At 32.6% G+C, this 71035-nt stretch overlaps 4 protein-coding genes across 6 annotated transcripts; 2 read left to right on the top strand and 2 right to left on the bottom strand.

Moving 5' to 3' along the window:
- Positions 1–16602: 16602 nt before the first annotated feature.
- On the bottom strand, positions 16603–19471 carry LOC134727031 (uncharacterized). Its single transcript, XM_063591418.1, has 2 exons — positions 18624–19471; positions 16603–17850 (listed from the first exon to the last, which is right to left on the bottom strand). Exons 1-2 carry the CDS (start codon positions 19446–19448, stop codon positions 17566–17568), a joined length of 1110 nt encoding a protein of 369 aa, XP_063447488.1. The 5' UTR covers positions 19449–19471; the 3' UTR covers positions 16603–17565.
- A 5087-nt stretch (positions 19472–24558) lies between these two features.
- On the top strand, positions 24559–39071 carry LOC134727029 (uncharacterized). Of its 3 annotated transcripts, none has more exons than XM_063591415.1 (10): positions 24559–24611; positions 28168–28207; positions 28592–28636; positions 30344–30426; positions 31028–31099; positions 32685–32838; positions 34678–34775; positions 37224–37292; positions 38273–38405; positions 38968–39071. In XM_063591415.1, exons 2-10 carry the CDS (start codon positions 28183–28185, stop codon positions 39000–39002), a joined length of 714 nt encoding a protein of 237 aa, XP_063447485.1. In that variant the 5' UTR covers positions 24559–24611; positions 28168–28182; the 3' UTR covers positions 39003–39071. The 3 variants fall into 3 exon arrangements, with proteins under 3 accessions (XP_063447485.1, XP_063447487.1, XP_063447486.1); XM_063591417.1 differs by having other exon boundaries at positions 38963–39071; XM_063591416.1 differs by lacking the exon at positions 24559–24611 and adding an exon at positions 26003–26082.
- A 4299-nt stretch (positions 39072–43370) lies between these two features.
- Positions 43371–45849, top strand: LOC134727028 (uncharacterized). Its single transcript, XM_063591414.1, has 2 exons — positions 43371–43452; positions 44804–45849. The coding sequence occupies exon 2, from the start codon at positions 44810–44812 to the stop codon at positions 45404–45406; it is 597 nt and encodes a 198-aa protein (XP_063447484.1). The 5' UTR covers positions 43371–43452; positions 44804–44809; the 3' UTR covers positions 45407–45849.
- Positions 45850–53417: 7568 nt separating this feature from the next.
- LOC134727027 (uncharacterized) lies at positions 53418–67672 on the bottom strand. Its single transcript, XM_063591413.1, has 10 exons — positions 67613–67672; positions 66965–66997; positions 66015–66059; positions 65102–65184; positions 63749–63820; positions 63134–63257; positions 61870–61961; positions 60857–60925; positions 55013–55166; positions 53418–53474 (listed from the first exon to the last, which is right to left on the bottom strand). The coding sequence occupies exons 2-10, from the start codon at positions 66990–66992 to the stop codon at positions 53440–53442; spliced, it is 702 nt and encodes a 233-aa protein (XP_063447483.1). The 5' UTR covers positions 66993–66997; positions 67613–67672; the 3' UTR covers positions 53418–53439.
- Positions 67673–71035: the final 3363 nt, after the last annotated feature.

Raw genomic sequence — 71035 nt, 5'->3', positions numbered from 1 at the left:
ATAAAAATTAACTTAGAGTCAATTCACGGATTTGGTTATACTTTTTGGACCTTTTGGATTATAGCTCTTCATCTTTTATCTAAGCTTTGGGTTTCAAATATTTTGGCCACGAGCATCACTGAAGAGACATGTATTGTCGAAATGCGCATCTGGTGCAAGACAATTGGTACCGTTAATTTTATCCAACATGTGGACTGCTTTTAATTGACTTGGGCATCATATAAAAAATTTCTTGATACATGTTATCACGCCATCACGAGTTTGTTGACCGTTATGGAATAACCGTTTCACAGATGATATCGGATATGTTCCTTATGTCGTAACTTTAATACCCTTCCTTTTCACGAATGTGACCTACCAAATTATACTATTTACCGGATTAGTAATAACATACGCAACACGACGGGTGCCACATGTGGAGCAGGATCTGCTTACCCGTCCTGAGCACCTGAGATCACCTCCAGTTTTTTGTTGGGTTCATGTTGCTTAGTCTTTTTATTAGTTTTTTATGTTGTGTCTTCTGTATTATTATTTGTCTGTTTGTCTTTTTATTTCTAGCTATGGTGTTGTCAGTTTGATTTCGATCTTTGAGTTTGACTCTCCCTCTGGTATCTTTCGTCCCTCTTTTATCTGCTTACAATAACGTTATTGAACCAGTAAAGATAGAGTCATCGTTTTGTGTTTCACAGACATCATCATGTGATGGGACTTTCAAAATATATCTGAGTTATACATTCAATGTGTATGTGACCACGATTCGAGATAAAAATGATACTAATAGTACACTGTGGCAAAATCGAAAGAAGACTTACTCCGTGGCAATCTGTAGCACATACGTTACATTAAAAGTGCAATTTAAGGTGTTGTATTATTTTTTTGCCCATAATATATTGAATTTTCTATAATGCGTGTTATTAATTTTTGTGTTAATAACCTAAATATTTTCTACGGAGCCCCGCTAGGGACATACAAAGAAAAAAAAATATATTGTGCGCACAAAATAATATATTGTGCGCACAACTTAAATATATTGTGCGCACAAAATAATATATTGTGCGCACAACTTAAATATATTGTGCGCACAACATAATATATTGTGGGCACAACTTAAATATAGTGTGCGCACAACTTAAATATAGTGTGCGCACAACTTGAATATAGTGTGCGCATAACTTACACATATTGTGCGCATAACTTAAATATACTGTGCGCACTCAAATAATATGGTGTGCTCCCAAAATTCGGAAAACAGTTTTCACTTGACCATGACCTCATTTTACATGTAAAGTGTTCGTGGTTTAGACAAAATCTCAGATACCAAATTCAATAGTTCTTCTATATTTGGTTGTATTGAACGATTTTAATGGCTAAATGTTCACTTCACAGGTGTCATCTGACTTTGGCATACTCCATTTTTAGGGTTAAGTGGTCCAGCAAAGTGAAATGTTTGTGTTTTGGTGTATTTCTCGGATACTATAAGTATTTAGTTAGATATATATTTGGGGTATAGAATGTTTGTATGGTGAAATTGTCTATCTTGCAATTATATTAACCTGACCTTGATTTTATAGTCATGGTTCATTGGTCCATGTTATTTGATTCTTGTTTGGTATTTTTTTCAGATACTATAAAGAATAAATTAACAATATTTTTTTATGGAATGATTGTTATGTATATATATTTGGCTAGTCGGTATCATCTGACCTTGACTTTGCTTTCATGGTTTATTTGTTACTGTTAAATATCTCAGAATTGGTCTGTTTTTCAGATACGATGATAAAGGTATAGTTAAACTTTATTTAATGTACAAAATAATTATAAGGCTCTCAAATCATATAAGTGGTGTTTCTCAGATACATTTGGTTCTTCAATACAGCAAGAAAAAATCCCGCACCCAAATGCGTGCTTCAGCTGGCCTATAAACAAACATATGGACTAGTTCAGTGATAATGGACGTCATACAACTTAACAGTTGTTTTTCGTTTCTCGTTTTTTATATAAATTAGACCGTTGGTTTTCCCGTTTGAAAGGTTTTACACTAGTAATTTTGGAGACCCTTTATAGCTTTCTGTTCGGTGTGAGCCTAAGCTATGTGTTGAAGACCGTACCGTGACCTATAATGGTTTACTTTTATAAATTGTGACTTATAGATGGAGAGTTGTCTCATTTTCACTCATACCACCTCTTCCTTTTTTATCCAAAGTATATACAAGAAACTAAAATTAAAAATCCTACAAGACCAACAAAGGCCAGAAGCTCCTGACCTTGGGCAGGCACAAAAATGCGGCGGAGTTAAACATGTTTTGTGAGATCTCAACCCTCCTTTTATACCTCTAGCCAAATTGAATGCAGATTAAAAAAAAACCACAAACACAGCAATACTGACAGTAAAGAAGCCCGTGTCCGTTGTCAGAATAGGTATCAAATGAAACTTAACAAAATGACAATGATACATTAAAAAACAAGGATTACTAGCAGTTACTGATATGCCAGCTCCACACCTCAATTAAACTGATTGAAAGATTATGTTTTAATCATATGAATATCAAGCACAATCCTTCCCGTTAGGTGTTTAGTATCATACCATCATAAAAATATGTGAGAAGAATATAACCCGTATTTGTATGAGCTATGGTGTATATGTATATACTGTAGTTGTCTCTTTCGATTGATCGCGATCAATCGGGCCTAAAGGTTTTGAATAAATGATACTCCAAAACGGACCATATTTGGAAAAATGAATCATAATTGTTTCGATTGTTTTCAAAATATTTCACTGAGGAATTTCTTTGACTATTCCTAAATGGTATCGTAACATTTCAATTTCATAATGAGTACGAACAACATACCGTAAAATTTTATAATGAAATCGATCAAAAATAGATACTATAAGTGACCTCTTGTCCTCTTCTATTAATCAGAATGAAACTATAACTTGACCTGAAACATTTGTATACAAGGCTTTATTTAATTTAAATCATAATAGGCATACTGCTCTATGTCGGGAGCTTGTTATTCAGTGATTGTCGTTTATTTGTATGGTTCATATCTGTTTATCGTTTTGTTATAGTCATTTTGAGCCGTATAGTTTGCTGTTTGGTGTGAGCCAACGCTCCGTGATAGGGACCGTAATATAACCAATGATTGTTAACTTAAAGTCTTTTAATAAATTATGACTTGGTTGGAGAGCTGTCTCATTGGCACTCATATTGATTCTTCTGCTTTGTATGTACCCAGTTTTATCTTTATTTGATCACAACTTCATGGTGAATTTCTTAGACTGAACACACCGTCATATTTCAATAACGAACAGTACATCTTTGGTGAGAACCGTACTTAACCATGATCAAACATAGTCACCTTTGATAAAAAAATAAAAAAAAAACCAAAAACAACAAAACAACGTGTACGTGTATTCAGTTTTCAGTGGATTTGACTTACTCTACGCTTTTACAATGATACCTTTTAAGAAACCACATACTTCATTGAAGTTGGTGACACTAAAACTTCATCATAAACTTTAACCAAAACATTTACAATAAACAGAGACGGACGGATGAACGGACGTAAAGACTTCTACATATAACGACCATCTCTATCGTCAAACAGGGTAACAAAATCAAAGTCGTGAATTGAGTTACATGTCAGTCTTGAGACTCAGAGTCAATCAACATAAACAAAATATTGAGATTTTTAGACATAAAGTATAATGCATCAGTGCAAAACGTACTTTTCTTATATATGTTACAAGAAAACAGGTAAAACCATAGTATCAAAGTCTACATAAGTTCGATAGTTTCCTCGCTCTTTTGTCAAGTCTGTTTCAAACCGTTCCAATAAACTCTGATATACAGTGGAGGCTTCCAATGCATAGGTTGGTAAACCAAGTGTCAGACGAAATAAACGTAACTTCTTTAGTATTCCTGTCAGGAGTTGATACAAATGCAGTGATGAATATTTCCATGTATTCTAGCCCCATTTCAAAAGAAACCTTATGCATTTCTTCATTCTGTCACTTTAAAAAGGAGACATTGAAGACCCATACCATGTGTAAGGTCAAAGGATTTCATGCGCACGATATATTTAATTTGTGAGCACAATATATTTATTTTGTGCGCACGATATATTTAAGTTGTGCGCACAATATATTTAAGTTGTGCGCACAATATATTTAAGTTGTGCGCACAATATATTTAAATTGTGCGCACAATATATTATTTTGTGCGCACACTATATTATTGTGTGCGCACACTATATTATTTTGTGCGCACAATTTATTTTAGTTGTGCGCACAATATATTTTCTTTTCTTTGCATGTCCCTAGCAGGGCTCCGTAAAAACCAAAACAGACAACACAAATTCAACTAAACGAATAGACAAAAAAATCAATAAATCGCTTCACAAAAAATGCATTTTTAATGTGCATTAAAATTAATAAAACGCGTCATAGAAAAAGCATTTTTAATATGCAAAAAAAATCAATAAAACACTTCATAGAAAATTACGGAGCCCTGCTAGGGACATGCAAAGAAAAGAAAATATATTGTGCGCACAACTAAAATAAATTGTGCGCACAAAATAATATAGTGTGCGCACACAATAATATAGTGTGCGCACAAAATAATATATTGTGCGCACAATTTAAATATATTGTGCGCACAACTTAAATATATTGTGCGCACAACTTAAATATATTGTGCGCACAACTTAAATATATTGTGCGCACAACTTAAATATATCGTGCGCACAAAATAAATATATTGTGCTCACAAATTAAATATATCGTGCGCATGAAATCCTTTGACCTTACACATGGTATGGGTCTTCAATGTCTCCTTTTTAAAGTGACAGAATGAAGAAATGCATAAGGTTTCTTTTGAAATGGGGCTAGAATACATGGAAATATTCATCACTGCATTTGTATCAACTCCTGACAGGAATACTAAAGAAGTTACGTTTATTTCGTCTGACACTTGGTTTACCAACCTATGCATTGGAAGCCTCCACTGTATATCAGAGTTTATTGGAACGGTTTGAAACAGACTTGACAAAAGAGCGAGGAAACTATCGAACTTATGTAGACTTTGATACTATGGTTTTACCTGTTTTCTTGTAACATATATAAGAAAAGTACGTTTTGCACTGATGCATTATACTTTATGTCTAAAAATCTCAATATTTTGTTTATGTTGATTGACTCTGAGTCTCAAGACTGACATGTAACTCAATTCACGACTTTGATTTTGTTACCCTGTTTGACGATAGAGATGGTCGTTATATGTAGAAGTCTTTACGTCCGTTCATCCGTCCGTCTCTGTTTATTGTAAATGTTTTGGTTAAAGTTTATGATGAAGTTTTAGTGTCACCAACTTCAATGAAGTATGTGGTTTCTTAAAAGGTATCATTGTAAAAGCGTAGAGTAAGTCAAATCCACTGAAAACTGAATACACGTACACGTTGTTTTGTTGTTTTTGGTTTTTTTTTTTTTTTTTTATCAAAGGTGACTATGTTTGATCATGGTTAAGTACGGTTCTCACCAAAGATGTACTGTTCGTTATTGAAATATGACGGTGTGTTCAGTCTAAGAAATTCACCATGAAGTTGTGATCAAATAAAGATAAAACTGGGTACATACAAAGCAGAAGAATCAATATGAGTGCCAATGAGACAGCTCTCCAACCAAGTCATAATTTATTAAAAGACTTTAAGTTAACAATCATTGGTTATATTACGGTCCCTATCACGGAGCGTTGGCTCACACCAAACAGCAAACTATACGGCTCAAAATGACTATAACAAAACGATAAACAGATATGAACCATACAAATAAACGACAATCACTGAATAACAAGCTCCCGACATAGAGCAGTATGCCTATTATGATTTAAATTAAATAAAGCCTTGTATACAAATGTTTCAGGTCAAGTTATAGTTTCATTCTGATTAATAGAAGAGGACAAGAGGTCACTTATAGTATCTATTTTTGATCGATTTCATTATAAAATTTTACGGTATGTTGTTCGTACTCATTATGAAATTGAAATGTTACGATACCATTTAGGAATAGTCAAAGAAATTCCTCAGTGAAATATTTTGAAAACAATCGAAACAATTATGATTCATTTTTCCAAATATGGTCCGTTTTGGAGTATCATTTATTCAAAACCTTTAGGCCCGATTGATCGCGATCAATCGAAAGAGACAACTACAGTATATACATATACACCATAGCTCATACAAATACGGGTTATATTCTTCTCACATATTTTTATGATGGTATGATACTAAACACCTAACGGGAAGGATTGTGCTTGATATTCATATGATTAAAACATAATCTTTCAATCAGTTTAATTGAGGTGTGGAGCTGGCATATCAGTAACTGCTAGTAATCCTTGTTTTTTAATGTATCATTGTCATTTTGTTAAGTTTCATTTGATACCTATTCTGACAACGGACACGGGCTTCTTTACTGTCAGTATTGCTGTGTTTGTGGTTTTTTTTTAATCTGCATTCAATTTGGCTAGAGGTATAAAAGGAGGGTTGAGATCTCACAAAACATGTTTAACTCCGCCGCATTTTTGTGCCTGCCCAAGGTCAGGAGCTTCTGGCCTTTGTTGGTCTTGTAGGATTTTTAATTTTAGTTTCTTGTATATACTTTGGATAAAAAAGGAAGAGGTGGTATGAGTGAAAATGAGACAACTCTCCATCTATAAGTCACAATTTATAAAAGTAAACCATTATAGGTCACGGTACGGTCTTCAACACATAGCTTAGGCTCACACCGAACAGAAAGCTATAAAGGGTCTCCAAAATTACTAGTGTAAAACCTTTCAAACGGGAAAACCAACGGTCTAATTTATATAAAAAACGAGAAACGAAAAACAACTGTTAAGTTGTATGACGTCCATTATCACTGAACTAGTCCATATGTTTGTTTATAGGCCAGCTGAAGCACGCATTTGGGTGCGGGATTTTTTCTTGCTGTATTGAAGAACCAAATGTATCTGAGAAACACCACTTATATGATTTGAGAGCCTTATAATTATTTTGTACATTAAATAAAGTTTAACTATACCTTTATCATCGTATCTGAAAAACAGACCAATTCTGAGATATTTAACAGTAACAAATAAACCATGAAAGCAAAGTCAAGGTCAGATGATACCGACTAGCCAAATATATATACATAACAATCATTCCATAAAAAAATATTGTTAATTTATTCTTTATAGTATCTGAAAAAAATACCAAACAAGAATCAAATAACATGGACCAATGAACCATGACTATAAAATCAAGGTCAGGTTAATATAATTGCAAGATAGACAATTTCACCATACAAACATTCTATACCCCAAATATATATCTAACTAAATACTTATAGTATCCGAGAAATACACCAAAACACAAACATTTCACTTTGCTGGACCACTTAACCCTAAAAATGGAGTATGCCAAAGTCAGATGACACCTGTGAAGTGAACATTTAGCCATTAAAATCGTTCAATACAACCAAATATAGAAGAACTATTGAATTTGGTATCTGAGATTTTGTCTAAACCACGAACACTTTACATGTAAAATGAGGTCATGGTCAAGTGAAAACTGTTTTCCGAATTTTGGGAGCACACCATATTATTTGAGTGCGCACAGTATATTTAAGTTATGCGCACAATATGTGTAAGTTATGCGCACACTATATTCAAGTTGTGCGCACACTATATTTAAGTTGTGCGCACACTATATTTAAGTTGTGCCCACAGTATATTATGTTGTGCGCACAATATATTTAAGTTGTGCGCACAATATATTATTTTGTGCGCACAATATATTTAAGTTGTGCGCACAATATATTATTTTGTGCGCACAATATTTTTTTTTTTCTTTGTATATCCCTAGCGGGGCTCCGTAGGTTTTTGGTTTTTTGTTGTTGTTTTTTTTATTATTATTTTATCAGCATTTTGATGATATCTTTGCGTTTGTACGGAGCCCCGCTAGGGACCTGCAAAGAAAAAAATATATATTGTGCGCACAACATAATATATTGTGCGCACAACTTAAATATATTGTGCGCACAACTTAAATATATTGTGCGCACAAAATAATATATTGTGCGCACAAAATAATATATTGTGCGCACAAAATAATATATTGTGCGCACAACTTAAATATATTGTGCGCACAACATAATATACTGTGCGCACAACTTAAATATATTGTGCGCACAACATAATATATTGTGCGCTCAATTTAAATATATTGTGCGCACAACATAATATACTGTGCGCACGACATAATATAATGTGCGCACAAAATAAGTAGGAACAGATAACTGCATGTTGCTCCACACGTTTGAAGAATAAAGCTCAAGCTGACATTACCATGTGTTCAAGAAGACTAAATTGAAAGAGGTTTACAAATTGGTTTATGTATGTAAGGTAAGCTTCTTTTTTTATTCAAAACAATAAAAGGTATTCTATATAGTGGTTTTCGGAAATGGGAAAGGGTGGGGTACTTTCTTTTTTGAAATGGCTATCTTATCGTGGCCTTTTATAGCTGACTATATGAGGTATGGGCTTTGCTCATTGTTGAAGGCCGTAAGGTGACCAGGCTATAATTGTTAATGTTTGTGTTGTTCAGGCTCCTGACTTGGGACAGGCACATACATAAATAATGTGGCGGGGTTAAACCATGTTAGCGGGATCCCAACCCGCCCCCTAACCTGGGACAGTGGTATAACAGTACAACATAAGAACGAACTATAAAAATCAGTTTAAAAAGGCTGAACTCATCAGATAGACACAAAATACAAGTGGACGTGGCCGGGTATTTATACATCCCGACACAAAAAGACATTATGAACAGATCTGAGAGTATTCGCAGTTATCTGACAGCTAGTTCAAAGCCACTAACAATTAATAAAAAATCATGCCTCTAAGACTAAACACTCAATCCGTACACATCCAACATACTCTTAGTTGGTTAATAAAATTACATATATTATATATATATAAGTACAGATCAATCTCTGTTTATTTCAATATAAATAATATGGATACACAATTTTAATGTATTATATATATATAGAAAGATGGATATATTTTAAATGGAGAAATGGCACATTCACCCGGGGACATCTTACAAAAAAATATTGAAGTTACCACCGTGACGATAATCGTTCCTTTCCCCACCCATCTTTGGAACGCAATTTAATCTGATCCCAAAGGCAAAGATCGTACAACCGAACGAAGAAGGTGATTTATGTCACATCATGTGTATGTCCATAAACTAGGAGGCAGACTGACTTTGACCAATATTTGAATTATTCTCCATATTTTTGTACAAATTGGTATAATCTCAAAAACACCTTGGCCACCAAAATTTGATCTAAACTGAGCAGAAAATGTATGCATGGTCCGGCTTCACCCCTCAATTTGACCATCATCCAAGCATGGGGATGCTTACTTAGCAAAACATTGTATATAAATAAGTAGCATATATGACACCACTTACTGTATCTGGTTAAAAAAGTAAAACAATATAAAATTGATACTGAATCATTAAATGTGGCCTTTATTAATAATTAGTCTTTTATGATTTTTAATTTTAGTTCATATATATGTTGATGTTTATAGTATGATGTCGTTTATCACTAAGGGACGACATCAAAAGTTCAATGAAGGATAAAAAACTCAATTCAAATAGTTTTTTCACTGACCCCCCTACCCCCCTATTAACTTAATTTGAGAAAAATTGATTGACCCATATGGATATATGTAAAAATCAATGTCGGATAACCAAATTTGTGCAGCAGTTCAACCCCCACCCCCAAACTATTTGAATTAAGTTTTTAATCTTACATTGATCTTTTGATTTCGTCCCTAAATGTGTACATGTTTTTGTTTAGGGGCCAGCCAAAGCATTGCCTTGCTGTGATGATGATCTGTTGGTGGCCTTCATCTGTTTTCTGCTCTCTGTTCGCATCAGGTTGCTGTCTCTTTGACAGATTTCCTTTTTTCATTCTCAATTTTATTTTGCACATGTCATAAACTAAAATTAACATTATTTAGTAAATAAACATCTCTGTATACATATTGTCAAATTTAAAGCTATCCAGCATGTTCAGGAGTTGATGCAATAGACAGAAACTATTGTGTATCAAAAATTAGTAGCAAAACAGTATTGTAGCCCTCACAGTTTAAAAAAAAACATTTTTATTGCAAAATGAATGTATTTTGATAAGAATTAATTATTGATTGTATCTTTGATAGAAATTTCAAAGAAAAATGGTCTCCCTGATAGAATTTTTAAAAGAAAGAAACATTCCTGTAGACAAGATAGAAGAAGATAAGGTAAGCATGAATTTGAATATATTACAATTTATAAGAAAAAGACTATGAATATGCATCTGAATGCCATGTTTTTAAAACCACCATCCATCAATCAAATGTCATGGTCAAAGTCGTACTAACAAAGGCTAGACTGAAATTAGAAATAAAATGTTTTCAAACAGCTTTTTTTTTAAAAAGGCAACATATATTATTAAAATCTGCACACATAAAAAATTATACTTATGTCAAGCTGTTCTCCTCAAATCTATTTTTAACCATATTTTTAGCTCACCTGGGCCAAAGGGCCAAGTGAGCTTTTCCCATCACTTTGCGTCCGTCGTTGTCTGTCGTCGTCCGTCGTCTTTAACTCTTACAAAAATCTTCTCCTCTGAAACTACTGGGACAATTTAAATCAAACTTGGCCACAATCATCATTAGGGTAACTAGTTAAAAAATGTGTCAGGTGACCCGGCCGACCGACAAGATGGCCACCATGGCTAAAAATAGAACATCAGGGGAAAATGCAGTTTTTAGCTTATAACTCAAAAACCAAAGCACTTTAATAGAACAAATCTGTCAAGGGGTTAAATCGTTTGTCAAGTCAATACATATCCACTTAGTAATTTTCAGATGAATTGGACAACTGGTTGTTGGGTTGATGCCCCCAATTGGTAATTTTAAAGAAATTTTGCATTTTTTTGTTATCACCTTGAATACTATATAGTATAGATAGAGATAAACTGTAAGCAGCAACAATGCTCAGCAAAGTAAGATCTACAAATAAGTCAACGTGACTAAAAAGAGCCTCTAGTTAATATTGTTGTAAATAGAAAGTGTAAATTGCAAGGTGAGCAATTTCAGGCTCTGTTGTATATTGACATACATCTGTTGTACAAACAAAATGATACAAGCTCTTATATCAACATTTGTCTCTTTGATATTTTCAGCTTGATTGCCAAGTGATATTATTTTTGTCTGATGATGAACTGGCAAAGTACATCCCTATCTATGGGGACAGGATAGCTGTGAAAGATTTTTGTAAGAACCAGGGTGGTACAGGTTCAAAGTCCAAAAAAAAGAAGACACTATTACATAAGATAAGAAAAAGACTCCATCCATCATCAAAAAGAAACTTGTTTAAAACAAAAAAAGATATACCGATAGATGAAAGCTCAAGTGATAGTGATGACAATCCTTCTACTTCCAAGAATATTGGAAATGATCATGCAGCAAAAAGTGAAAGGCGTATAGAACTTGGTTGGCTGATGAAAGAAGGAGATAGGATGAAACAAGTTCGCGGGCCAACTGGAGGGGGGACGAGACATCTTGTTGTTGATAAAGATACTCTAGTGAGTACCATAAAAGAAACAGCTTTAACACTTTACTTTCCAGAAGGAATATCACCCAGGGGTAAGATTGAAAAATTTGTGGTTGACATCATGGACTTTAAACGCCAGTCAGCTAATTTAGATTTGTCTGTAGAGAATATTTATGACCGAAGTAAAATGAGGCTGTTAAGGTTTTATTTACTAACTGTACCTAAAGAAAGGGATAACACTGAACAAGAAAAGAATTCAACAACAATGACCAAAGAAAATGAAGACCAAGAAAGTGTTTCACAGCTGTTGATGTTAGAAAATCATGAAAATAACAGTTCTCATAATTCTTATAATGAGCATACCAGTTTGAACATATGCAGTGATGATGAAATTCAGTTTGGACCTGTATTGGCTGATATTGATATCGCCAATGATCCTGGAATAATCACTAATAGTCTTGGAATAATCGCCGATGGTCCTGGATTAATAAATAATGAACAATTATTTCTTGATCCATTCCATTCTGTGAAAATTAGGGTTCATAGAGGAAATTCAATGATAGAAATGATGAAAATATTTTCAGATCCAACAATAATGTATGCTACATTTTTTGATGTCAGTATGATATTGCCAACTGGAAAAGCGGAAGAAGGGGTAGGGGAAGGAATTTTTAGAGATTGCCTTACTGAATTTTGGAATGAGTTTATGGACAATTGTTGCATTGGAAATTCACAGAAAGTCCCTACAATAAGACACGATTTTCAAGAGGAGCAGTGGCTGTCCATTGGCAGAATTATATTTAAGGATGGCAGATAGCCAATTACTTGCCCATTGGACTTTCCATAATTGTTATGGAAAATGCAATGTATGGAAAGTTTAAGTCAGATTTAATGGAAAATTTTCTTTGTTTTATCACTGAGGAAGACAAAACATTATTTTCAACTGCTTTAAAAGATTACGAGTCAGTGGATAATGATGAACTTATAGAAGCTTTAGAGAATCATAGCTGCAGGTCTGCAGTCACAAAAGAAAGCATTAAACGTATTTTGCTAGAAATCTCACATAAGGAAATGGTTCAGGAGTGCAACTTTATAACTGATGTTTGGGCCAAGATATTAACTCAACTCGGACAGTCTCTTTCTTATGAGAATTTGACAGAAATATACAGTAAAATGGAACCCAGCAATCGCAAAGTTACCAAAATGCTGCATTTTTCAGATAATTTGTCTAATTTGGAACGTGAAGTTATGAACCACCTTCAGCGGTATGTTAGAGAACTTGATAAAGTATTGTTGAAAAAATTTCTTAGATTTTGCACTGGTTCAGATTTAATTTTGGATGGGAAGGATACAATCACTGTTGAATTTGTAGTTCTTGATGGTTTTGGGCGTCGACCAATAGCCCATACATGTGGTCGTGTTCTCAGAATACCAAGAAATTATGAAAATTTTACTATTTTCCATAGCGAATTCAACAACATTTTAAATACTTCTGTATGGGTAATGGACATTGTATAATTGCATTGATTTACATCAAACCAGGTAAACTCAGCAGCAGGATTTTATCATTGATTGCCTTTGTATCAATATCATGTTCCGTATTTCCTGGGTTTTTTTCACCTGACAATAAAAGAAACTAGCATAAGAACCTACAACTTAGGCATGATAAGGCTTATGATGAATGGAAATAAGATATTGGTTTTGTTCTGACATTTAAGTCTTTTTTTGTGAAATACACAACTTATTAGATATTAAGATTGAACATTTTTATTGAGATTTCAATTTTTTTTTATTAGTCATGTAAGTAGCTGAAATGCAACTGATTTTTTAGATCATACAGTTTTAATTTTGTTATAAAACTGTTTGTTGCTGAAGTGCAACTTCATTATTAGCTATACATAGTACCCTTAAATAAGGAAGTTGGATTAACTTGACTTTTGTATACTTATTTTATTTGAGAGATTTTTCACAATTTTTGATTTGTGTAGACCTTGTTCTCCTAAAATGATTTGGACGTTGACCAGCACTCATTTCTTCATGTGGTGAATTTAACAGCATGTTAAGTACTTGTGTATGTTTTGATAAACATTGTATGATTATTGCATTAATTAACATAATCACAAGTGGAAAAATCATTGATGGTCATGTTCAGTATTTTCAGTTTGTTTCATACTCAAACATACACTTTGTTGTTATTTCATGAATGTAAAATAAACAAACTAGAGCTTACAAGCAAGGTATGACAAAGAAGAGTATTTTTTTGGTGAAATACAGCTTAAGAGAAAGAAAAGATTGTACTGATTAAAGAGTTTTGCATTGTTAATTTTTAATGAATGGTTGCTGAAATGCAACTTTTGTGATTGTTAATTTCAACATATTTGAATACTTTATTAAATTTTGAAATAAATAATTTCAGTAAGATATATGTATGGTTTTTTTTAATAACTAGACAACAGACATGAAAGTGTGTTTTAGATTCATGTATATATACATGTATATCTTGTTGTCTTGTCTTGTCTTGTCTTCAACTTGTCTTGTCTTGTCTTGTCTTGTCTTGTCTTGTGAAATAAACATATTCAATGTGTACTATTTATATGTTGACACTTTTAATTTTCTCTGGCCATATTCTGAATGTGAATATTACCCTGGTTGCAGAACCCTTGATTGCACTTGTATTTATACTTCTGTTACACAAGCTTGTGTCTCCGGTAAATGTTGCCTTTTGCTTGACACTGTTTGGGATCTAAGGTTACAAGTTCACTGAAAATAGGCATCAGGAGCTTAACTTACCTTATCCTAAACATGAAAGGACTTCGGTTACAATAGTCAGGCCTTACTCAAATACAACAGAAATATTATAAAGCGGGAACATGGGTCGTAAGGGTAAACAAAAGTAAAATTGAGAAAGGAAATGGTGAATGTGTCAAAGCAACAACAACCCAACCATAGAGCAGACAACAGCCGAAACCCACCAATGAGTCTTCAATGTAGCGAGAATTCACGCACCCGTAGGTGTCATTCAGATGGCCCCTAAAAATATGTATACTAGTACAGTGATAATGGACGTCATACTAAACTCCGAATTATACACAAGAAACTAAAATTAAAAGTCATACAAGACTAACAAAAGCCAGAGGCTCCTGACTTGGGACAGGCGCAAAATTGCGGCGGGGTTAAACATGTTTATTAGATCTCAACCCTCCCCCTATACATCTAGCCAATGTAGAAAAGTACATTGGTTGGTCAAACGGTGAAGACGAACACTATTTTATCATAATGACACTCCAGAAAAATACATGCAATAGTATGATAAAATAAAAGTAAAATTTGACTTCTTATACACGCATTTGCTAACAACAAGCGACGAATTTGACTACGTAGAAAAGATTGTTCACTGAGTAGTCTGGACATACACCTATGTTCGAATTAAAGTGACTACTTGGAAACTATTAATTTGTCTCTTTTTATAAGAATGACTATATTTGGTGTGTGCATATCTAGCAAGATCCTTGTGTTACTAGTAGACTGTTATGATTTCGTTATAATAGGCCATCTCTATTTGGTTGTATGGAATGATTTTACCCAAGGTGTCCAGCTGGCAGGCATCTGACCTTGTTCTCATTATCCCTTCTGAAAAGAGAAACATTGCTGCAACCTTGCGGCATTTCAGTTTAAGTTCGCCAGAAGACCTGAAAGTTGTTCACCAGTGTTCGCCACTAGCAGCGACCTTTCGGCAAATATATGTAAAAAGTTGCCGCAATATTGCCGCAAACTCTTAACTTTCTTTAATTTGAAGGAACTTTGACGGTAAACAAACTTTAAAGCAATCCTTAGCCGCACACTTAATAGCATTATGAGCATGCTCTCTGTACTAAAGTTAGATTTCCTGCTTCTTTGCATTTGAAATAGGAGGAAAGTTTTAATGTTGGTGTTTTCATGTAAAAATTGAGAAAACGGATGTTATATATGATAGATGTCTGAACTATATATGATTCAATTAGTTCCTGGAACAGGCCATTCATCATTGATCATCTCCTTGTAAGTTAATTTAGACAGTTTTTGCATAATAATAATTTTGTTCATAATAATTAATGCAATTTAAAGGTTTATTCTCATGTGCAACATTTTGAAAAGGAAGTGCAGTTTTGAAAAAGAATTAACAGAAAGGTGGTCATAAGGCATCATTATCATTTGTTTTGCCAGAAGTTCACAGCAAACTATATAAGGCTTTAAAATTTTGCCGGAGATTCACCACAAAAATTGCAAGAAGTTTGCCACAAACTATATCAGGCTATAATTTAAGTTTGCCGGAGGTTCACCACAAATAGTCGCCAGAAATTCACCACAAACTATGTAAGGCTATAAAACTTTTCGGCAAGTCTGCTGCAACCTTCGTTTGCATGGTAAAAAGTCGTAGTGAAGTTACCGCAAACTATTTGTTGCAACCATACCACAGTGTTTGCGGCACCAACAGTTTAGAAGGCTGAGGGATACTGGTTCAGTGGTACTGCAAAGTTGACTTTTTGTGATTTGTATCTGAGACTACTATAACAATACTGTGTTATAGTAGTCTCAGTTTGTATATAAGATATCTTATAAATAAAATTGAGGAAGGAAATGAGTCAAAGCGACAACAACCCGACCATAGAGCAGACATCATAAGGTATATACATATAGCCACTCTTGTTTTTGCATTATACCTGTATATGCTTATTGGTACTATCCTAGACTAGGGAAAATGATTACCATTTTTTGCAATTGAATTTAAACTAGTTTTCATTACTTTGTTGTGTTTCTTTATTACAAGTTCTATGCCTTTTTTTCATTTCATTAATAAATCCATTTTCCACAAGTTATTCTTGTTTTGTGCTGATTCAGCTTTGTCACAGTTGTGTGGGTGATTGCTCGTTCCCAAACATATTTAACTATGACATTTTATGTTTGCCTGCTTTCAGTCAGGGGTCAGTAATTAAAGGCTTGCATCGATAAACGTCTGTCAAAATTGGTTTCGTTGTTTTTTTCTTTTTATAGGCTATGGTGGATGTGCAGTTAATTTGTCTCATTGATCGCGATCAATCGCGCAAAAAGTATTTGAATAAATTATGAGCCAATAGGAACCATATTTGGGGGAAAATGAATCATATTTGTATCTTTTTTCACAATATACTACTGAGGTATACATTTTCACTGACTGTTCCTAAATTGCTTTGTTACATTTCAGTTTCAAAATGTATACTGACAACTTTTGTACAATTTAATCGTAGATCAAAGATAATTGTGACCTATTGTAATATCTCTCATATGAGTAACCAGAATGAAACTAAAACATGACCCTAAAACATTTTACACAACTCTTACAAAGTTTTCATCATAATAAGCATGCTGTTCTGGAGCCTGTTGTTTGTCGTTTGATGATGTGATCATAAGTGATCCTACACGTAGTTTTGCTTATATATTACACATTTGGTTTTCCTGTTTAAGTTGTCTTACACTAGTCATTTTGAGAACCTCTAAAGTTCGATGTGAGCTAACGCTCCGTGATGAAGACCGTACCTAGACCTATAATTTTTAACTTTTGATAAATTGTGACATGGATGGAGAGTTGTCTCATTGGCACTCATAACGAAACTAGTTCGAGATTACTCTGACGTCCAACTGCTGTTTTGCCAGACAAGATCGGGTCGTGGGACGGTCCCAGCTTGTCTGGCCAAAAAAGCCGTTAAACGTCACAGAAATCTCGGACTATAACGAAACCAGACATAATAAAGGTAAAATGCATAAACACAAATATAATTTTAGAATTGTACATGTTACCAGATAATAAATAATCATAATATCGAAGTCTACATAAGTTTGATAGTAATATCACTGTAATGCTAAGTCCGTTTCAAACCGTTCCAGTGAACACCGATACTAAGTGGCAGCTTCAAAAGCATCTGTTGGTAAGCTATGTCCTAATTCTTCCATGTATATGTTTGCAAGATCGTAAATGTCTTCATCGCATGGTAGACTACAATACGTAGATTGCTCTAAACAAATTTCAACTTCATCGATGTCAGGACTAGTAACATAATCACTTGTTCCGTACACTTCAGGAACCGAGTAGAGCACATACGGTCGTCCATACACACCATTTTGTTTATTATTTTTTCTGATTTTATGGGCGTTCCAAATACTTACAACCTCTAAAAGTTCTTTCTGGAATTGAAAATATAAAATAATTAGTTTCAGGTTTCAGTCGATGAATTTTCGTGTATAAAACACTTTATATGCAAAGACATAAACATATATTTCAAGGCTGATGTATTGGAAAAATTGGATAACATTTTTATTGCACAAACTATGTTCGTATTATAGTCTTTAGTTCACAATTATTATCTAAGTGAAAAGACTTTTAGCCGTATTTGGAACAACTTTTTGGAATTTTGGATCCTCAATTCTCTTCAACTTTGTACTTGTTTGTCTGTAAATATTTTGACATGAGCGTCACTGATGAGTCTTATGTAGACGAAACGCGCGTCTGGCGTACTAAATTATAATCCTTGTACCTTTGATAACTATTATGATGGCTTTATAAAACAGTTAAGTTGCTGTCTGCTTAACGTAAATAAACAGAATTATTTATATCAATGCTATAGTATATACATTTCTTTACACTTTTTAAAAAAAATAAAAAAAATAAATTTCCTCACTATAAATGAATTTCATGTCGGGAGTACTCATCTATACAGATAAACGGACTTAAGCATTAAAATTGGACATACGGGCGGATAGAAGTTTAAAGGGCGTTTTTTTGTCTATGTCCATTGATTGGTACATAAGTCACTATCATGACTTTTTTTTATTTATCCACAATTACATTAACTGTGGACTTAAACAATTTTCCTTTGTTCTGCTTGGTCTATATAATTATATTAGCGTTAAAATAGGGAAATAGGAAGGATATAATAATTTTGTTCGTAAATAAGTACCTGTATCAGTCTCAGGAAACAAAACCTTATCAAGTTTTTATGAAGATGATCTCCTGAAAATAATCCATCCTCTTTTATATCTTTAAAAAGTGTCATCCAAAACTTTGAGTTTTCTTTTCTATAAATTCCCCACCATGATTCAATTCTTTGATTATGTTGGCTTGTGCCGTAAAGAAACGCACTGTTATTTCGAGCATACGTATCATTATCATTGCGTCGTAAAAAAGACTGCATTTCAGCGACCTTACTATTTTCGGTACCAAGATCTCCTCTTATCACCATAGGTCCTCCCTTCCGAAGAATAGCTTTGACAAAATACCCAGAAATAACCCGAGGGTCACTACTAGTCTGTTCTGCCTCCAACCATATTATCAGTCTAGAAAAGCCATCTATGCACCCATTTATGCATATTCCAAAAGGTTTAAGTTTATCGTAAGAATCCAAATGCCATATAAAGTTCGGCCCTTTCGAACAATATTCTCTCCTATGTAATCGACCTTTTCTTCGCATTTCAACTCCTTCAGGGTTTATAATTTGCATCAAAATTCGCACATACTCTTTTTGTACAGTTAACCCTGCTTGTCTACATTTCATAAACATCCAGCGATAACCATGAAGCCTTCCAGATCCTTTAATGTTGTCTTTGATGAAAGCAACGACATCTTCAAGTGACGTGTAGTGTTTTCGGCGAAATAAACGTAGCTTCTTCAATATTCGTTTCAGGTGTCGATAAGAAATAATGTAGTGATGATGTTTTGCTAAAAGTGCCAGTATTTCCATATAATCGAGTCCCATTTCGAAATAAACCCTTATGTATTTCTCCATTCTTTCACCGTTTTAAGAAGAGATATCAGTCGCCGTACCATGAGAGCGCTGAATGAATTTGAATAACATTTTGTGTGCATTTTGTTTTTAAGTTGTGCGCACAATATGTTTAAGGTGTGCGCACACTATATTTAAGTTGTGCGCACACTATATTTAAGTTGTGCGCACAATATATTATTTTGTGCGCACAATATATTTAAGTTGTGCGCACAATATATTATAATGTGCGCACAATATATTTAAGTTGTGCGCACAATATATTATAATGTGCGCACAATATATTTAAGTTGTGCGCACAATATATTATTTTGTGCGCACAATATATTTTTTTTTCTTTGTATGTCCCTAGCGGGGCTCCGTACGTTTGAATTATAATCACAGAAAATCGAAAAAAAAATCTTATTGAATTAAATTTACAGAGAGCCATTTTTCTGAGAACCGGTCAGAATGTATGCAAGTTAAATGCAAAAGAAGGCCCATTGCAGTACATTTATCTATATCGGACATTTCGGAAGTGCAAAACAAAACTTTTTTTGGAACCATTTTAAGTCAAATACACATGCCCTCAAAATTTTTTGTAACATATATAACTTCAAGTCAGCACTCGCTACTGCAAAGTGGAAAGGGGTTAATATAAGTTGCAATCCCAATCCACTATAAATAAATATGTTTAAACTAACAGTGCACACCCCTGTCCTCCCCCAAAGAAAACCCAAACCAATATTAAAATTTAATTTACTAACACAGATATTCTTTGTGGGCTGATAAAGAGGAAGTATTTAATTTGGTATCAATTGTGCGTCACATGTTTAGTTCTAAAATGACTATTTAAGTTTTGGATAATTATGAAAAAATCACTTCTAGAGAACTGCTTATTGAAATGAAGATACAGTTATTTGAATTAATTGCCGCTTTTGGCGCAAGCTGGTTTAGACTGTTTAGGAAAAGTGAACTTATATAATTTCAGAAACTTGCAATCACTGCATGTCTTGGTGCAGATGATAAATAAACTACACTTGATGTTTCTTATTTCTGTAGAAAATATATGCATTTGGATAATTGTTTTATTTACACTGTAGATAGTTTGTTTATTAAAAATCGTTCGACCGAAATGATTTCAATTTCGACTGAAAAACAAATTAAGTATGCACGGAATGCACTTTTGGTATATTAACTGACAAAACAGCAAACATTACTGTCGTTGTGTGACGTATGTACTTCAATACGATTACAAATTCGTGCAATTGTAATTTCCGACTACATAATTATTCCATTATAGAAAAGATTGTATACAAACTAATCTTTACAACTGATCAAGTAGAAACATTTCCACAATATTTACCATACCCTTCACAACAACTGGCATTGGCGCATCCGGGGGTTGGAACTCCCCTTTTTTTGGCCGCTCAATGCATTTGAATGGGGGTTTATAGTAGGACACCCCCCCCCCCCCCCCCCCCCGTTTATTCGCCCTGGGTTGGGAATCCCCCGTTATTAAATGGCTGGGTCCGCCACTGCCTGGGTTTAAGACCATTCATTTAGGGATCATCTTCAAAGCCCGTGTCTTTAAAGTATATGTCAATTTATCTCAGAAACAAAAACTTGGTTTAAAACAGCACAAATAAACCTTATAGTGCCGTGTGTAAACAGCTGAATTCTATAAGAGTCTGAATACAGAGATATTACTGACGGAATGGACAAATGCCAGTAGATAAGAAGATGTGACACATTTGTATAAGTGTTAATGAGACAAGTTGACAACTCTCCATCTAAATCACAATTTGTAAAAATAAACCATTAAAGATCAAAGTAATATTCTACAACAGTATGTCATCGCACCCCTTCTGAATTGTATGAGTTGTGGGCCTTTGAACTTATAAATATGTTGACATTTATATTGTTTGCCCAATGATGACAATGTGGCATATGTACGCTTGCTCACAACGATTGTTTATTTTTTGACATTTTAAATCTTGTGACTGGCGTCAATATTATGATTATGAAAACTTATTTTATTAGTTTTGCAAAAATAGACTTGACTGGGGACCTTCAAGTTTGGTACATTTATGTAAGGCCTTCAAACGTTTTATTTTCAGCTTTCCTGACGAAAGAAATTTAAAATAGCGCGTAGTACTCCCAAAACTATCATTAATGAGAAGACATTTTGATGATTTCAAAGAATTGCTGATCGTGTTAATGGACAATTTAACATGATGTAAGCAATAATTATTTCATGTTTTAAACTAGCATAAAGAATAAAAAAAAATTCATGTAAATTCATTTGCACCTATTAACAAATTATTTAATAAACATGAAACGTAAGGGACGACATCAAAAGATCGATGTAGGATAAAAAAAAAAAAAAAAAACTTAAATCGAATAGTTTGGGGGTGGGGTGGGTCAACATTGCTGCAAATTTTGTTAATCTAAAATCGGTTTTACCGATCATGTTTACTAAATTATTAATATTTGCTCTGTATACTTATAATTGCATTGGCTTGTGGGTCAATATTTACACAGTTTCTTTGCTTTGTGTATTTGATCATGATTGTTTATAGCTAATAAAAGAGAATATTCATTAAAAAAATGTCCATACAATCAGCTGTACTGCAGTAATGATTTGTTATCTGTGTTTTTACTTTTCGTCCCGTTTTTTATTCTTTTTTTGTAATATTTCCCTATTTTTTTCTATGAACTGGTAGTAAAGCTTTTTTCAACTATACGATAACTCTTACTTTGAACTGATAGTAGAGTTTATGGTAATATAGGATAACTCTTACTTTGAATTGGTAGTAGAGCTTTTTTTTAATATAGGATATTTCTTAGTTTCAACTGATAGTAGAGCTTTTTTTCTAATATAGGATAACTCTTAGTTTCAACTGGTAGTAGAGCTTTTTTGTAATATAGGATAACCCTTAGTTTGAACTGATAGTAGAGCTTTTTGTAATATAGGATAATTCTTAGTTTCAGCTGATAGTAGAGCTTTTTGTAATATAGGATAACTCTTAGTTTGAACTGGTTGTAGAGCTTTTTTGTAATATAGGATAACCCTTAGTTTGAACTGGTAGTAGAGCTTTTTTGTAATATAGGATAACCCTTTAAGTTAGTTTGAACTGATAGTAGAGCTTTTTGTAATATAGGATTACTCTTAGTTTGAACTGATAGTCGCACCGTAACTTGAGAACGACTTATCCAAATTGCATGAAACTTAATATAGTTGTTTCTTATGATGGTCAAATGATCTGTATACTTTTTGGTGAAAATAAGATTAAAACTTTTTGAGTTACGGCACATTGTAACTTAAACAGGGGTGTGGTTTTTTCACATGTCGCACCGTATCTCAAAAATAATTCTTGATTATGGCTTAAAACTTTAAACACTTCTTAGTTATATTAATCTTAATATCTGTATTCTTTTTGGTGATGATTCAAAATTTCATATTTGAGTTATTGAGTATTTTGTAAAAAAGGGGGAGGGTTTTTTTTACTTGTCGCGCCGTATCTCAAAAACGATTTATGATTATTGCTTAAAAATTTACACACTTCTTTGTTATATTAATCTTAAGATCTGTATACTTTTTGGTGATGATTTAAAATTTCATTTTTTAGTCATTTAGTATTTTGTAAAAAAGGGGGAGGGTATTTTTACATGTCGCGCTGTATCTCAAAAACGATTTATGATTATTGCTTAAAACTTAACACACTTCTTTGTTATATTAATCTTAAGATCTGTATACTATTTGGTGATGATTCAAAATTTCATTTTTCAGTTATTTAGTATTTTGTTTAAAAGAGGGAGGGTATTTTTACATGTCACGCCGTATCTCAAAATCAATTTATGATTATGGCTTAAAACTTTACACTCTTCTATGTTACATTAATATCAAGATCTGTATACTTTTTGGTTTTGATTCAAAATTTTATTTTAGAGATATCTATATTTTTTTTTAAAGAGGGGGGGGGGGTGTTATATGTCCCTCCGTATCTCAAAAACAATATATGGTTTTTGCTTAAAATTTTCTCAGAAATTATTTATGATTATTGCATTAAACTTTCACACAAGACGACGGGCGTATCCTGCGCTCATGGCGCAGCTGTTTAATGTAATATAGGATAACTCTTAGTTTGAACTGGTAGTAGAGCTTTTTGTAATATAGGATAACCCTTAGTTTGAACTGATAGTAGAGCTTTTTGTAATATAGGATAACCCTTAGTTTGAACTGATAGTAGAGCTTGTTTGTAATATAGGATACATTTTAGTTTGAACTGGTAGTAGAGCTTTTTGTAATATAGGATAACTCTTAGTTTGAACTGATAGTAGAGCTTGTTTGTAATATAGGATAACTCTTAGTTTGAACTGATAGTAGAGCTTGTTTGTAATATAGGATACATTTTAGTTTGAACTGGTAGTAGAGCTTTTTGTAATATAGGATAACTCTTAGTTTGAAATGGTAGTAGAGCTTTTTGTAATATAGATAACTCTTACTTTGAACTGATAGTAGAGCTTTTTGTAATATAGGATAACTCTTAGTTTGAACTGATAGTAGAGCTTGTTTGTAATATAGGATACATTTTAGTTTGAACTGATAGTAGAGCTTTTTGTAATATAGGATAACTCTTAGTTTGAACTGATAGTAGAGCTTGTTTGTAATATAGGATACATTTTAGTTTGAACTGGTAGTAGAGCTTGTTTGTAATATAGGATAACCCTTAGTTTGAACTGGTAGTAGAGCTTTTTTGTAATATAGGATAACCCTTAGTTTGAACTGATAAAAGAGCTGTTTTGTAATATAGGATAACTCTTAGTTTGAACTGGTAGTAGTGCACAGGTAATTTAAATAAGAACTTGATCCTAGATAAAAAATATTTCTAATATAAGTATTGAATGCTTCTTTTTGTACTTGCATAGGGTTGTAAAAGAGTTGACCGTGCGCACACTTTCAGATTGTACAATTGAAAATGTACTTCGGTCAACGCTTTTACACCCCAATGAACTTACAAAAAGAAGCATTAAATTCCTAAAAAAAAGAAACACATAGCAATAGCGAGCTTCGTTATGCAGCTTTTCTTAATCGTGTATGATTGTCAAGAAACGAAACGAGAAAAGGGAAGTAACTGCAGATGACAAATCTTCTGTTATCAGTGATAAGAAGTTTAATTTAAGGTTGGTTATTTTCGTTATTTATATCTTAACAATTACAATGCTACTGTTTTCATTGCTATACATTGTGCGAACATTATATTGACATTTTAACATCTGTCTTATCTTTAAAAGCAAACCTCATGAAAAAGACTTGTCTAAGAAAAAATGCCATACCATCTTAAAATTAGGTGTCGAGTATCGTGGACTGCCTTATCTTTTTGTCAAAGGTTAATTTAAAAAAAAACTAAAATAAAAATCTCTGTGTCAGTTTAAAGATAATATCATTTATGTAACGTATACGTAGTTGTTTCATTTGCACATTCACATGCGCTAAATAGTAGCATATTTACAAAACATGCGCAGATGCGTTTCAGTTGTTTCTTTCATATTGATCTTAATTAATTTTTTTCTTGTCAGGAATGTAAAGATATTTAAAGAAAATTTAATGATCAAAGTTAAATTATACATATATACAAATGAAATACTACCAAAAATAATTACATAGACCAGTATACCTTGTTATCGTGTACACTTGTATGTGATCGTGACTAAGTGAAGTTATATATGGAACTATAGACATTGATATGTATCAAGTGTAGATATAATTAAACGTTCCGATGTTGCATTTTTTTTTTTTTTTTTTTGGCCACGATCATCACTGAAGAGACATGTATTGTCGAAATGCGCATCTGGTGCAAAAAAAATTGTACCGTTAATTTAATTTCGCCACTTAATTTCATTTCTTTAACCGTAGGTCATATATTTTCATGCGTTTCCTTCTTTTTTTTTTATTTCCTTTGGTTTCAAGCTACACAACATGATTAGTTTTTTTCCGAATCCAGTAAGCATTTTTATGCTTTCATTTGCATTTTATAACCAAGAGGTCTAAACACAGTGCTGTCTGATGATTTTAGATAGAGTATATAGACATTCCCTCGAAAGGAATGAACGATTTTGTATAAAAAAGGGTTTGGAATTTGAGTTTTTAAAAGACAGAACTTATCCTTAAGATGTGATAAGAAAACAAACAAGATCTATAAGAAAATGTGGTATGAATGTCAATGAAACAAGTCTCCGTCCAAGTCACAATTTGTAAAAGTAAATCATTATAGGTCAAAAATGCACACATATAACATAAAACTATCAAAGACCCCAAAAAATTACTAGTGTAAAACCTTTCAAACGGGAAAACCAATGGTCTAATCTTTATAAAAAAGCAAGAAAAGAGAAACATTTATGAACCACATCAACAATTGACAACCACTGAACATCAGCTTCCTGACTTATAACATTTATGTTTTCTTTGAAATCCGATGCAAAGTTCTCTGTTGTGTTGTCAATCCTGCCCTTTTCAAATCATAAGGGAATACACAAACAAATATTAATAGAATGGATACATGTACATTTTCAATAGGTTCCATCTGTTGATATCATTTAGGTTAATGGTAGCGGATGGTTTAGGACAAATTCTAAGCTATAAAGAGAAAACAAGGTAGGAACATAGTATGTTTCCGAAATTATAATACATAAAAAGAGACAATTGGTACATTGTACATGTATTTCCAAAAGTACAAAGACCATCGAACACTTGACACCAACTCCTATGACAAAGAAGATACACAATCAAAGACCTCCCCCACCCAAACCAAACCGCCAAAAAGGCTTATACATAAAACAATATATGTTTCGAGATAGCCCATCTTGGGATGTGCACACAAAATGGGGGAATTAAGCCATGTACGGGATAATTTTTTGTTGGTATATATACATGTAGAACCAAATTATTGTTAACATACATGTACTTGTATTACTTTATCGGGCCTACTCCTGTGTTCATAATCCGCTAGCTAAGACTCTGCATGTTTCGTTTGAATCATTATGGACTTAGGATATACATAAATGTAGTTACCGTACTGTTGCCAGTTCATTAAAGATTGCATATTTTAGCTTTAATATTGATTCACTTATTATATAGGGCCATTATATAGGGCCTTTGCATCGGAATAAAACACATTTATTTATAACAAGAACTATCTTTAAAAAAGATATCCGACGTATTTAAATTTGAGTATTTGTTTAAAACTATCATTTCGATAACCTTCAGAAGCATAATGACATGATGTAGCTAGGACCTCTTTAATAAAATTTCCATCTGAATGTAACTACAAGAAATTCTTTACTAAGTCTGGTTATATTAAGGCAATACTATATAAGAATATTGTGATGACACCTACACATTTTTTTTGTCAAACAATCCAGTGCAAATAACAAGAAACAAATATACATTCACTACTGTTTACATTAAACTTAATTCATGGTTAACAAAGCTAGAAACTATTGGTCTTTCTGTTTACATTCACCAAAACCCCGCGGAAATCTAACATGCGTAGGTGCGTTCTAAAAGTCATGTACGTTCTAACAACAAAGTTTACATTAAAAATATACAATTGTCCCAAATAAACAGCTGTCATTGATGCAAAGAGCTATTGGAGAAACAATTATTTTAATAGAGATATAAATCTTTGTAACATATAGTTCAAATAGTATAGTTTTTCACTTGCTTTCCAGCACGATATAATTTTCGAGACGTTTTTTCAAACACAACCAAATCACCCACCATGACAGCATTTTGTTCAATCACAGAAAATAATTTCGAGCATGCGTATTCTGTTGCCATAGTGAAGCGTCTTTAGGTTCAAAGGGCACAAACCAAAACTATACCGACTACGTCGAAAAAAACCAGTTGTGGGCATAACACGGGTTATGTTCTTCTCATATGTGTTATGATAGTATGATACTAAACCCCTAGCGGGAGGGATTGTGCCTGATATTCATATAATGAAGACATGATCTTTCAATCAGTTTAATTGAGGTCTGGAAACTGCTACATGTAGTAGTCTGTTGTTATTTATGTATTATTGTCATTTTAATTATTTTTTTTCTTTTGCTACATCTTCTGACATCAGACTCGGAATTCTCTTGAACTGAATTTTAATGTGCGTATTATTATGCGTTTACCTTTGTACATTGGCAAGAGGTATAGGGCAGATCTCATAAACATATTTAACCCAGCCGCATTTTTGCGCCTGTCCCAAGTCAGGAGCCTCTGGCCTTTGTTAGTCTTGTATGATTTTTAATTTTAGTCTCTTGTGTATAATTCGGAGTTTAGTATAACGTCCATTATCACTGTACCAGTATACATATTATTTAAGGGGCCAGCTGAAGGACGCCTACGTTTGCGGGATTTCTCGCTACATTGAAGAACCATTGGTGGCTTTCGGCTGTTGTCTGCTCTATGGTCGGGTTGTTGTCGCTTTGAAACATTCTCCATTTCATTTCTCAATTTTATTGCATGTCAAAATTGAGATGATTCAATTCTTTCCACATTAACTTATTTCACATCAATTATAATACACAACTTTTTAATTCCATTTTTTTTCTGCAAGATAGACAAGCAATGCAAATACGCTACATGAAATGAAATGGTGCACAAGTTAAGGGTTTATAGCATCATACAATCCTAAAAATATATGACACGAACATAACCCGATTGTCTTTTCCTTATTTTACATTTTAGAACCTAAAAGAAACTATGTGCTATTCGTATTTATTTAAAGGTAAGCTTCTATAATTTATGAACATAAATTATTATGAAAATCCAGAAATGCAGCATTAAATAGACATCGCTTAAAGAACAGTTACTTAAAAGTTGGGATCCTCAAAACCAGAAATATATATTTAAACAATAATCTTTTCAATTTGAGAGTCAAAATGTATTTAAATAAGAACCAATAACAACAAGATCATTTTTAGAACACAATAACACCACAATGAAGGGATGTTTAAGTACCGAGACACTCCAAATGAATATTACCAAGAATATATTAAACGATGAATGCAAAGTTATAATTATATTCAGAAAAATACAAGAATACGATTACACAATAAACGAAAATACAGAGAACAAAACAATTTTTTTTTTCTTTGATTTCTATATCCAGGTCTTGTACTAGTAGCAATATTTATAGCGATACCAAGAACATCTGGTATGTATAACTTAAATATATCTATAGTATATAGAAGAAGATGTGGTATGTGCCAATGAGACAGCTCTTCAACCAAGTCCCAATTTGCAAAAGTAAACCATTATGGCTCAAAGAACGGCCTTCAACACGGAGACTTGACGCACACCGAGCATCATACTTTAAAGGGCCCAAAAGTGACTTGAGTAAAACCATTTAAACAAGAAAACCAACGGTATAATCTATAATAGAAAAAAGAGAAACTCTAGATTCTTAACTTAGGAAGGTGCAAACAGATGCAGCGGGTTTATGTATTATACTATGGAAGATAAAATAAAAGATAGTTTGGATAAATGTCGAGATGTCAATTTTTTTATATGTGTCCACGAAAAAAGAGAGGTAAAAGATACCAAAGGAGTGTTCGTATTAATAAGTCGAAACTATACTTACAATTCAATGGATAAAAACAAAAACGATGAACACATTCTTAAGGCAAACAATATTGAAAATGCTAATTAAACTAAAGACTGATCATGAGCAACTCGAAACCCAAAACACAAAACACTTGAATTGGTTTGAGCTGCTCCGGAAGGGTAGCCTGCCCTGATCCACATGAAGCAACATTCGTATCAAAAGGACAAACAACTGCATAGAAAACGCAAAATAGAAAATTGAAGTTTTGAGTAAACCCCGGTTAAGCCGAACACATTGACGTGACGTAAGCAGTATAGTCCTAACTGATTTCTAATAAATATGTAACTAGTTTGAACTAAATATCATATTCAATATATCATAGTGACACGAGAATCGCTTTAAAATTAAGTTATTTGGTTTGCATTTTTTTCTTTTGATTATAATAGATGAATTATAAGGAAATATGAGACATATTACGCAATACCTTTAATTTTAAACTGAATTATTGTTTGTTAATACTGCAGTCACACTAGGCCACAATCTCACTGCTATCTGTGGAAAAAAATAAAATATATAAAAGCTCTCAAGGTTTAGTTTGTTTGTTTGTAATTTACACCTTTTGTCCTTTTTCTCTAACGGCGCCACAACTATGCTTGACACATCTGTGTCTTCACTTCTATCGTTCACTAAAACATCGTCATATGAGCTTGATGGACTAGCAAAAGGTATTGATTCAGGTTTGATTGGTCAGTCCGACATCTCTGCTGGATCAGGATTCGCTACAATCAGACTCCTCAGCCTCAACATCTACTCCTACCACTAAGCCCACTTGTTCTGGTAGATGTTGGTGGCATTACTGTGCTGTTTCCGATAAATCTAATTATTAATCAGAAATAGGAGGAACGGAACAATATTGATACAGAATACGATGTTGACGTTATTGCTACAAATAAGAACGTAGTGAGATCGCGATATGAACGTAGTATAATCGCGGTAAGAACATGCTATAATCGCAGTAGAGCCATGGTAAGATTGCGTTGCAATCAGATAACTCGTGGTATGGTCGTAGTGAGGACGTGGTAAGCTTAGTAGGATCATGATAATCGTAGAGAAAGCGTGGTGAGAACATGGTTTAATCGTAAAAACAACGAAAACAAATCATTTTCATGCCGCTCTTTCTGCAACCTCACCACGATCTGAATAAAAATTAAGAACGCGGCGAGCGTGGTGCGATCGTGGTCTAGTGAAACTGGGGATTCAGTTGCTTAACACAATAACATTCAACAACTTTCAAAATGGTAGAGTAATGTTTTATAGGACTAAGATGCCTTTCATGTCAGTTTGCAAGAAACGTTACTGATTGTTTCCGGACAGAGGCACAGTGTGAGGATGGAGAGGAGGTATTGAAATAAATTTATTTAAGTATACGCAATACAATTAAACAAATTGCAATGAGGGATTGATAGTCAGAATCACTATTCGGGTTCTAGTGTACCAAGAACATGAAGAGTGCTTCGTGTTTAAAAGTTTAAAAAGTGTATTGTCTTTTAATTTCTCAACAAAACAAGGAAAACACACTTTTTTTCTGTGTAACAATAATCTAGAAGTGCCTGCATATAGAGTATATGTCTCACAGTTGACAAGATATTCCAGAGCTTGGGTATGCTATCAAAATATCATTGAAAGAGGGTTGCTGCTCACAAGGATGTGTAAGTCGATGGTTGTTAATGCTTCAGGTTAATTTGAAGTAACTCCTTTGAAAGTTTACGGCGCCACCATGAATCGGTTAACCGTTATGATTGATATGTCTACATTGTCTTCTTTTTATCGATTTTTACATCAACTCATGTCTTAACACCGTATGTGTACCTGGATGAGCAACACATGTGAAGCCGTAAATTTAAACCCTTCAGGAGCACTAGATTTTTTTTGGTACGGTTCGCGCTATTATTAAAATAAATACATGTCCTACATGTAAACTGTATGTTTCTTTGTATTTAGCAATGTTATTTACGGAAAGTGATGCTCCCAAATATGCAGATTGCTTTCATAGCAGGTTGCAAATCTGATAAGGTAAGAAATTTATGTTTTAAGCGTTTACGTGCATTACTCTGACCAACACTGTATCATTTCTTAACGTGAAGTAAAAACTGTAAAGTCTGTCATGCTTTAATAAAAGATTCTGATTTCATCAGTGATTAAACTTTAAAATTCACAAGGAGCTACGATGATCGGAATATTGGAATAAACGGATTAAAGTGTGACTAGGGATTGCCATTTTTCAAAGAAACAAAATGAAAAACAAAACAACTGCACATAAAAAATCAGATATTATAACACGGTCACCATTACATATGACAATATGTACAACTGTACCAACATATCTGTCTCTGATATTTTGTGTATATGCAAGCTGACACCATAGAATAATTGTTTAAGAGATATAACAATTCTACCCATACAACTTGATACGAGAACTGGTACATACAACGCAACAACATTGATGCCATCGACTTGGATACATAATGATGTTTCTTGTTATACGAATTTGCTATTTGTAAATGACCCGTTTTGTATTAATCTCATCCACAAAAAGTTTTATTCACTAAATCATTCAAAATGTAATTCTCTGTTTACTTTACATTGTAAACCCCAGTTACAAATCTCCAATCATACAATTTTGATTACAAACCACTGCTATTATCTCGGAGAGTGGCTGTCACAGATTTGTCACACTGATAAGCATTACCAAAGATGTCTTTAAATTTTCCTTTTCCAAAAAATACCTATATTTCATCAATTAAGACAGAACCCGTCTTCATTTAACAATTCAATATGAAATATATATAAAAAAGAAGATGTGGTATGACTGCCAATGAGACAACTATCCACAAAAAATTACACAGACATTAACAACTATAGGTCACCGTACGGCCTTCAACAATGAACAAAGCCCATACCGCATAGTCAGCTACAAAAGTCCCCGATAAGACAATGTAAAACAAGTATGTTACTATCTTTATTTTATCTAAAGCACACCTTTTGCGACAATAGATTCCAACTACGGTCACGTATTACAGGATACAAACAAAATACAACTGTGCAAGTAACAAATCTATAGTTTCAGTAGGGCTGTCAACCAAATTGAATACTTGACGAAAAGAGTTTCTATGTCTTCTGTTTCATCTTTATCCAATTGACATGTATAATCCTCAGCTACGTTTGAAAAACATATGATTCCAGTTTATGGATTCATAATCACGATAACTAGATCATTTTGTTAGCCCACTTTGCAAAATAGTGATGTTAAAAATACTAAGGGGTCACCAGTTATAACATGACGTCATGTTATTGATACTTAATGGGTCTATGAAAACTCTTACTTCCTGTATTTTAAAAGACAAATGTTGCTAAGCATATAGCTATTACATGTACATATGTGATGATTGTTTTTGTTTGTAAATCACTGTGACATCTCAAAAACCACATCATATAATAGGCCGTCAGGTGACTTTTTTCCTGTATTTTTTTTAAAGATTTTCTAACAAAACAACATACAAACAATACATTTGGATAGATTAATCCAGTATTGAAATTGTCACAATCATATTTAATACTCAATATTAACTTGTAATTTGTTTTCGTACCATTAATTCAGGTATGCTCGTTTGATGAACACCAAATTGGAGATGGCAAACGACAAATAGAATTCTCTCATGGTCACATGATAGATCTAGTTATGTGTTCCGAATGTTGTACTACAGGACCAAACAAAGATGGCGTACCGTGTAATGGTTACCTTTGTGGACAACGTATGTTGTGTTAAAATTATATGGTTAAAAAAAATAACTACCATTTTTGGGGGTAGATTATTCAAATAAATATATCCCAAAAAATAAAATGACAAATTGAATACTTAAGTATATCATTGCATGCGTCCGAAGTGTTTTTGTATGATTTACCTTCACCCGGAACGCTTTAAAAGCCAAATATATACATGTATAAGAACCGGTGCATTGCTTTGCGTCAATTGGCATTTCATTTACGCCAAAAAAAATCTTTCATTTGCGCCACAAACAATATTTTATTTGCGCCAAAATATAACCTTTCAATTGCGCCAATATTACAAGTAAATACAGGTAAATAGTAATAAACATATATATAATAAAAAAACTTTTGATATTAAAAGTTTTTGTTTGCAAAATTAAATATATTCCTCAGAAATCAGTCGACACAAGTAATGTTAAAACCTTAATGAAACACAGCTCTGTTATAAATAAACGTGATCACCTAATATGAAATAAGAAAGAAAACAGTATACACTACAATGATCATTCTATAAAGCATGAAACACTATTGTAAAGTATAGTACCCTTGCACAAAACTTGTAATCGACGGCCCTGATGTATGTATGTCTGGAACAGTCCTCCTCTCAAGTGCATACCATATTGATAAAAAAGGCCGTTTTTCAAGAACTGCAATTTCCTTTTAAGTTGTTATACATACATGTATACTGAGCCAATAAAGTTTAGCAACAAAAATGTAAAATTTTATTTAATTAGAAAATCATTACAACATATTATTTTAATAATAAAACAATGGAATTATGATATGTTAGAAGCAACATGAATGTTTATCACTCACATTCATTAGGATTCTCTTTGTATGGAGCGCGGGAGGGTCAAAACGCGTAAATGAGTAAAGTGGTTCTCAAAATCAATTTCTCAGCCATGCCCTAAGTGCACCAATGAAGGATTGGCAGGCACACCAGCAGCTTCCCTTAGTCAATGCACTACATTTTAGCCGGAAAAAGCTTGTCACGTGTTGACGTAAAACGAAGGAAGCGCTCCTCCCTTGACGATAGTTTTTTTTTGTCTACGAGATATCGACCTATCCTGTGCAGTTTTAATTTGTCGATATCTGTTTGCTAGTCTCTAAACTGTTGCCTTGTGCACATTAAATCGAGCCATGATGTCAGCAACCCTCATTACGGCATCAACGATTTCAAGACCGTTCTGACTGTCATTTTCCGGGAGGCCTGGTTGACGCCCCTTGCAATTTTTCAAAGGTGTTTGTTTTTTTCTTACCAATGGTGTGTTTCTGAACGTTAGTGAAAATGAAATTTTTAATATTGTTTTAAAAGTGCAGGTACAGAAGGTAAAACCTCATTTACATGTGCAAAGCTGAAATGGCGCGAAATCAATCAGCAGGAAAAAGTAAGACTGTTTTAAATTACAGGTAAAACTAAGGATTATATCAATAATGTTTAAATATTTTTTTTCCAAAAACAACAAAAAAGAATTTATAAAAAAAAAGTGTTGCTAAACTTTTTTGGCTCAGTATATGTACTGGCTTTGCAAGGTTTTATTTGTTCGGGGTACCAATAAACGACTTGGTCTCCTTTTTTCAGAACGTCTGATCTGATAATAAACTGAAAGTGTGGTCATAAAATATTACACACTTAGTTCTCCTGTTTTATGTCTAAATTGAAAATGTTCAACTTGACACCTCGAATATGAAAACACTACTGTATATATAATTATAAATGTTTTTTTTTTGTTTCCGAATCCCAGTATTTCTATTGTATAATTGTATTTTGTGCACTATATTGAAAAATTAAATATTGTATGAACTAAGTATGTTTAATCCAGGTCCCACTTTGAACCCTGATTATGTCTGGTGTGCTGAATGTGACAAAACAGATGATCCCACAAAGTGCTCAAGATTTGTTCAGTGTCCATCAAACGAGGTAACATTTTGTACCTTTGTATGTCTTGTTTGATATTGATTTAGGCTTTGTCAGTGTTAAAAAGACAAATTTTGTAAGAGGAAATGAGAAAAAAATATATTTTTTGATTTGTAACAAGTTAATAAAACGTGTGATCAAAATAACTATTGTAATAGACGTCATGTCCTAATCGTATGATTTATTACTAATTTCTCCTTGCTATATTTATAGATTATCGTTGATCATCTCAACGAGATTATTTTTCTCACTTGTGCTGGAAAAGCGAAAGTGAGAAAAGCAATCGAGTTGAGATGACCAATGATAATCTGTTTATCGCTATTTTACCTATGACGACGTTGTCAATTTCAATGTCAATTTCGTTAGCAACGCCACGTGGTCTCCTTAGTTTCTAGCGATTATTTTTCTATCTCAAGCGAGAAGCATGATATGAAAATTAGGCCATAGTTGTTTTTTTATTTGTTTTGCGTCCGCGTGCGGGTAGGTTTTCGGCCAATTTGTGTCAAAAACAAACACAAACTTTTTTTTGTTCGTCAGTAGAAAATCCGTATTTTCCGGGTTTTTCCAGCCGTGTTTTTGTGTATTCTTATACTCAAATCTATTTTGCGCTTTAAATAACAAGTACGCTCCTTATTTAAAGCGTTTAAGCGATCTTGACTTCGATACATGTGACAGCAGAAATGGCCAGTATAAATGTGCCGGCGAGCGAGATCGTTTGTGTTTCACTTTTCAAAGATAAAAGGATCGTTCTGGCTCCATATGCATTTCCGCTCGCCGGCACAGAAACTTTTTCTCAGATCCTAGAGAGCCTTTACGTAGCCAGCATAAGAGACACGTTAAATACAAGATTCAATGAACCTATCACCATAGGGGATAAAACTCTGATAAAATGTTATGTTTCATCTAGCTCTAACGGGGAAAAAAATGAAATGATACATCTCTCAAGGCTATAGATGCTGTTAAAATGTTTGGTGCATATGTAAGCTTTGAGCTGACTGACAAATTTTGTGAAAAAACTAATTCAAATCAACAAAAGAGTGCCTTTGATGTGCTTATGTCTTCAAAAACACCTTTATACTTTAGTTCTCATGTTAAGTTTTGATTTATTTGTTTTAAATTTTGTTTTAAGAATTGTTTTCAATTAATAAAACATTTGTGAATGTATCAGAGCTTTTATTTAATATTAAAATTCACTAAATTTGATATTGAAAAGATCAACCAATTTCACTGTAATGGTTCTTCCTTGGAACAGGTCTTACAGTAGGCGTTCCTTACTTGCTTGAAGAAAGAGTTACCCCCCATTTGCAAAGTTATTTTATTTTATAATTGAAATAAATTTTTATACTTTTTTAAATGAAAAATAGTAGTTTTTGCAAATATTTCTAATAAATTTCTTTAAATGATATCTACTGTCTGATAGGATAGGATAAATTAGTATGTACATTTTTAATTCCACAAGATATTAAGATATAAAACATAATTTCATTAGTTTATTTTCTGAAAAAAAAGTATGCAGAACAAAATATTAATATATTGCCAAAAAGTTTACATAAAGTATTTAAATTATAGGAAGATAACTCTGCAAATGGGAGATAATTCATGCTTAAAGCATTATTGATTTGATACAGGGAATTATTGATTATACATAGGTTTTAACACAACATGACACATCTCAGATCAAAACATGTCTCTTCTCAAAGGCTTCAGTATAAATGGGAAATGTTTGAAATACCAAGGCCATTTATGATTTCTCAGAATATAGTCATATCAAGTTTGTACATTGCTAAATTTCCTGTTTGTCATGTTTGCTCTTTCACTTAGATATGACAGTATTGATCTAAAGTCACTGTTAATCAGTCCAGAACTTAAGCAGACTCTTGTGTTATTTTCTTTGTGTGTGTTTTTTTTCCTTGCTGTCTGGTAGGTTTTCTCAGAATCAGTTGACGCAAAACAAAGAAAAAAACAGACACGGCCTTATCACAAAAAAAGATCAAAGGAAAAATGCACAAAATAGCCATAAAGTTTAACATGTATATAGGCTTTAACGAGATTCAAAAGTATGTGCTTATATAGAAAGAACACTGAAGCAGACGTAGGCGTCTGTCAACGAGAGGAAAGTTGAAAGTTGAAATGGAATATTCATCGTATTTGTTCATAAATTCTAGAATGTGGATTACCGTGAACAATTTAAATATCCATATTTTAAAAAAGTCATTTTGAACATTCATTGGGTTTCATCAGCTGAATCCAAATGTTATATTAAGGTCAAACTTAAAAATGAAATAGAGAATGGAAATGGGGAGTGTGTCAAAGAGACAATAGGCCGACCATAGATCAGACAACTTGATTGTGAAGAGAGAATGTCGTCTTGCTAGAGGCTGTTTTCAATCAAGAAGTTTTCCGTTTGAGTTCAAAATTGAATAGAACTTTTTTTTTTTTTTACATTTATAGGTTTGTTCACAGGACTTGTATGTATCAAACCAACAGTTAATATATAGCCTAGGATGTAGAAGAAAACAGGTAATTCGTCAAAATAACAACATGTCTTTGGAATTTTTCACTCTTGTTTCCTTGTGCGTGGTGTAATTTTAATTTTTAGACACTTTGATAGTATTTTGTTTTCATATCAACCCTACTGATTTATCCTGAATATGAAGAACACTAATAAAATAACTATCATATGATCCTTAAACGTACAAACTTTAATTAGTCTAAAGTACCTGTATAAGTGTGCATCTGTCTATTCCATAGGCTCAATACAGTCTTAATACAGCACAAACAACATTTTCCAAAGACCAAAAAAAGTGAAAAAGTACTTTTAAACAAAACACATTTGAATGACAGGTCGAACAACTGATGTTCTGTAAGCCTGACTGCCATTGGCGATTTTCAAGTAAAATTGATCACAAGATGTAACAAAATGGATCTTTATATCAATTTAATACTAAACAGAAAACAATAAACTTGTGGCCAAGATGTAATGCCACAAACATAAGGTTTCAATAATTTTTTTTGGTACACCAGATCCGGATTTCGACAATAAATTTCTCTTCAGTGATGTTAGGGATCGAAACGGAATGTGGATGGCCATATAATTTACCCTCAATTTATTAACTCTTGAATTTTAAGAGTCAATATAGGATAAACGGATCATATAAACCGGTGGGAAAATATGATACAAGCCCAAACGAAAAAATATAAACAAGTCTATTAAAATTGAAAAATATATGTTCAATATATACATCACATGTGTCGTTATAATTTAACCACAAACACAAATTAAAATAAAAAAAAATTAAATCAAAGGATTTACTTATTTTTTTAAAAGAAAAGCCTTTGAAATTGCAAATATACATTTGGGATAAAAACAGAAGGTAAAACACTGAAGTATAATTGTTTGGACATTCCCATTTATGTCTAAGAGTTACGGTTCTTACAACACTACCATTGATTTAAAACAATAATTTCTGAAATATACAAATCATAAAGACTCATTGTAGATTTGTGACAAGACTCACGAGGCATATACAGATACCCATGGTAGAAAACGTGATCATGGAACCATAAATATCTGTTCATCATGTTGTAACACCAGGGAGTGTAACCAAGGAGTCTGTAACCTTATCAGACAAAGTAATATATAATTTACTTTATATAAAATTTATTATCTATTTTATTATCATTAATTTTATCATATTTATCGCTTATAAATTACATGAATATTTTTTATTTTTATGCCCCGTTTATGGGCATTAAGTTGTCTGGTCTGTGCGTTCGCCCGTTCGTTCGTTCGTCCTTCTGTCCCGATTCAGGTTATAGTTTTTTGGTCAAGGAAGTTTTTGATGTGGTTGAATTCCAATCAATTTGAATCTTAGTACACATGTTCCCCATGATAATTATGATCTTTCTAATTTGAATGCCAATTAGAGATTTTCCCCCATTTTCACGGTCCACTGTACATAGAAAATGATAGTGCAGATGGGGCATCCGTGTACTGGGAACACATTCTTGTTTTATCATGAAATTTAGAATGGCCCTACAAAGCTACATTACCTAATTTTATGTTTCGAATCCTTTACCGTACATGTAATCATGTATCTGCAGAATGATTTAAAAGATAAAGTAAGAAAATGTCTGAAAGATTTTATGCTCTATTTTATATCTATTAAACATTTATTTTTACATTTCAGAACAGATATACTACTCAACGAATACGGGATAACAAATTAAAGAAATCGTTGACTTTAAATGTGTTTATTGTTATGGAAGGTTACACTTAATTCGGCCATGATAACTCGACAAAAACATTGTTTCGTAAACGATTATTAAATATGAGTTATTGAGTACAAATGATTTTGCTTCTTAAAGATTTTATACATGTCGTCCAGAGACTTTGGAACGATTGCAAATATAAAATTCAGGCGATGTGGTATTTTTTAAATGAGACAAATACCCGTAAGGACAAACGGACAAAACGTGAATAATCACGGGTCACTACACGGTCTTCAAAAACGAATAAAAACATTACAGGATATATTAAAGTGAGCTCCGGCATGATAAAGTATGAAACATGTTAAATACGAAACTAGCTTCTAACCAAATACTTCAACACTGAGCAATAACGAAAATAGACCAAGGACAAGCTCTGAACTTCTTGTTTTTTTTTATTGATATATGTATACTTATTCAGTCATGAATATAATCATAACTTAAGGGAACAGGATGAGCAGAATTTTGATGAGTGTCAATCAAACTACAATCTTGTAAATAATGATAGCTCTGTACATTAATCATACAATTGTGAATCCAGTTAGTTTCTTTTCTCTATTGCATGCGAATATGTCTGTTGTAGAATAACGGATGATGAAGGGGGACTGCTTTTGTTTATTTTTTGAAAATAATAAAAAAAAAATAAAAAAAATGGGAACGTCTTCTTATCGCGCCTACAGCCATCCAGGTGCAAAATTGATACACAAATTGATAAAAGTTCACGAACAGAGCGTGCAACATATTTAAAAGTAGCTGTTAAGTTTCATTTGCAGAAAAATGTATCTTTTAACATAATCATTGATGTTGTTTAACTTACAACTGGTTCTGCTATTCAGCTTGTTGATACTGAATCAAATTCACCTATGCTGTTTTAGTAAGTTTAGTTTTAGTCTAGACTTTCAATTTCACTGTATGGCGATTCATTTCTATTGTACATGCGATTCATTTCTATTGTACATGCAATGCAATGCATTTTCATACAAGGAAATACATTAATTTTCATTATATAAAGTCGTTATTCAGCCGTGTCTCTAAAAAACTTATGAAGTCATAAATATGTTATATGCATGCATGTTCTGCCCCAGCGAATTTTCTGATCCATGACAAGACGTTAGAACAAACTCGCCAATAATATTTGAATATGCATGATATGAACGTAGTTATACCCGTGTATGTTCAAATAAGCATCTTTGACTAGCTTGCAGTGTAAACTACGTGTAAATATTATCAATAGAAAAGTCATTTAAACACTTTTTTCAGTTGTTGAATGCCGAATTATCATATAAAACGACAGTGAATGCATCGCACATTTCATCGCAACTATAGTTAAAATGAATCGCATTCATTTACAATAGACATAGTTACTCTCATACAATAGTGAACATTAACTAAGTGGATTCGAACTTTCTATAAACTGTTATAAGTACTCTCGCAATGTAATACTAAATTTATCAGATTCCACTAGTTAGCAGGTCAAGTATAATATTGAAGGCCATTATGCCAAGTCTTGTAATATGTAAGAGATTCTAGACGGTGAAACGAGCACCTTCAATTGCAAAAACTTGATGACCTTTTCCTACAGATGGTTGCTTCACACGAGCTTTTGCAAAAAGTAAAATCATAAAAATACTGAACTCAGAGGAAAATCAATTAGGAAAGTCCATAATCACATGGCAAAATCAAATAACAAAACGTATAAAAAAAGAATGGACAAGAACTGTCATATTCCTGACTTGGTACAGGCATTTTCAAATGCAGAAAATGGTGGATTAAACCTGATTCTATAGCGCTAACCCTCTCACTTTAATAACAGTCTCATACAATTCCGTTATATTTACATGATGCGTTAAATATACGGTGCTAAGCAAACGTCTGTAGGAAAAGGTCATACTTGGCAAAACAAACATAGAATTAATACAATGGTACTAAGCCAAAATCATCATATATTTCTAAAAATTACTTTAAACATCAACGTTGTTAACATGGTCTTAACCCTTTTTTCAAAATAGACGATACACTCGTTAACCTCGATCATACTTATACATAACTGGGAAAATGCAGGTTATCAAATATAGATAAAAGGTGCATAGGTCTGTGTTTCAAATCAAAATGTCCTGCTCTTGACGATAACCTTCTTAATATACATAGTTAAGAAGACGAACATGGCCGTTTGTGGGTCATATTTAGATTCAGCTATACACACACAGCTGTTGGAATTGCATATTTTCCGAATCTAACGGAAAATGTTTAAAAAGTGTCACGCTAAAAACTTTTGTATCATGTGTGAATAAGCATATCCAATGTATGCAAATGACCAAAAAAATGCGTAAATTGCTTTACCGATAATATTTATATATAGGACTTTATAAACGTAATACATAAATATTAAGTCCTTTTTAAGCGGTAAAGCAATTAAGGGTATCAAAGAAAAACTACGAAAATGTCTTCGAATATCAATATAATTCGGGATACTAGATTGGTAACCGGCTGTTTAGGACATTAGTGCTGTACTAAGTAGTGACTGTCGTTTTAATTCGTTCACTAGAGATAACTCATTTAAATGAAATTTGCAAGATGAAAATTTAGAATTTCTCGATCTCCGAGTAGTGGAATTTATGAGGTTTCACCAGATGCAATATTATAATTCAGTAATTCTCAGATGTCAGATTTATCTAATTAAAGAAACCTGGTTTGTAGAAATTGACAATGAGTTTGAGGGTCGGTTGAAAACAAAACTTTACGACAAAAGAGATGGTTTCAGCCTCCCAATTGTGAACTTTCCATTTCTGTGTAGCAACATTCCAGCAGCGCCTGCACACGGAGTACACATCTTGATACGATATACCCAAGCTTGTTTTTCCTATCATGATTTCCTTGATAGAGGATAGCTACTCACAAGGAAGCTATTAAACTAAGAGTTCCAAATGGTGAAGTTGAAATCATACCTTCGTTAATTTTACGGACGCCATCTCGATTTGGTTGACCGTTATGAAATAACCGTTTCACAGATGATATCGGTTATTATGTTCCTTATATCGTCACTACAATACGCTTCCCTTTGCATGAATGTGACCTACCGAATTAGGCTATTTTCCGGATTTGTAATAACACAAACAACACGACGTGTGCCACAAGCAGGATCTCTTTACCGTTCTGGAGCACCTGAGATCACCCCGAGTTTTTGGTGGGTTTCATGTTTCTTCTAAAGTCTTTACTTTTCTATGTTGTGTCTTCTGTACTATTATTTGTCTGTTTGTCTTTTTATTTTTAACCATGGCGTTGTCAGTTTTTTTTTCTATCTATGAGCTTTACTCTCTCTCTGGTATCTGTTCGTTCCTCTTTCCTATCTTGAGTGTTCTGTATAAATACGAACAAAATATTTCACTGCTATTAAAGAACATATAAGATCTAATTTTCCATTCACATAGTTATTGTCTTACGATAACAAACAGAAAGTATGATAACTGTTAGGTGATCATTTTATTCGGTTGGTCCCTATATAAGTAAAAGTGAAGAATTTCAAAGTATTAGTAAAAAGATGTTAAAGGAAAATGAACCATGTAAAACGAAATTTTTTTTCAATTGAAATCTTTTGAACTTAACACGTATTATAAAAAAATATGTGGAATGATTGCCTATGAGACAGTTATCAACAAGAAACCAAACTACTATTTTAGGTTATTGTACGGCATTCAACAACGAGAAAAGAACATACCGGAAAGACAGCTATAAAAGGCACCGTATTTAAAAATGTTAAACAATTCAATCGAGAAAAATAATTTAAAATTAATGTACAAAGTCTCAAAGATTTATATTGTTTACATTAACATCTTATAATAAATTGTTCCCAGTTGAAGGAACGAGGTATTTTTAAACTTTCTTTTTCATATTTTTAAACAACGAATTTTGTACGAAATTGTTGATTGATGAAACGATATTATCCTTTATCAAAAAATCGTCAAAAATCGAATTTATGCAGAAACGTCCCCTTTGAAAAGTTCTGAATCCACTTCTAAATGCAAGAGTACATTTGAACTGTACAATATATCAGTATATTTGAGCAAGGATTTGTATAATTCTAACTATGATACAAATCCTTGGTCTGAGGATATCAATCGTGATTATAGCACAATAATATAATTATAACATAATGTTTTATCTTTAGAAAAAAAATGTTTAATGTTATGTACATTGTAATGACTATTTATGTTGTATTATAAATACTAAAATATTTAACTGTCTCAAGTGTTGCGTTACTTTTGGTGGTCAGTTTAATACTAACATACTAAACCGAGTTACATAATCGTTTTTACCGTTATAATCCCATGTGTCAGCTTGTGTACACACACCGTCTGTGTGAGACCAAAGTTCATGATAAAAATATATATAGAGTTAGATAAAAATTAAACAGGTCAGTTCGATGTCACTTTTTCATGTTTTAAAAGTATTGTTTTAGGGTTTTTAAGTTTTATATTATATCACCACATAATTCTAAACATTTAAACTTATTCAAAGGAATTCGAAGGCTCGCGACTTAAGTCATTGATAGATATTGAACTGTATACGTGTGTAATACGGTATTGTTTAAAGTAAAACGTGTTGTTTAAAAGTATGATGACTTTGTATTTAAATATACATATAGTAGCTTGTATATGAACAGATAACATATTCAACACATGACAGCATTTGTTATGCGAATTTAGAGTGATAACAGAACTAAAATGCATAAATACTTGTTCCAACCGTAGCGTTGATTGATTAAGTCCAGTGTTTGAATTATCATGTTTTATGTTTTCAATTTTCCTTCAAGTTGGCATCTTCGCTAGCCAAGGGTAACGATCCACTCCCGTTCTCTTCAAGGGAAGAAAACGGGAATGGATCGTAACCCTATGCGAGCGAAGATGTCAAATTGGTGATATGACATGTTTAGTCTCTCACAACAGGCCACAGACCACAATTAATTTCTCTATCAGGTCTTTAGAACGTTTTGTATCATTAAAAAAATTGCACCATGCACTTTTGTCAATTTTTTCTTGTGTGTAATGTATAGTACTAGTCCAAATATATATAAAAAATTCAGAAAGATTGAAGCAATCACTTTTATAAATTTAGCCAATACACATCCATACCCCTATGGACAAGTCAAGAGATGTTCCGAAACTGTAAATACTACCTTTTTGCACTTGGCCTAATTACTCATTCCATATCAAAATCAGTTTAAATACAACATCCAAAAAATTATTTCACCTCTCTTCTTTCATTTCCACCCAAAAAAATCTAAGAAATGAGTGAGGAAGGGAGAGAAAAAAAATTAAGGAAAAATACACTCTATTTAAAAGGAACTATTTATAAACGAAACGCGAAAAGCGGGGTCATAAATTGTGGTCTTGGGCCAACAAGAACGTTTGCAAGATCAAGAAACGATAACTCAAAATGGATGATTAAACATTTTGTGCGGGGAAATACGAACGGCTTCTCAAATCCATTCTATTAGAAAACTCGAATTATTACAGACGAGTGTCCCACCTGCATTTGCGCTGCACTATTATAAATATAGTAGAAACGAATGATATACGAACATGACGAATGCTTGAAAATTAAATATATATACATGTAACATGTTACTGTAGTATACAAGTATTGATTTACAATTTACATGTAGTTATATAACAATAAACCAGAGTATGGTACCGTGGTCCAAAACTACAATACACATGATATCATAACTTGTTATAATCAAAACATCTTTTTTTGAATTCTAGGACACAATGGCGTATGTCATAAAAACCAAAAAATCAGAAGTGGAGCTTCCATACCTTCCTAAAAATGGTATGCTCAAGAATGGAACTGCTGTAACCCTTGACTGGTACAAGGACGCAGACGAGAAAGAATTATTTGACATTCTGAGACACATCGTGCATGAAGAGGGTGATAGTTACCCTCAAGATGAGATGTCTACTATAGATGACTTCCGGTCATATTACCTCTCACATGATGTTTTTGTATGTAAAAACATATCAACTGGGGAAGTCATTGGAGGTTTTTATGTAAAGCCAAACTTTCCGGGAAGATGCTCGCACATCTGCAACGCCGGGTTTATAGTTAAAGTTTCGTCAAGGGGTTATGGAGTTGGAACATTTATGGCGGAAGCATATTTACAAATAGCACGTGATTTAGGATACCTTGCGTCGTTTTTCAACCTTGTATTTGTATCTAATGAATCGTCGCTAAAACTATGGAGAAAACTAGGATTTACCGAAATTGGAAGAGTCCCGAATGCTGGTAAATTAAAAGGAAGGGGCATGACAGACGCTCTTCAATTTTATTATGACTTAACTTCGTTAACGAAATTGACAGTTGAATAACCTTTATGAATCCCTTGTATCCTGAATATCAAAATATTTGTTCATTGATATATCATATTAAAAGGAGAGATTTTATAATTCAATACGATATTTATATTACATCTATGTACTTGTTAGTCTTAAATACAGGATTTTTTAAATTTTTTTTAGAGGTAAATCATGTTTTATTAATAGTTTTTCACATTTGTTAGTTGATATATCAAATACAGGATTTTTTTTGTTGATATTGGCATCGAAGTAGCTGTCAGTAATAATTATTGCAAGTACTCTCAGATCGGTATTTATATTACTTGTAGAATATTTTTTGTTGTTTGGATGTACAAGTACCCGTCAATGTCTACTATGTGGTTTTGTTATTCTATGTGTATCAACCTGACAAGTAAAGCCTTTTCCAACTGCTTTTTTTCATTTCTAAGTTTATACTGTTACATCACTGTTACAGATTTGGCCGGGGGGGGGGGGGGGGGGGGTTGAGCATAAAAGCATAAAAGCTTGTTTCACTCGAAAAAATTCTGTATGTATATATATAGGTTTTTTTTTTTTTTTATGTGTAATGGTTTTCAGCTGTTACTCACTGTCCAGTAATCAGGTTTAAAAAATAAAATTAGTAGTTAATGAGTTTGTATTGTTATGATATTGTAATTATTGTATTTATTTATGTTGGCCTAATTTGTGTTGTATGGCCTGATAGTTGTTTACCAAATAATTGTATAACTATGCAGTTTAGAAATCACTGGAACAATCACAGATACTTATGGAATGATTGGAACTTTCTATTTGACGATTCTAGAATGATCCTTATAAAAGATGCGTAATTTAAACTTCTACTGTTTACTAGAAACTTCCGTTGTATTTTTCTGGCACATTCCGTTCTAGCGTGTTCTAGAATGTTCCGTCACAACAATATATATACAGACACTAAAGTTGAACTCTCATAATTATAATTAAACTTGGACATAGACATTGATAGACATTAGTATTCACAGCATTTGGATTGACACTTTTATTCTACAAACAACATCATACTGGATTGTGACATTAGTAGTGAACGTAATATTCAAATTGGATTCCGAAAGATTTCCGGATACAGATAAAGATAACAGATTGGACTCATATTTTGACAGTTAAGTTAACAGTAATATTTGTGTAATACCTTTTGTAAACTTTTGTATATTAAATATTGTTAAATTTTACTATTGATTTGTGTCTTTTGTTGGCTACAATTTAAAGGCGATTTCTGGCCGTAACAGAAATTGGGGGCTCGTCCGGGAGATCTTAAAAATATTTTAATCAAAATTTGTTTAATATTTTTATTATAACTAGCCAACAAAATTCTACAAAATGGCATTTGATGCCGGTAAATTTTTGAAAACGCCAGACCTGGAGAGTTTTGATAATTTAAAGAAAGAGGAATTAGTGTTGCTTGCTAAACAACTGAAATTAGTTTTTAAAGTATCTATGAGAAAACAAATTATAAAAAATTTGGTTATAGACAAATTAGTTGACGAAGAAATTTTAGGTGAAGAGGCTCTTGATCTTAAGGTCGAACATGTTGATGCCTTTAAATTAAAACAGCTTGAATTAGACCATGAATTTAAATTAAAACAATTGGAAGCAGAATTGGAAATGAAGGAAAGGTTAGAAATGGAGAAAAAAGAAAAAGAAGATGAATTTAAATTAAAAGAACTTGAAATGAGAGAAAGGCTAGAGATGGAAAAACTGAAAATTGAAATGGTCAAAGAAGAAAGCAACACTAAAGTCCAATCAAAATCAGATTATTTTGATGCAGCAAAAAACATACGTTTGGTTCCGAAATTTTGTGAAAAAACAGTTGATAAATATTTTCCACAGTTTGAGAAAATTGCTAATAATTTGAAATGGCCAAAGCCATATTGGACTACGATGCTGCAAAGTGTTTTTGAGGGCAAGGCCGCTGAAATATACTCTGCACTTCCATCAAAAAAAAGTTCTGATTATGACACGGTGAAACAGGAAGTTTTGAAAGCCTATGAGCTAGTACCAGAAGCATATAGACAGAAATTTAGATCTTATAAAAAGTTTGATTCGCAAACCTATGTGGAATTTGCTCGGGAAAAAGAAGATCTATTTGATAAATGGCTTACTTCAAAGAAAACAGATAACAATTTTGATAACCTAAGACAATTGATGTTATTAGAAGAGTTCAAACAATGTGTTCATTTAGACTTAAAAACACATTTAGACGACAAAACTGTTGAGTCAATACATGATGCAGCTGTTATTTCAGATAATTATACTCTTTCACATAAAAGAAGTTTCAAGGGTCAAAATGTTAATACTTCCAGTGGAAATTACAAAAATCAAAGCACTGATCATACTGATAGTAAGCCTGTTCCACAGAATAAGAGTCAGTCCAGTTATAATATGTCTAGTCCAAAATTTGATACTTTTGAGAAGAAGTCACTGACTTGTGCTTATTGTAAGAAGATTGGTCACCTGATGGCTGATTGTTTTAGACTCCAGAAGAAGAATGAACGAGATAATAAGCCGAAGACCAGTGCTTGTACGACACCTTATATGACCAGTACATTGGAATGTCCTGCGAGTCAGGCTTTAAAGTCCAGTTTTTGTGATTATATGGAGGAATACAAACCCTTTATGTCTGATGGGTTTGTTGCTATTGTTGATGATACCACTCTTCAGCCTATTAAGATTTTACGGGACACTGGAGCTTCTCAGTCTTTATTGTTAGAAGGTGTGTTGCCTTTGTCTGAGAAGACTTCTGTTGGTGCCTCCGTTTTGTTACAAGGTGTAGAGTTAGGTTGTATAGATGTTCCTCTCCATCGTATTTATCTGAAGTCAGATTTGATAACTGGACCAGTTGTTGTAGGTGTTCGTCCTAATCTCCCTGTTGAGGGTGTTACATTATTGCTAGGAAATGATCTAGCTAGGAACAAAGTGGTTGCTGAACCAATTGTTACCAGTGAACCGGTGGTGGATGTTAAATCACCTGAAGATGATGCTGAATTGTATCCAGCTTGTGTTGTTACTAGGGCGATGGCTAGAAAACAACAAAATGAAAATTTGCAAGAAGACAAGTTTGATTACATGGACCTTTCTGACACTTTTATAGCTGACATTGAAGGTCCTGGTAGCTCAGAAAAGGCCATTACAAAACCACCTAGTGTTAACAAGAATGTTATTATGCCATGGCCAGACGTTAACAGCCATTCATTAGACCGAAAGAATTTATCTGAAGAACAACATAAAGACCCTGAGGTTCTTCAGCTCAGCCTGAGAGCTCAACCACAGGAGGAAGCAGACAAAGTGGCCGAATGCTATTACCATCAGGACGGCATTTTAATGAGGAAGTGGAGGCCTCCTGATGCTACCCCAGAGGAGGAATGGAGAGTGGTGTACCAAGTGGTGGTGCCTAAAGTTTATAGGCAAGAAATTATTGGTCTTGCCCATGACACCCCCTTGGCTGGACACTTAGGTATCAGGAAGACTAGCCTTAAGATCTTGCAGCATTTCTACTGGCCTAAACTTAGAAATGATGTTGCAGAATACTGCAAATCATGTCATATATGCCAGGTTGTTGGTAAACCTAACCAGAAAATACCACCAGCACCACTTCTGCCTATTCCAGCCTTTGACGAACCTTTCAGCAGAGTTCTAATAGACTGTGTTGGACCTTTACCAAAGACCAAGACTGGAAATGCATATTTATTGACAATCATGTGTACATCTACCCGCTTTCCTGAAGCTATTCCGCTCAGAAATATCAAGACACCTACTATCGTCAAAGCTTTGATCAAATTTTTCACATTAGTAGGACTTCCTAAGTCTATACAGTCCGACCATGATCAAATTTCATGTCAGGTTTATTTCAGCAAGTCGTGTACCAGTTAGCGATTGCTCAGTACAGATCAAGTGCTTACCATCCAGAATCTCAAGGTGCCTTAGAACGTTTTCATCAAACATTGAAGAACATGATTAGAACTTTTTGTCTTCAATTTGACAGAGACTGGGATGATGGAGTTCATTTTCTACTTTTTGCGGTCCGAGAGGCTGTTCAAGAATCCCTTGGATTTAGTCCCTTTGAATTGGTATTTGGTCATACTGTAAGAGGACCGTTAAAATTGATTAAGGAAAAGTGGCTTACTGAACATACTGACTTGAATCTTTTAGACTATGTATCTAGATTTAAAGAAAAACTGTATACTGCTTGTCAAATTGCTCAGAAAAACTTGAAAAATGTACAAAACAAGATGAAAATATGGTATGATAAAGATGCCAGGGACAGAGTTTTTGAGCCTGGTGATAAGGTACTTGTGTTTTTGCCAGTCCCTGGACATCCTTTACAGGCTAAATATTGTGGTCCTTATACAATAGAGAGTAAAATTAATGATTTGAATTATATTGTAAAAACTCCAGGTCGGCGCAAACAAAATAGAGTGTGTCATATTAATATGTTAAAACCATATTTTGAGCGTACTAATGTACTATGTGATAGTAAACCAGTTGCCACTTTAGGCATGGTTAAATTTGAGAACAATCATGACAAACCAGATGTAATTGAACCAACTTTTAGTTGTAAATCTATGGAAGAGACAGTTAGATTGAAAAATTCAGAAATTTTGTCAAATTTAGATTCAAAACTTGCACATCTGTCTTTTGATCGTAGAGAAGAAATAAAAACTTTGGTATTTTCTTTTAAAAATCTTTTTCCAGATGTGCCAAACAAAACCACTGCTGTTTGTCATGATGTTGATGTCGGAGATGCTTCTCCAATTAAGCAACATCCTTACAGGCTCAATCCACTCAAACTTGAAGTTATGAGAAAAGAAATTAAATATATGCTTGACAATAATATTATTGAGCCGAGTAACAGTGAATGGAGCTCTCCTTGTCTCCTTGTGCCAAAACCAGATAAAACCTTTCGTTTCGTGACTGATTTCAGAAAAGTAAATTCAGTCTCAAAATCTGATTCCTATCCGATTCCAAGGATAGACGATTGTATTGACAATATTGGTCAAGCAAAATTTGTGAGCAAATTTGATTTATTGAAAGGTTATTGACAAGTTCCATTGACACAGAGAGCTCGTGAAATATCAGCTTTTGTTACACCAGATGGCTTATTTCAATATACTGTAATGCCGTTTGGCATGAAAAGTGCTCCAGCTACATTTCAAAGAATGATCAATAATGTTATAAAAGATTTAGACTGTTGTTATGCTTATATTGATGATCTTATTGTATGTAGTGATAGCTGGGAACAGCATTTAACACATTTGTATGATACTTTTGATAGATTGTCAAAATCAAATTTGACTGTTAATCTTGGTAAAAGTGAATTTTGTCAGGCCACTGTTGATTATTTAGGGCATACAGTTGGCCAAGGTCAAGTAAAACCTATTATGGCTAAAGTGGAAGCTATTTCCAAATTTCCACCTCCTACAAATAGAAAACAACTTATGAGATATTTAGGCATGATTGGATTTTACAGAAAATTTTGTTCAAATTTTGCTACTGTTGTTCAACCATTGACTCATCTTTTACGGAAAGATTCTAAATTTATCTGGAGCGAAAATTGTCAAAAAGCTTTTGAAAATAGCAAATCACTTTTAATTAATAGTCCAGTTCTGATTACTCCAGACTTTGAAAAACAATTTAAACTTGCCGTTGATGCAAGCGATGTAGGAATAGGAGCTGTTTTATATCAAGAGACAGATGATAATGTCGAGAAACCTATATCATACTTTTCTAAGAAATTAGATAAACATCAGAAAAATTATTCAACTATTGAAAAAGAGTGTTTTGCAATGTTGTCAGCACTTCAACATGTTGATGTATATTTGAATCCCACTGTATATCCTGTTCTTGTTTATACTGATCATAATCCTCTCACCTTCATGCATAAAATGAGAAACAAGAATCAGAGGTTGACTAGGTGGAGTTTATTGTTACAGGAATATGATGTAATTGTAAAACATATTAAGGGTAAAGATAATGTAATAGCTGATGCTTTATCTAGAGCTTATTAAATCACTTTGTATATATTATGTATTTTTGTTCATATTATTCATGATAAGTTTTTGTTACACTAAAACTTCTTTTAAGGGGGGAGGTGTTATGATATTGTAATTATTGTATTTATTTATGTTGGCCTAATTTGTGTTGTATGGCCTGATAGTTGTTTACCAAATAATTATATAACTATGCAGTTTAGAAATCACTGGAACAATCACAGCTACTTATGGAATGATTGGAACTTTCTATTTGACGATTCTAGAATGATCCTTATAAAAGATGCGTAATTTAAACTTCTACTGTTTACTAGAAACTTCCGTTGTATTTTTCTGGCACATTCCGTTCTAGCGTGTTCTAGAATGTTCCGTCACAACAATATATATACAGACACTAAAGTTGAACTCTCATAATTATAATTAAACTTGGACATAGACATTGATAGACATTAGTATTCACAGCATTTGGATTGACACTTTTATTCTACAAACAACATCATACTGGATTGTGACATTAGTAGTGAACGTAATATTCAAATTGGATTCCGAAAGATTTCCGGATACAGATAAAGATAACAGATTGGACTCATATTTTGACAGTTAAGTTAACAGCACTATTTGTGTAATACCTTTTGTAAACTTTTGTATATTAAATATTGTTAAATTTTACTATTGATTTGTGTCTTTTGTTGGCTACAATTTAAAGGCGATTTCTGGCCGTAACAGTATGACATGGATTTTTGTTTGTCAAATCAATGACACAACCTTTTATAACACAACCAATGACAAAGTCGGACTACAGTTGTCACTTCATCAGAACTAACATTGGCAAATTTTCATTTTTCAAATTCAGTATAATGATATTTGCTTAAAATTAATCCCGTAGCAATTGTAGTGTGTATTTTGCAGACTGCAGTCTTACAGTTTTTAGACTAAATGTTTGTAAGAAGATCATATACTTGCACATAAGCAAATCGATTTTCGATCTGCTTGGTTGATGCATCGTCTGAGTTGTCAACCATCTTGGGTATTTGTACTGATCGTTTTCTCAACGAAAATTCTAGAGGTCTTCGAAAGTCACGTTATTTTCAGACATGGTGCATGTATTTACCAATTGAATTGCTGTGTGATTTCCTAGCACATTAACCGGGACACAGACTAACGACAAATACACCAGTAGAGAAAATAAGATCTCAATAAATAGAAAATTAGTAAAAATACCATGTCTCTCTTCCAATCAAAATACAGCATTTTTACACAAGGTGGAATTAAGTAGAAGTAACTCCACATTAAAGTCGCAGGGATATCAATAATGTGGTCATTTTTTTTTTAAATTAATTTCCTGTTTACAAAACTTTAAAGTTTTCGAAAAAACTAAGGATTTTCTTATCCCAGGCATAGATTGCCTTAGCCGTATTTGGCACAACTTTTTGGAATTTTGAATCCTCAATGATCTTCAATTTTCCACTTGTTTGGCTTTATAAATATTTTGATATGAGCGTCACTGATGAGTCTTATGTAGATGAAACGCGCATCTGGCGTATTAAATTATAATCCTGGTACCTTTGATAACCAATTGATTATTTTCAAGTTATAATTACTTTAATGACCTTTACACAATATATTATACACATGTGTTAAAGGACATGTCCAACTTATTCATTCATGTGCATATTTTGTCATTGATTTGTATACTTGTTAAATGCAATACATAAAGCCCCACAGAATAGCAGGTAACGTCTTAGATATTTTAGATTGTGACTTATTATTTTAGGAAACGTAGAGGACATTCTGTTGAACGATTTGTCAGTCATTATATAAAGTTTTCCTTAAATTTGTTTGTTCTTTTGACACTAATGTTGTAGGTCCGTTCTGTTTTATTTTATTGCTTCCGTTGTTTATCTTTTTGAATTTAAAAATTGTGGGGCTAATTGTTATTAGATGCCTATAAAATGTAAGAATGAAATTCAAAACACTTTATTATACAATGTTGAACGGCTTGCAAGAAATCCTTTCTTGTGCTTCTCAACCGCAAATAGCTGTATCATGACATTTCTGAGCTTTAAAAGAAAAAAACATATGAACTATAAATAAAAATATGTTACTTTCGAGATAATTTCATGCAATTCGAAAAATATTAGTATAAATAAAATGTAAACACCAATTGTGTATAAGGCAGAATAGTGTCTTGTGAACACATGAAGACAAATATGTCTTTGATTGGATCAAACTACAACTTGATATATAAAAAGATGTATAAAAAGATGTTTTTATTCTTTTTAATATTGTTTTATTTTTACACAATACTACATGGCAAAATAACAAAGAGACTGTCCATTAAAACTGACCAAACCAAACGCGATCTATCACTAATCAACTTGAGTATCGTGATGTAGTGGTTAGTGCATTGGACCAACAATACAAAGGTTCTTGGTTCGATCCCCGCCCCGTGGAGAAAATTTCAGTGTCTGAATTTTCGGCTCTCCCTTGGCACCATTTGCGAGTATGGTCTTGAGGAAAACGATGATAGTTCGTCCGAAGGAGACGACAAAGACGTCAAAAGAGAGTCATATATCTTGCCCGTATAAGACAACCTTGCAGATTTTGAAAAAGAGCAGGCTAATGCCGGTACAAGGCAGCACTCGCACCAGTAAAGTGGAAAGGGATTAATATGAGTTGAAATAACTGGTTTGGCCACTCCGTTACGAATAAATATGTTTAAACTTAATGAACTACTTTTAAAAAAAAACTGCCTTATTCCTGACTGGGTACAAGCATTTTCTGAAGATGATGGGTTAAACAATTACCTTTGATGATTAATAGTGTAAAGCACCAATTCATTTTCAAATTCAAAATATACTTTAAAGATAAAGCAAAAGAAGAAAAGAAATTGTAAACAATACACTTAGTTTAGTTTAAACAATATTTATACACTTATGTGTTGTCATTGTTTGTTGTTAAGGTTAACGAAGCATTCATATATTCCAAACTGGTTTATGTCCTGAACATGTATAACTATAGTCATTTGAAGGATGATTTCGTGAACTAATGTAATTTTTAATTCTTGTTTTTCATTGTTGCCAATGTGCTTTGTCTATAGACAGATTACATGCCGTTTTGGTTTTCTTTGTTGACAATGATGCCTGTCTTCTAGTGATTGAAATTATAGCACACGGTTGATTACTGTTGCCCAATTTCTGGTACTTTTAAGTATTTCGTCAATTTGATTGCTCACACATCGTTGTCAATATCAAGGAATTTTATGGAACTGTCATGCAAATGAGAAGTTAATATGCTAGTAATTTTAGCAGCTATAACCCACCATTCTCTTAATTAGGAAATGCATGTTGCAAGTCTGGAATATAATAATCGTTTTTCATTCGGTTGAACCTAAGACTTTGCCGTTTTTCGACGGACATTTCATCTTTAATTTTCCCTGAAGTTCGTTATTTAAATTATTTTTAACTTTATAATGATAACTACAAAATTTGCTCTGAATTTGAGTGTTATTATGCCTACCACTATAATATGTTTACCTCTTCTGGATCTATTCCATTTTTTCACCACTATATTTGTTCTTAAATGAATAGCAACTTACTTTCACGAACGTCCTTGCAAGGCTTTTTGTTGCAACTTAACGTATCACAACAAGCAGAGCATAGCACAAGATCTCCGTGGTCGGCTCTTCTACCTGCAGCTGGAAGTGCCGTTGAATGGGTTTTTCTATATTCTGTCAAAAGTACATCACACACCTGAAAAGTGATAGACAAATATTGTTGATAAATAAAGGCAGCAGTAGTACACGGCCGTCACTCGACTAACCGAGAGATTGATCGGTTAATGTATATTGAGTATGTGGCTATATCGGCGTTTGGTCTGTTAATCGGGTTGGCTAAAGTCTGTTAATCAGATGTTATCGAGATCATTGCAAGGTCAATATGCAATTTTTATTAAAATCCTGGTCCGTTCATGGGTCTGATGTATAGAACTCGGTCTGTTAATTGGTCTGTTAAATGTTATGAATGGCAATAAAAGAATAATATGACTGCTATATGGGATGTTATCGGAAAATGGGTAGGCTCAGGATGAGTGGCTAATATATACGGAAATAACACTTGAACAATGCAACATAAATTTAGAAAAATCATAGTGGTAATGGAAAATTGATAACAATGGTTTTATAAAGTGTAATAATAAAGTAATATAATTTCATCCAAGAATGGTCGCATATTATATCATGTGGATTCTGTTTTATTGTCCTGAATGACACCAATTGGTCATTTATATAGGTAAAGAGCATATAAAACATTACAGATAATATAAACTTCGTAATGTAACAAAACATCAATAAGACGTTACGTACGGTATTCGGTCTATATTTCATTTGACCAATTTTTGATGCATAGGTAGGACAAAAACAAATCAACTTTACGTATTATCAAATAATTATTTGTCTTGCTTCCTCATTTTAATCGATATTAAATAAAACATAATTTTAATATACATTTATTTATTACATAATTAAGCCCTTGTTTAAGATTTTTCAGTAGCATGCTGATTTAGGGTATTTTAAATTTGTGAAAGACAAGTGAACTATGAAAACAAATGTAACTACTGCAATGTGATTTGTTTTAAAGATTTGTTTAAGCCTTAAATGTTAAGGACACGCTAACTTTTTCACCAATTTCCATCAAGTTGTCCATGTCTCCCCAAAATGTTAACACGTCCAAATTGAACGTTTTTTGAAAGGAATGTCAATGTAATGTATTATTTACATTTAATTTTTCCATAGACTAAAAGTTTAGCATTTTTGTGTCTTACGCATTTGACACGTTCTATTTAATGATATATTTTTTTAAGAGAGTTTTTCAAAAAATTATTCTAAATTGTAATAAACCAACAAGAAATTTGACTTCCATCAAAGTTTTGTAAACCATGTGCTGATCTTAAAAACGTGGTAGTTTTTGATAAATGATAAGTTTTCTATTAGAACGAACCTTTCGACTTTGGGATATGTTTCTGCTAGTCCGAATGTTTGTTGCATATACTAACAGTTATTTCAACGCATGCTATCGCTCAGGGTAAAATATTTATCATAAAGGGCCAACCCGTGGTAAAATCACGATATATTCAAGCCCCCATGAATTATTTCGATTCTTATAGCGCAAATACGGCAATTCTTTTGGATCGAAGCACTCTAGGTAGAGGCTGACATTTGCCGTTCCCATAAATAAACGCACCATTCAATTGGCGTAAAAGAACGGAACAAACTGCTAAACTATTTACAATAATGTTTTTAAATAGTTTTGGGTGAATTTAATGATAATTTACTTATATGTCTTATATATTTTAAAAACATTGGCTTATATCACATTTTAGCATCGTTTGTTGACGTTTTCTAGTTGTGATGATTTTCGGTTTCACAAGCGTGTATTTTCCCGTAAAATGCTTATATTCTGACGTCCTTGTTCTATGACGTCGGGTAGCTCATTCATTAAAATACATATGACGTGGGAGTACAATAGGAACAGCCCTATTAATATATTCATATTTTACCACGGGTGTGTACTCACAGCATTTGAAGGACGTCATGTTAGAATAACAGTTATTTCAACGCATCCGACAAACTGACGCAAGTGAAAAATACTAATCCTATTTCAAGGACTGTAGATCATAATAATAAAAATAATAATAAAAAAAGCAATTTCAAACTGCCGTTTCTTTCCAAAAGCTTAGGATGAAATTAAAATTATAGATATGGCAAAAAGAGGATACATATTGTAGCTGTTGCTGCCATTGACCCGAACAAGAATAATTTTTCATTATAATCTTCTCGAAAGACACATATTTAAGTTAAGATTATGAGGAAACAAATAAAATCGAGAATGGAAAGATTATTTGTCAAAAATATATAATCAGTCATGTTCACAGTTGTCATAGGGTGAAACTTTGCAATATTTATTCTTATCACTTATCAGTATTTAATTGCCTACAAAAGTGGTAAAGTTAATTTGTGGTGATTAAACATCGCGGATAATTCAAGTTACACATTTAAAATTATTTAACATATACAAAATTTAGTATTTCATTTTTAAACATTTTTTATCGAATGGACTGAAATATGTTTATAATTGCATACAAATATAAACAAATCTTTAAACATCAACCATTCTCTACAACACTATAATTACAGTAAGCAGTTGCATTAGACAATAACATTTATCATTCGTGATGACACGAGGTTCCACAATAAAGTGCACAGGTGAATTAAACAAAACTTGATAAAAATCTTGTTTTCACGATCCGAGCTAAAAAAAAATGTAATTATAAGTATTGAATGCTTCATTTTGTAACTTTATAGGGTTGTAAAAGCGTTGACCGTGTGTACATTTTTAGAATGAAGCGCTTTCGCGCTTCATACACAATGTACTTCGGTCAACGCTTTTACATCCCAATAAATTTACAAAAAGAAGCATTCAATTCTTAATTAAAGGTCACTCAAAACAAAATCAACGTTTACCGACTGCTAGCCGGTTAAATAATTACAATCGAAATACATCATAACTCGAAAAATAAAATTAATATTATGCATTTTTTTTGTGATTTTAAGGAAAACAAAACATTCTTTTTGTTACACATTAAAGTAAATCAGCAACCACGGCCAACACAAATATTGATAGAAAACAAACTTACTCAAGTCAATTTATTGTTTTGAACCATGTCTTAGAAAACCGGTCATATTCCTTACTTGGTTCATGCATTGCCTTAGACAGAAAATGACAATGATGACTAGATTGAAAGACATTTTATATCGGAAAATGTGTGGAATTTAAACCGCTACATTGCAACACATGACAGATTCATAGATATTTCAGACATTGTACAGACACACAATATAAGGCTGATTGATAACGTAAATAATAAAGTCATTCATATCCCAGCGGCCAATCAATATCACGCTATATTGAAGCGATAAGTCAAAAATAAAAATCCTCATACTAGAAGGATACTCTTACATCGTTTTGTCGTTTTTTCTGCAGAAGTACATCCCCTTTTGAACTTTTCAAATAACTCAAATCAAATTGTCCAACCCATTTACAGACTTTATTCCCGTTTTATGTTCTTAAATGCTGTATTACTCTAGTTATATTACAATTATGAAATATTTACTAATGTCAACTTATCTTTCAGAACCAAAGTCCTTAGAAAAAAATATCACCTTTTATCCAAGACAATTGCTATGCATATAAGCATCAATGCCACATACTTGCGCGACACTTCCCTGTTTTTGATTTGGTTTTTATAATATGCCAAAAATTCTGTATATTTAACAGAGTTTATCATTAAATTGTGCGATTTACTCTTAACAGACGTGTTACAGACCAGATTAACAGACAAACCGCCCAAATAACCACATACTCAATATAGATTAACCGACCAATCTCTCGGGTAGCTTAGTGACGACCATGTGGTATACCGGTGTTCATAAGTCATAAATCGATTGAAACACAACAAGTCCGGCTTACAAACTAACACCAAGGGAAACACATCAACTTTGAGAGGACAACAACGAAGCAATAAAACACTGAATTGCAATCAAAAACTTGCAAAATACCTAGAAACAACTGCAATATTCTTGACTTGGTACAAGACAGTTTAAGATAAATATAACTGTTAAGGTGGTACCTAACACCTTGACTAAAATAAATTTAGCTCGTTTAATTTTCATAACATTTTTACAAAATATTAACTTTGATCCTTAAATTTGAAAAAAAGATAAAAAAAAAAAACTGGAACCAATCATTCTCTCAGAAAAATTCATTGACTATAAAGCAGTTTGACAAACACTAATTTTTATTATAGAGAAGTTTAATATTTTCTCCACATTACATCGTATTTAAAACGTTTAGCTGATTTTACAAAGTTATCTCTTTGTAATTTTAGATACCAGCTTAAATGCAGTAGTTCATAAATATCAATTTGAAATATGTAAATGCATTGCAATACGACAATGCTTCATATATAATTTCAAACAATTATATTTTATCGATTATGTCACAGAAAATCGTTTGACAGGAGGATTAAGGAATAACAGTACTGTAGTTGAAGAGTTGCCACCGTCAATTGTAGATTTGACGGTCGCAAATGCAGTTTTACTGGCGACGCGACAAATCAAAATTGACAGTGGCAACTCTTCAACTACAGTACTGTTATTCCGATTCTAATGCATTACAAAAAAAAAATACGACAAAAAATGTCTAAATTTGTAAAATAACAAAAAATCCGCGAAGCTTCATGAATAATTTTGGCACAAAGAGGTCATGGCTAAACGTGACGTCATACAAACGAAAACTTACAAACTGAAGGTTATTTTGTTACCTGTACGCTTCAGATTTGGATAAGATTACATTAAAACGGCAAATTCTAGGTAGGTGTTGTTTTATTTTTGATTATATAGTAGTAATCGAACATTTGTTGATTCATCAATTCAAAATGGCGGGTCTCTCCTTAGTTACGCCTGGTCAACTGTGGATTTGACGGCAACTGTTAGCCAATGAAAAAAATTGTTACATCCAATTTGCATTAGAATGTTTAATTGACTCTCAATGTGTTGCCTAGGGCTATTGATTATTAAATTTTGAAATTGGTATCTTAATTGTTATTGAATATTAAATTTCTTGTCTTAAATCTAACTAGTTTAGGTATAATATTTGATAGAGATTCAATATTACAAATGTTAATTTTAAAATGAATTAAACTATCTTATGACACATACTCGAGTATGAAACCCTTTGAAACTAAACATTAAATGGTACGACATGTAAATTATGTCATTATTCTAAAAAAAAAATATGCATGAATGATTTTAAGGTCCTGACATGTTATAAGTGTTACTGAATAACGTCAAGAACCAGTCACCACATGTACACTCTTGTTCGTTCGGTATGAGTTTACATCATATTTGATTTATCTTATATCTTATAACACTGCTCGGTAAAGCCGAGCCCAATTGTTTGAAAAGCACCCCTCTTTCAAATATATATATTTCAGTCATTTTCCAAAAAAAAAGATGAAGCATAAACAGACCAAGGATTGCGCTTATGGATGCGATTTGTTGTGTCAACGATTTTTCTTTATGATATAATTTAATTTTGCTCCGACATATCTTTCCTTAATCAATATCTTTCCACCAATCTATAGAGTTATATTAGTAATACCTGATCTGCGTCAATTTAAGACGATCAAATATTTTCCAATTTGTTAGATGACGTTTTCTTCTAAAAATCCGAATTCTCATTTTTCTATGCACATATCAACCTCTTAAACATTTTGGTATGATGAATAGCACAAACGTTATGGCCTCATTAGAAGAAATTATACATATTTTTCTAAAGTTGTAAAATAAATTCAGCTTATAAATAGCCTAAAAACAATAACTTACGGTTTTCTGCTCACATCCAAGTTCATGTTTTATGACACCACCAGTAAATACAGTGTTGATTTTGCAAACCTAAAAAAATACATTTATCAGGACTTTTAATTCAAACATAGGACTTTACACCATTTTCTTTTTTCTTTTTTTTTTTTAAATTTTTGTTTAACATTTTAAATATTAAGTAGGTAGAGTTTGTATATGGGAGACAACTCTTACACATATATTGACAGTCATTTGTGCATTTTATCATGGCAGTATTGTAAACAGTGATCAAGCATTTATGTTGTGTCTTGTGTACTATAGTTTGTCCTTTTCATTTTCAGCCATGGCGATGTCAAATCATCTTCAATTTATGAGTTTGACTGTTCTTCTAATATCTTTCATCCCTCTTGTATAAGTGTTAGGCCGTTTTTTAGTGTACCCAAAACTAGTCATATTTAATATACCCTAAACATAAAATGAAACAGTGAATTTCACCAAGACTTTGGCAGACCATGCGTAGACCTCTATCTTTTTAATGATGTAAATATAATTTTAAAAAAATTAGACGGAAATTTTGGTGGCACCAAGACTTACCCCCTTAAGTTGGCTAAAATTAAAACATTATTATTGTAACTTTGTTGTTGTTTGATTTTGATGGATACACTCACAATTATAACTCATTTGAAGACATATATGATCATCTAAAGTACAGTAGTTGTCGTTTGTCTATGTAATTTATACGTGTTTTTTACTTTTTATTTAGATAAGACCGTTGGTTTTCCCGTTTGGATGGTTTTACACTAGTAATTTTGGGGCCCTTTATAGCTTGTTTTTCGGTGTGAGCCAAGGCTCCGTGTTGAAGGCGATCAGTGACCTAAAATGGCTACTTTTATAAACTGTGACTTGGATGGAGAGTTGTTTCATTGGCACCCATACCACATCTTCCTATATCAGTATAGTATGAATAATTTAAAATTGTTTCTTCAAAAAAGGACATAAATTATGATCGTGTACGTTTAGATATTAATATGTCTTACCTCAGTTGGTTGGCACTGTTGGTCAACAGAGCAATCTTCTGGATGTGTTACTTTGTCACACACTCCACAGGTTGCTTGTGTTGGTTGAGGTTCTATAAATATGGTAAGGTAATGATAGCTTTTTCGAAGTGGGAATTTATTCAGGTTGCACAAATGATATCATATGTTTCATCTTCTTTGTTTACCTTTTAAAACTAAGTTAAAACGTAATTCGATCATGTTAATTAAAACTGCAGAACCAAATTACTTTACGAATGTCTGCATATTTAGAAGTTACATATACAGATAAATCTCTGAAACTATTTGATTCTTTTCATACCTGTTTCGTTTATAATTAATTTAGAATTTCCATGAATTTAAACTTAATGTAAAGGTAAACAAGGATATCTTATGGCATACATCTCCTTATAATTGTAAAAAATCAGAAATCTTTATAGTTTAAAATTCCAACCTATGAGTACATTCTCTTGTACATCTTATAAATCTTATACTATTACACCAAGCTTTTGCTGGGGTCGTGTTCCCCAGTCTTCAGTTTTTTACGTGTTGCTTTTTGTGTACTATGTTTTTTCTGTTTTTCTTTTTTTAAAATGGCCTTGCCAGTTGATGGTCGAATTGTGGCTTGAATACCCCGCTGACGTCATTTGCCTCTCTCTTAGTTTAGACTTTATGTGATATCGTTCAACATATGTGTTCAAAAACTTTCTTGTATGAATATGCTGCTTTTGAAAACTAAACACTTTAATTTTTTTTTCATTGATATCTGTGGGTTTTTTTTCCATTTGAAATGATTTTTATCAGTATCAAGAACCAACAGAAATGAGTTATCATCGAGCGCCTACAGCTATGTTTTACACGTAACATTCTGTATGTGTCTGTACGAAGTTAGGAGTCTGTTAATTAAATTTTGTCGTTTGTTTCTGCATCGTAAATTTGATGGTAAAGCATAAATTAAGTTCCTTGTGTTCTAGTCAGAATCATGTCTTTTGTTTGTATGCTGGGGACTTTTATAGTGTAATTGATGTTATTCGTTTTGAAAGTTGGGCGTTGATCGTAAGTTGGTAACATCAACGAACTGTGGTTTCTATGGGATAGTATTTTCGTTGCAAAATCAATGCACATCTCCTCGGTTTTTATAGATATTACAAGAGATTGCTTTCAAGTCTGTGTTCTTAATTTAAATATTTAACTTGTCTAGAACTGGACGGTACATCGAAGTTTATATCATTGGTTGTTTTGACCTATTTTTAAAGAATTTACTTACTCTGGTTGCATAGGTACCCGTTGCATGGGATTAATGTTGAGTTGTCAACAGGTAAATCACAGCACTCTGCACAAGCCACAGTACTTCTTTTTCTCCCAACTGAACTGGTTATTAAATCGCACACCTGTTAAAAAAGATTACTATTATCAGTTTCATTAGGCACTTATTTTTTTTTTGTGATGGAAACATATTAATCGTGGCTTTATAGCTGACATTGAAGTGTTTGATTTAAATTATTGTTCTAAAGAAACACTTATTCTAGAGGTAAACCAGTTTGGACTTTATACGTGCCAACTGTGTGTCCGGTAAAATGCAATATATGTCAGAGCTTGTTATAATTATTGGCATTTTATCACAGATCCATGATCCAATTTGAAATCAGCTTGCTGCCTATAGTTATTAAAAGTACCAGATTATAATATAGTACACCAGACGCGCGTTTCGTCTACATTATACTCATCAGTGACGCTCATATAAAAATAGTTATAAAACCAAACAAGTACAAAGTTGACATTAATACATGACAACATGTGTTATACAATGACAATGAAATCCTCACGGTTTCAAGTCATTTCGAGAGTTAAACTGTTTGAATACAAATAAGATATAACTTACCTGTTTAGATCTGCATCCCGCTGAAAATACAGTTGATAGATCAGGTAGAATAACCTTGTCAAGGAAACATTGCTGAAAAAATGCACGATTTAAAGTCATATGAAACGAGTGAGAGGTGAAAAATAATGTTTATCCAATTCTTGAACCATTGCATGTATATATCATAAACTTAGTCCTCTGTGCACGAATTTCTCATTTTTAACGCATATATATTGTTTAATCGTCAATTTTTTTCTCTGTCTGATATGATTTAACAAATATGGCTACTCATTAAATGCCGTGTTTTGAAGCCGAAGTTTACCGATTGTCACCTTATAGTAAACAAATAACAAAAAGCATGCTTACTGAGCACGTGTTGAACATGAACAATCAGATAATTGTTTATTTTAATGACAGATCCATGCGTATTGCGACCACCGGATTTTTACGAGGAGGGTTACGCTCAGGTCACTGTGAATACGGAAAATATGTCGGCGAATTGCTTCCTGGAAGCAAGCAATTAAAAATAAGTAAATTTCTTCTAAATGTGAACAAATTAACGAATTTTTCTCAGAAAAAAGTATATGTACATAAGTTGTATAATGAAAACTATCCATTTAGTTATAAAAAAACATATGCATATTTTTTTTTTTGATTTGAGGTTTCTTATGACTAAGTATGAATACTGCCCGCACTAATTACTACATTATGTATATGAATTAAAAGAACTTGGTCTCCAATGCTTCTATATATTTGACATACTTTAAATTACTACTATAATAGACTTTTTCTATAATGCAGTGCGAAACAAGTCAAATATATAAATGTTACGAATTTTGTCCTGTTAAGGTATTTTACAGCAGACTTTGTGGTATGGGTTTCACTAATTGTGTATGGCTGTGTGAAAATAGCGACAATTTAGTCTTGTCCGTTTCAAGCTTAAAATTATTTCTACCGTAAACACACAAACAACTTTCATAAACCAAACAGTACTGCTTTTGTCGTGTTTATTAAAAAAGCAAGTTGATTTGAAAAATGGTAATTAGTATTTTATTTTAAGTAAGTAAACAAAATGAAATTATTCGGATTTTTTTCTTCTGTTATAGTATATCGCTGTATATCTAAGCAGTGTTCAAATATGAAATAAAGATAGATAAATAAAAATAAAACCTTCATTCAAAATAGTTTCATCAACCTCAAATCAGAAAACAATGCAATTGAACCGAAGAACCAACACACTATTATGAAATGGTGATTACAGTTTATTTTATTTCCTTTTTAATCATATTTTATCCAACATATTTAAAATAAAAAAAAATGAAAAAAGAAAAAAATGAAAGAAAGCTAATTAAAAAGCTAAAACCAATAAATTACCTCGTCGTTGTCTGTGCATAAAGCTTTTTGTGTTAGGCAATCTGTGATGTTAACAACGCTATCACAAAACAAACATGATAATCCTGAGAAAGATAAAATAATCAGATTTTCTAATCATACATTTCATACTTTAGACAAATCTTCAAGTAAACAAGTTATGTAACACATCTTCATTTTCTCGACATCTCAAGAAAACTGGGTTTTTTCTGAGTATGTAAGTAATTGTTTTAAACGACAGTTTAATATTAAAGATTGTATATCCTCTTTGTAACTTTCAATGATGTATTTTCATTTGGTTTTATAATTTCGAATCCTTGGGGATTAACCGTCTTGTAACTACATTTAAAGGAATTCATGATAGAAAATGTCGACTTCGGAATGTCATACCAACAGCGCGATAGCATTATATATAAAAGGGCACTAGCAAGTAGCTATACAGAAGGGTACACAACTGAAACGATTTAAATAATATCTTTACTCATAAACTTTTATAGTTTCCTTCTTTAAGATTCCTTGATGTAAGGGGTATCAAAAGTATTTGTATCTGGTTTATCTTTTATTCAAAGTTCTATGTAAAAAATGTCATAAAAATTGTCAGCAAACTTTAAATTGTTTAATTGAAGGACATCATCTATATCGAGGAATGCGTGATTTCTAGGTTATTTTAATTTTCTTAAAAATGCGTTGACACAAAGAGAATGCTCATTTCAAAAAAGCAAAACAAATAATGTCAACAATTCTAGTATCTTAAAAATGTCAGTTTGAAAGAATTGTTTTGCCTTTGATAGCTTTCTTGATAAGCAGGATTTGTCAATATGTTAAAATGAACTATTTATATCTGCATTAGCAATTCTCTTTTGAAATATGCATCTGTAAGTGCACGACAGATAGTATAACATTTAAGATAACTCACCATTGACACTTGAGAGATAGAATAAACCAACAATGGCTACTAACCCTGTAATGTAGAATAGTGAATGTTCATTCAAGGTATGCAAATTAAATAACTATCCATACAAGTTAAACTATGTAAACGTTAACTATTATTGGTTAAAGGCACATCTAAGAACTAACATATATGTCGGCACATTTAAGAACTAACATATATTTCGGAACATCTAATAACTGACATATAGTTCGGCACATTTAAGAACTAACATATATTTCATTATTGAAGTCTTCAAATGACCAGTTAAAACAAAATTTAATAATGTTTAATTAAGACAAAATCATGTTTTGTATATACTGATTATTGGTATATAGTATGAAGGGGATTACTGAATTGTATTTTAAGCTCCGACGGCATCAATTGGTTATTGATTGTTGCAAATTAGGTTGACTGGCGACGCATCGTTAATTGATGCCGTCGGAGCTTAACAAACAATATTGATATCTCAATTTTTATGAAACTGGTGGAAAACAACGTTATGATAAATAATTTAAAATCTGCAACACTTCGTTTGCGCTTGCGAGTACGTTTTGTGATTTGATGCATGAACATTTTTTACCTAGTAATTTAATCCGGTCAAATAGAACGTGTCAAACGATGTTGAATTAGAAAGTTGGTTTTAGGCCTTTCGATGTTAGTTCTTAAAATATTTGTATAATGTTGCATAGTTTATAGTTAATGCTTATAATATCCTCTAGTTCTAGCCTAGCACTATATATAAAACGTATGCTTATACAACTGGTTATTTGTGATATTTTTATCAACCTCTACAAAATTTATTATTTGTTAATTCACAGATTTGAATTGATTTAAGTGTGTTACTTTCATCATGAGTATCAACATCATCAAATATGTCATCTTGATTTTGCGTATGATCGAAAAGGATGATGACGTGTTAAATATACAACACTTACCAGTAATAATTGCGTGTTTTCCGGCCATTATAACTGCAAACAAAAAGTTAAACATAATGTCCCTATATTCTATTTTCAAAATATATTTGTCAGGTTCATTGAGCAAGTTGAGGAAAAAAAGATCAAGTTAGATTATGTTTATTTCTTTTTCATTTATTGTTAATTTTTTTTTATTTTTTTTTTTTTTTTTTTATCTTAGTTGGTATCTTTAATATTTATAAACTATCGTTGATCATTTCAACGAGATTGATTTTCATTTTCTTACCTCGTTTGACTTTTTTCAATTTTAGGAATCGTGCGTCAATGATGTGTCTTGGTAGACTGAATGCGCATCTGGCGTTCAAAGTATTAATCAATATATTGACACAAATGAACTTGTTATCTTATATAGCTATTTAAACAACAATTAAAGATGATTTGAATTTTGACTACAAATTCAGAGAATGAATTAAAAATTAATTTCATATTTCACTCAACAATGTTACAACTAGTTAATGGTACCAGCTGAATTGCCATTGACATAGTATTTACTTGGATTCTGCAAAAGCGTTTAAGAAATTACAAAAAGTCTTTATTTAATTTATTTTAATAAATTATATAGGTAAAATAAGTAGAAAACAAATTCTTACGTGAATAAGTGTAACTAACCTTAAGGTTGGGTCGTGAATTCTAAACTACTTATCATACGTTGTCTTATATTAGCCTTATCTCACGCCAATTGCGTCATTCATCGTTTTGAATGTACTACTAAAGAAAAACATTCTCACATGCATATGAGTTTACGAAAAGATAGGTATTTCAATATTTGTGTTGTTTATTCAATATGAAATTGGGAGGTTAAATGATTGTTTATTTTGTTGATGTTTTAAGCCATTTCCTGCACTCCTGACCATGTATTTGCGTCTTTTTCATTGATAAAGGACTAATGGTCCATCATACAGCATTACAAAAATATCCTGTAAAGGAGGAACAAGAGACAACAAAGTCGAACTCATAGATCGAAAACAAACTGACAGTGCCTTGTCTAAAAAAGAAAAAAGACAAATGTAATATATGCATATTGTTTGGCGAACAGTCTTATATGAACAGGGAACGGAAAGTTTTCGCATCAGGTTCTTGTATAAAGAGTCCGATTCTTTATGTAAATGTAATTCATTAAAATGTCATTTTATTCAAATAAATTTAAAAAAAACAAAGATGTATCCATTCAACTTACTACATTGCGCAATTTTGTCATCTTCTGTCATTCTTTATACCTCAATTGGAAATATTAAGTGGACAGAAAACACTTATATAATCGCATCCCCCTTTTGAAAATAGAAGAAAAAAGCAGACATAACATATGAAATCATATTTAAAAAGAAAGAGTTTAATATCAGGAACTATGACAGGACTAATCAACAATTACGAATCAGCATGGTTAACTTTGATTGATTGTTTTTGAAACTGTATCCGCTTTTTGAATATACCTAGGAGCTCAGTATTTTGTTTCAATTTTTTTACATTAATTTTCCATTGAGTAATCACTTAGAAACCCCTTAGGAAATATTTCCTTGTTTTCCGACTCGTTCAAATCAGGACATCTCGATAAAGTTAGTTAAAATTATTGACAAAGCAAGTCGGTATATGCCATTTATTCTTCACGGATAAGGTGAACCTGTTTGACACGACCGAAGTATGAGTTCGGGTTAATGGGTCATCACGACCGTACAGATTAGATAATATGTACCGATTTGATTGGTGGATAACTGTTTCAATACTTGACGCTATCATCTTTCCTGAACCTGAAATATTCGGACGAAAATTGATCTATGGCTCCGGTGAAAGCTTTCTTGCAGAGTAAAGAAATGGGAACATATTCATTAAACAAGTTAAAGGTAGGTAACTTTTTAATTAATGATTATGACCCTTTTGTTGATTAATGCTAAACATATGGGAATTTTACTGAAAAACAGGTCTTCAGCGTTTCCTATTGTTATCATATTAGGCCATCCCGTGCTCGATAAATAGTGAACTATTGTATGAAGTGGTAGCAATTATTTCTTTTAAAAAGGTTTACAAATTGAGTTATTAGTTGAAACAAATATGAATATAAACGTTAACTTCAACTTCAAGTACAACTTCAAGGTGCGCTCGAATTAAGTGACTAAGCACGTTTTTTTTTAAAATTCATATGTTTGTTGCGGACTTTTTGTAAACAATCAATGCTAGTATATAATTTAAAAACAAGTGAGTAAGTAGTTATCAAAGGTACCAGGATTATGATTTAGTACGCCAGACGCGCGTTTCGTCTACATAAGACTCATGAGTAATCTATGATGAAAAAAAATCTCATTTTAAAGTTGGTGCAATTTTCTACAAATTTCAAATCTTGATTTTACTTACCACAAAATCCACGTTATCTACTAAATGCTATCAAACAAGAAGTTTCCCCTCATTATAAAAATGTTATACAGTGAAACCTGACTAAACCGAATCCTGTATAAACCGAAAACCTGTATAAACCAAACATGTTCTTAAGCACCACCATCTCAAATTATGTGCATTCTGAACCTGATAAAACCGAACATCGGTCAAAACCGAACAAAATCTTAAGTCCCGAAGAGGTTCGGTTTGAACAGGTTTCACTGTATATCCAAAATAGCCCATATCTCTTATTCATCATCTTTTTTTTTAATACTATTGCAAGTCGGAAATTAAGTAATTCACGTGAAGGGGTCACGAATCTAAAAACTGTTTTGGATATTCAGGTTAACTTCTTAATTGGTACAGCATTTTGGCGATTGTATTATATGGCAATTCTTTGTTAAATTTGTTAAAACATTTGATATAAATTTTATGACGATCAAATCAAAAAAGTTTTCCTTAACTTCAATTTAATTAAGTTAAAATATTCTACAACATAGGCTTTGCGCAAGCTTTAAAGCAATATTCATGACATGAACAATTAGAACTTGCGATATTGTTTGGACATCAGGGTTGAGTTCAATATCGTAGCAGCTACGTAGCTGCTATCAATAGCTATGTTACAACTAGTCAATAGCTACACGTTAAATAGTCAAAATCTTCGTAGCACTACGTCGTCGCTACGATATTGAACGCAACCCTATCTATCTTTTAACACTATATGCATCACCGTAGATGTGCTTTAGTGATTTTTTGCCGTTTGTCGTTTGATTTCTGTCTTATTACGTATAACGGATATCTCATTTAGCTTTAATTATTTAATGTATGTAATGAATATAAAATGCAGAGCTGTTTTACAACTAATTTTTGGTTTAGAGACCTCGGCAAACCAAAATAAACTCATTTCTGCCGTGTACCACTTTTTGATTTTTTATACGTTATATTTCTCACGAATTCCGAAAAAACATTTATGTTGCAATTAGTTTGATATATAACCATAGAATAACTGGACTATTAGGGATATATAATATGGTCGCTATTGAGATATTTATGCGAAACCTTCAATAACATTATAGTTCATATGGAGCTTTTGCGGATGTTTATGTCTCAGACTTTACATGTTTTTGGGAGATGTTTGTATATACGTTATTCTTTAATCATCATGGTTTTATCTGTCCAATCTATGATGTTAATGTGACTATCAATTTTGCCTTGTGTGACAAACAAATTAAGGAAAACAAAGACAAAAGACACAAACGAAACACAAAAGAAAAAATACGTTAATCAACACATTCAGATTATAAATATTTTACTTGGAGCACCACAGACTGCAAACTTTGTTTCAGGACTTTACTTTTGCATTGATTTTTAATATTTGTTCCCATCGGGATTATGAAACAGTTTCTACTGGGCGTTAAGCCATTTAAAATCTACCAACCATTTAAAAAAAACAATGGCCTGATGTTACTCTGTTTTAGCATTAGAACACGTGGCATCCGTGCGACTCTCCAAGTACCTTAATTTTGTAAATCTATTTTCTAAAGACATCAAACATTTTTTATTACTTTTGATAAATGCAAACATTTTTTTGTCATAAACAAACGTGAACATTTTTAAAACTCCATGTGGAATCCCCTCGTCGTTCATTTTTATAGAATTACTTGC

The sequence above is a fragment of the Mytilus trossulus genome, chromosome 7 (genome assembly GCF_036588685.1).
Source record: "Mytilus trossulus isolate FHL-02 chromosome 7, PNRI_Mtr1.1.1.hap1, whole genome shotgun sequence".
NCBI lineage: Eukaryota > Metazoa > Mollusca > Bivalvia > Mytilida > Mytilidae > Mytilus > Mytilus trossulus.
Note: the sequence above shows the minus strand (reverse complement) of the source record. Positions and strands in the feature narration are given on the sequence as shown.

What these genes read in the sequence shown, in the direction of transcription:
- LOC134727029 (XM_063591415.1), top strand. Translation starts at nt 28,183, where the DNA reads ATGTGCTATTCGTATTTATTTAAAG. An exon ending in AGCGATACCAAGAACATCTG is followed by an intron (nt 28,637 to 30,343) that starts GTATGTATAACT and finishes AATGTTTTATAG; the next exon opens with GACTAAGATGCCTTTCATGT. An exon ending in TGGTTACCTTTGTGGACAAC is followed by an intron (nt 32,839 to 34,677) that starts GTATGTTGTGTT and finishes TGTTTAATCCAG; the next exon opens with GTCCCACTTTGAACCCTGAT.
- LOC134727027 (XM_063591413.1), bottom strand. Translation starts at nt 66,992, where the DNA reads ATGGCCGGAAAACACGCAATTATTACTG. An exon ending in AAAACACGCAATTATTACTG is followed by an intron (nt 66,060 to 66,964) that starts GTAAGTGTTGTA and finishes TCTACATTACAG; the next exon opens with GGTTAGTAGCCATTGTTGGT. An exon ending in AACAGTGCCAACCAACTGAG is followed by an intron (nt 60,926 to 61,869) that starts GTAAGACATATT and finishes GTATTTTTTTAG; the next exon opens with GTTTGCAAAATCAACACTGT.
- LOC134727031 (XM_063591418.1), bottom strand. Translation starts at nt 19,448, where the DNA reads ATGGAGAAATACATAAGGGTTTATTTCGAAATGGGACTCGATTATATG. An exon ending in GTTTCCTGAGACTGATACAG is followed by an intron (nt 17,851 to 18,623) that starts GTACTTATTTAC and finishes TTTCAATTCCAG; the next exon opens with AAAGAACTTTTAGAGGTTGT.
- LOC134727028 (XM_063591414.1), top strand. Translation starts at nt 44,810, where the DNA reads ATGGCGTATGTCATAAAAACCAAAAAATCAGAAGTGGAGCTTCCATAC.